This window comes from Stegostoma tigrinum, chromosome 5 (genome assembly GCF_030684315.1).
Source record: "Stegostoma tigrinum isolate sSteTig4 chromosome 5, sSteTig4.hap1, whole genome shotgun sequence".
Classification (NCBI taxonomy): domain Eukaryota; kingdom Metazoa; phylum Chordata; class Chondrichthyes; order Orectolobiformes; family Stegostomatidae; genus Stegostoma; species Stegostoma tigrinum.
Window position 1 is genome coordinate 25,556,910 of NC_081358.1, and position 72,089 is coordinate 25,628,998.

General features: G+C 41.8%; 1 protein-coding gene across 2 annotated transcripts; it reads right to left on the reverse strand.

The window, feature by feature from the left end:
• Nucleotides 1-1,221: 1,221 nt before the first annotated feature.
• On the reverse strand, nucleotides 1,222-51,360 carry LOC125451892 (cysteine-rich secretory protein LCCL domain-containing 1-like). Of its 2 annotated transcripts, none has more exons than XM_059645856.1 (15): nucleotides 51,176-51,360; nucleotides 50,163-50,571; nucleotides 37,525-37,643; nucleotides 37,273-37,409; nucleotides 33,130-33,241; nucleotides 30,947-31,047; nucleotides 25,863-26,030; nucleotides 23,503-23,563; nucleotides 22,916-22,982; nucleotides 18,897-19,027; nucleotides 17,117-17,160; nucleotides 16,960-17,032; nucleotides 12,044-12,119; nucleotides 4,412-4,545; nucleotides 1,222-2,792 (listed from the first exon to the last, which is right to left on the reverse strand). In XM_059645856.1, the coding sequence occupies exons 2-15, from the start codon at nucleotides 50,505-50,507 to the stop codon at nucleotides 2,741-2,743; spliced, it is 1,620 nt and encodes a 539-aa protein (XP_059501839.1). In that variant the 5' UTR covers nucleotides 50,508-50,571; nucleotides 51,176-51,360; the 3' UTR covers nucleotides 1,222-2,740. The 2 variants fall into 2 exon arrangements, with proteins under 2 accessions (XP_059501839.1, XP_059501840.1); XM_059645857.1 differs by lacking the exon at nucleotides 51,176-51,360 and adding an exon at nucleotides 50,818-50,907.
• Between the last annotated feature and the right edge of the window lie 20,729 nt (nucleotides 51,361-72,089).

A 72,089-nucleotide genomic window follows, 5' to 3' on the forward strand; every position in this document is an offset into this window, starting at 1 on the left:
CACACTCCTCTGTTGTAACCGAATTGCCTAAAGTAAGCCCAGGCACTCATTTGTCTGAGGAACGTCATGTTTGTGCATATAAGCTAGTTGCTGTAAATATCTGTTGGATTCTGCAATATCATGATATTTGCATCTTAAGTTCTTAGTATGGGAGACAGCGTAGGTGTTGACACATCAGGTAAAACAGCCTGTTGGAGGCTAGCTTACATGAGGAGGCTGGTATGATGGCATTAGGTTGCAAACCTGATTCCATCAACAAATGTTTTCATCAGCCTTGGGGAGCAGGCCATAAAATCCAGCTCTCAGACAGTCCTTTCCAAAATTTACCAAAATAATTCATAATTGGAAATACTAAAACTGACAGAGAAGATGCTGCTGCCATTTCAGAGATTTCCAAACGTAACTTGGCTGAAGTAATCTAAAAGAGGCTTCAATTTACTGTTCTCTTAATTCAAATCTTTTTTCTCCCAAAAGTTTTGGTACAGACAAACAAAATAACTTTGAGGGAGTAAAACAATCAGCTGTATTTTCTGATGCCACAACTGCAGAAGCCTTATGCATGTGGGGGTACAGCATCATTGCCTCCAATGTTATTAACAGTGGTGTCCCAAGCACAGCTGCTAAATGGCAGATGCACTACAGAGGAAGTGAGAGCCAAGTTCTTTCTTCTGTTTAGTGGCAGGAATTACAATGAATGAGATTTGTTCTCATGTCCCCAGTCATAGCATTATAGAACCATATTGCATGGAACAACTCCACCTAGCCATGCTGACCAAGTTCCCGAAACTGAACTAGTCCCATTTCCGTGCGTTTGGCCCGTAGCCCTCTAAACCTTCCCTACCTATGCACTTTGTCCAAATGTCTTTTAGTTGTTATAATTGCAACCACTTCTACCACCTCCTCTGGCAGCTCACACCATATACACACCACCGTCGGTGTGAAAAAGTTGTCCCTCAGGTCCCTTTTCAAACTTTCCTCTCTCACCTTAAAGCAATGCCTTCTAGTTTTGGACCCCCAGTACTCTGGGGGAAAAAACCCTCAGCTAATCACCTTATCTATATTCCTCATGATTTTATAAACCTCCGTAAGTTCACCCCTCAGCCTCCGACACTCCAGACTCCTTTTATAACTCAAACCTTCCAATCTTAGTAACATCCTTGTAAAGTAATGAAAGACAAGCTGAACAATAACAATGCAACACCTACTTTTTAAGGTCTTTAGTTCATTTAAGTGAATTAAGTTGAAATTGAAAAAGGTCTGTGTAAGCACATACTACAAACACATTCAGTATCTGAGGTAGTAAAGATACGTTATGGCAGACAGCATTGTTTGAAAGACAAAATCCATAAAACGGTTAAAAGTTAAGAACACAAAAAGCAATTTAACAATGATAACAAAAGAATATAAATAAGTTTCTACAGCATTGTGGTCTGTAAGCAAGTGTTTTTAATAGTAACAGATATCACCTTTGTACCATGTCTCATATAGCAAAACATGGAATTTAAGTGTGCTAGCTTATTTTCCAAAGTAGTGCTTTATAAACCAAATTATATGGTCCACCCATATATAAATTACGTTAACATGGCCAGGAATGTTATCTAATGACTTTAAACAGGCTGGTATGAAGGATTTTGCCATTTTGGCCAAGAAATAAGACTCATGCTGATAAGTGATATGAATTAAGTGTCACAAGGTGAACACCCACCCAAAAGCGATGCCTGAGCCTCTGGAAATTTAGCTCGGGCCCTATCTGCTACAGATGCCTATTGATTATCTAATTCAGCTCACAGGTAACAGCACCAAACCAGCCTGCAGGTGGGTGGAGAGAGAAAGGGAGCCAAACCAGAGGGAAAAAGGTGGTAGCACACCCCAATACTTTTGCCAAAGCAAGAGGATACTCATTTTCCAACTGGTTCCACAAACATGAAAAGGTATACCTACGGTTTTTTTTTGGGGGTGGGGGGAGGGGGAAGCCTCCAACAGTCTCCTTAAGGGTCATCAAATGGGCTGCTGAAAACCCAGCTCAACTCAGCAGAATATGCGAGGATCAAGTCATTCATTGCAAAATTGATATGGGCTTTCATAACCAGTGTTAGGGCCTCCATGTGCATTTCCAAAGTGCCTGACACCTGTTTCAGGTGGAGATCCTGGCCAATGGGAATATCCAGCTTCCAGGTTGGCAGCTGCTGCATTCCTGGGAAAGATTGGGTACAAGAGTTTGGGCTGCAAGATCGGGTCTCCCAACGTTCTTTCTTCATTGAAGAAATGGGAGCGGTGAGTTCCAATTTCTCCCTTACAGTCTCCACAAACTTTACATTTCTACTGATAACACATTATTATAATTGACTTACATCCTGGCCTGCAGGAGTAACTGCCAGGTTTGTAAAGCATTCGATTAATCCTATCTAATCTTGGTTTTCAGTTGAATTTTGTGTGTATATTTTTGGTATGACCGTTGAGTTAGCAGCATTCTGTAACAAAACAGTAATTACAGAAACGTGAATTTATTAAGTATAACAAAAAATGGGGAATTTTATTATCACCTTATTGAGTGCCTCTAACCTGCGTTTCTGATAGTCAGCAATATTTTTTTTCAATGTATGGCACAGAATTGTTTGACTTACAACGGACTAAACTGTTTCTGCCAATATCACAACTCAGCAAAAAGCATAACAAATAGTTGAAACACTTTGCTTCTTCCAAGTACTGAACTGACTTTCTTTATTATTTTCTCATGGAATCAGATGACTGCAAATATTCTGAATGCTTTAGCTCCAGGTGGATTCTTAAGGCTAAAAGAGAAGAGGAAATATTTGTTAAACATTATTGCATGTTCACTTTCTATTGTTGCCCTAAATAATAACAATTTTTGAAAAAGTTTGTCTCCTCTCAAAAAGTTCATACTTAAAATGAGCAAAATATTTTCTTTTTTTCAATTAATCCACAAAGGAATTTTAGTTAAAGCAAGTTCCTAAAACATTATACAAAACAGTAAACAGAATAGTCACATAAATGATGGTATACTGTGACTGAACCACCGGTATTAATCTTAAACAAGGTGAATTTAGGAGTTCACCAGTATCGCTTGATATGATTTGATTTGTTACTGTCACATTTATCGAGGGATGCTGAGAAGTTTTTCCTGCATGTCGTACAGGTAGATCATACCATACAAAGCACATTATGGTAATAAAACACAGCGAAGAATACAATCTTACAGGTGCAGACAAGATGCTCAGAGAGTGAGATCAACATTAAATTTAAGATTTGAGAGGTCTTTTCACAAGTCTATTATCAGTGGGGAAGAAGCTGCTCTTGAATTTATTTGTACATGTATGCAAGCTTTTATATCAGTGAAAGAGTGCAGGAGGGGTCGTTGATTATGTTGGGTGCTTTCCCAAGGCAGTGGGAAGTATAGAGGAGTCAATGAATGGAAGGCTGGTTTGCATGACGGACTGGGCCGTGTTCACAATGCTACTCCTTAGTGACCCAGAAGCGTGACAGTGGCTTAGTTCCATGTACTATGAGGGCTGAGGCAGAGCTTTGAATAGAGAACTCTGCAGATTATTGTTTGGACTTGAATAGATACCCCTTCAGTAAAGGGATCCTCAAACAAAAACTGAAAGGATTTTTACCTGAGGAGAGTATGGATATTTTTGGATAGGTTTCTGTGTTCTCCTATGCCCCACAAAAATAAACACTATGTCTAGTGTACTGAGTGGAACCTCCCATCAACATCCCAAACGGCATGGGTGATGATCACAGTCTGCACTGTGGTAATATTTATCCTTATTGGTGTCATTTGCATGAAGAATAGCAATATATTGTTATTTGATTTAAGACTATGCTGTCCTGGATAATTTATTTTCAAACTGGTTTTCATTCCTGCTCATAGAATTTATCACTGCATCAGAGTGAACACACTCTTATAGAATTCAAATAAATTTATTTTTAAAATTCTTGTTCCGTACATTTATGTGCAACAGGTCTTAACATCATCAACAGAATTTAGTTTTGATCAATGAAACAACAATATTCAGGATAATTCCAAAGACAACATCTACAGATTCAATTATTAATGAATCCGCAAATTCATCCCATAGTATTTATTATTTGTCTCTAAAGTTTGGACATTTTGTAAACCAGCTATGAAAAAGAATATTTGTTGTGATGTTGCATTAGTAAGCAGCTTTTAGAGGGATATGTTTTATCAGCTTACAGGAGCCAGGCAGTTCTACATACCATAGCCTCCACTAGAATCATTAAATTACTTTGCACAACATTGGGATGGGACAGACTGTTTCAGCCTGTTTATGGTTTTCTCTTTAGCCAATACTTTGACTAAGTTCTGCTGTTCAAAAATTAACTTTGGCATCTGATTAAGTCTGCTGCTTTAGATTATTGCTCCAACCTTTCAGAGAATATTCCATTCTGGTATGAGCCAGCATAATACTTTTTTTTGTCCACTGGCATCACGTCAACATAACCTCCTTCATGATTATGAATAACCCCAGCATGTACGGCTGCTCTGCAAATACTGGATCTCTGGGGGGAAATAAAATTTTAAAAACCAATTAATTTATGAAACAAACTTGGCTGCTTCTCTTCAGCCCTCAATCACAACTATGAATAAACATAAATCATGTTGGTTCTAAAATTTTATAAGACAATCAAAACAAGCCAATATACATAGAAGTGGAACTAATGCATTAAGTCCATGTCTTAATTTTATTAAGCGAAGTCAGCATCTAGAGTTTCTACAGTGAGTTTACAAACCAGCAGTGAGAATGTTAAGACAATAATCCTTAGAAAGGTAAAGGCACTGACCACATTAATAGCAGTAAGTCAGATAATTTCATTGTCACACAGAACAGTAATCATTGCACTACCTCACTGTCAGTTAATGGTAGAAATGGAAGATTAATATTCAGCACCTATCATCTGATTCTCATGCCTACGATCTACACAAGCTAAAAATGACAGAAAGAATAAATACTGATCTACAATGGCTGCTGTGAACACATGCCCATGTTGAGCCAAGATTATGAAGCCATCAGTAAAGAAGAATCATTCTGTGCCAGAATTAACATCATTACGAAAGGGCAGTGAAACTCACACCTATATCTCTCAGCTGATTCACACCTTTCTGAAAGTTACACATTAAGACAAAAGGTTGTCAGCAAAGTATTCAGCATGCAAAAAAATGCTGACTCAAGTGTAAAAATGGAACTTTAACAACAGCTGATTCTAGGCAGCAGCATAGAGACAAAGAGACATTGATCTGTAAGCAAGAGCTAGAAGATACACACTCTGCCCTGTGTCTTCTCAGCCTCAAAAGTCAATGCTCAATGAAACAGCAACCTAGATAAATCATCATTCACTGAAAAATCAAGGTGCAAACCTCATCCATCCAGTGGATACAAGATAACAGTTAAACTGCTGGGAATCAGATTTCACTCTTTCAGTTCACTCTCACAAAAGGCCTTGAATGGAAACTACCTACTCCTGCCTATCTGTACAAATACCATCTTCCATCTCCCTTCTTCCTAAGAATTAATCCCTGTGTTGTTTTGTGTGTGTGTGCACGTGTTAGTTAGTTGTCATATTTACTTTTGTTTCTTGACATTAAAAAGCAATAACAATGGAGTATAGAAATAGCAGGAGGGTATGTTTAATGTATTGAGCCCATCCCAACATTCTAGTTTATGGCCAATCTTCTTCCCAACGCCGCTATCTCACACACTTTTCTCATCCTTTAATGTCATTAGTCTGCAGAAATATTTATTTCTCTCTTAACAGGCTCAATTACCGATCTTCCATAGCCCTCTGCGACTGAAAATGCCAAAGATTCAACACCTTCCATGAGGGAAGAAATTCCTCCTCATCTCAGTTTAAATGCCTTACCCCTCCTCCTGAGATTATGGTGAGGGACAGAAGGTGATTTTGAAATTGCAGATCACTAAACCTGAACCGGGTGGTGCATGTTAGTGCACAGCTGCCAGGTTGGGTACGGGAAACTGGCAAGTGCTGAGATTTTCTGAGGGAGGGAGAAATTACTCTGCTATTCTACAGAGGCTATGACTCTGTTATAGTCTAATTTTGACAACTGTGCTCAACGGGCACTTCCTACCGCTTGGGAGAGTTCAGTGGCGCTGACTGGACACCAAGTTCACTGTCAATCCAATCAGACCACTTACACTTGACAAGACAGTCACATCAGTGACACAGGCCAGCACAGGATTGGGAAACAGGAATTATCAAAGAAGTCAAGCATTCAAACTCAAGCTCCTGATCCATGCTTTTTAAATTAAACTTGTGGCTTTCATTAAATCAAGTGCAAAAAGATAGACCAGGAAACTGTCTGCTGATGTGCTGCCTTAATGCTCAATGCATTTCTGACAAAATCACATAATGGAGTTTGGACGGAAACAGCCTTGCATTCCAGCCAGTTGCTTTCCTTTGATATACTGTCATTCCTTGTCTTCATGCTTTTCAATGCATTTTCTATGCCAATGAAAGCAATTCAAACTAGCATACTTAGCCCTTTGTTAGCACTGAGCTGTGAAATAATTTATATTATTTAGTGCCTCATGGATCATACAATCCAGATTGTCAGTGTTCAATTCATCATTCCCATTTGAATTCGACACTGCAAAATTCAAAAGACTAAAAAGATTCAAGAAAAGTCGCACTGGGATTTTTGTTTGTTAAATGGGGCTAGAGGAAGCAGAAGACCCTCATTCAGCAAACAACTATAGAGCTTACTGAAGTAATGGCATTTTTCACTTATTTGTTTGAGGGATGTGGGCATCATGAGCTGAGTCAGCAATTATTGCCCAAACAAAATTGGCCTCAGGACAGTTAAGGTTCACCCATATCAGAGACTCCTCTCCCCCAGTATAGAAGCAGGCCATTCAGTCCATCAAGTCCACACCAACTCTCCAAAGCACATCCCACCCAGACCCACTCCTGCTATCCTATTCCTGTAACCCTGCATTTCTCATGGCTAATCCACCTAGCCTACACATCTTTGGACTGTGGGAGGAAACCAGAGCAAACCCACATATATGGTTACCCAAGGCTGGAATTGAACCCAGGTCCCTGGCACTGTGAGGCAGCAATCCTAACCACTGTGCCATCATCTCTATGGGGCTGGAGTCACATGTTGACCTGACAAGTAAGACTGGTGGATTTCCTCCCCTAAAGGGCATTAGTGAACCAAGTGACTTTTTTTAAACAATAATGTTTTTTTTATTACAAATTTTTTTATTGAATTCAATTTTCACCACCTGCTCCAGGGGGATTCAAACCAGTATCCACAGTATATTAGCCTAAGGATTACAAGTCCAATGATGTTATCACCACCCTACCATCTCCCCAGATACGCAATAGAATATAATTCTGTATACAACAAAAAGATTACATTTGCAAATTTTACTATTGCAAAGCTTACTGTGACTTTTAGGTTGAGAGTTCACACACTTCTAAAAACTCCTATTTCTACCATGAGACAAAATCGAACAACCTGAACAAATAAAGACTCAGGTATACATTGCGCACATGCAATTACTCTGAAACAACTGTTACAATTTCAAGCAAATGCATAGATGCAAATTTTTCACATGTAGCTATTTAAAAAGTCAGCCATAATTTTTGTCAATTTATCTGGGAAAGTCTTTTCATAAGCCTGCATACAGTCTTATGGGTGATACCCACAACTGAAAATTATGGTTTCGATTTTGAACCTTAAGATAAGTAGTAATAATTAGTTATGTGATCAGATATCCATTACACTGCTGAAACATCTGAGCCTCTGTTTGATTAACAACTCTCGATCTCTGTAAGATGCAGTCAATTTCAGAATTTTTTTTACACATGAGATTTCAAGCGCTTGCAATTTCAGCTGTTGGCATTTTAGAGGGATAGATGTTTATTGACCTCAAAAAAAGTTTGTCTTTTTCAAAGTGGAAACCTATTAATGCATGACTGTTTTACAGCTTTTTTAACATGCCTTTTTGTCTATTTTCACCATAGCATTCACTGTTTCTATACAATGTACAGTGGGTGAATGGGCATGGAGGTGGCATAACTTGGTATATGGAGCAGGAGGGGCCATGGATGTGAAGTGGGGAGAGGGGGGGGGGTCACGGTAGGCAACACCATAGCCTAGCTTGGTAGGAATGAAAGACGAGAAGGCACGGGTGGAGTTGAATGGCTTGGCATTGTGGGTATGAAGAGGACTTTTTCAAATTACCTTTCAAAAGGTTACCTCATACAGTCTATGGTTCATGACACCCCTGAGGTACCATGAATCATGTCCCTTCAAAGAAATTGGCCTGACTCCATGAAAATTGCCACTTCAACACACCACATCTCAGGCTTGCTGCTGTGCTCTAGTAGTACACAGCACAAGCTGGAAGAAGCACTTTATTTTCTGCTTGGGAACTCGACAGCTTTCTGGACTCAGTATCAAGCTCAAGAATTTTTCTTCCTTCTCCTATATCCTTACCCAAGCCCCCATACACCAGGCAGTGCCATCAGATGGGCTGTTACCAAACAGTAATAGTCCCCATTGGCAACTATCTATTTTCCCACGTTGTCCTTTACTCAGTCCTTCGTCTGGACAATGGTGGTTCACTCTTTCTTTTGTACTCTCTCTCTAGGGTTTATCTCCACGTATTGTTTACTGCCTCCCCCCTTCTCCTACCCTATCTTCTGCATTAATGCTAACCTTTTCTCAGTCACCATCAGTTCTGAGGAAGTATCATTGGACCCGAAACATTAACTCCGCTTTCTCTCCACAGATGCTGCCAGACCTGCCGAGTTTTTGTGGCAATTTCTATTTTCATTTCTGATTTCCAGCAATAGTTCCTTTGGTGTTTTGTTCCTTGAAAATAGCATTGTCCATGCCTTTCTCTGCCAAGGAGCCAAGTAGGTTAGGAATTCAGACTCATGAGCTGAACCAGCCCACACCCAGAAAACTTAGTTCTAAAATCTGAGAACCTGGGGTTGGGTCAGGATTCCCAGGATTAGGATCCACTCACTATATTTAAAGGGCCCTCCAAGTCATCCCAGTCAGGTGAAATTTCCTTGCCCTATACATTTGAAATTGCAAAAAGTGAAGATGTTGTGTCTGATGAACTGGCCTAAAATGTATGAATACTTACAGTAATAAATATCAGCAAATGAAAGAACAGCATTGAATTTGAACACTATAAAAGTCTTAAGAAAGATCTGTGAAAATCAGATACAAAAAACAGAAATTACTGCAAAAGCTCAGTAGGTCTGGCAGCATCTGTGGAGAGAAATCAGCGTTAACGTTTCAGGCCCAGTGACTGGAAATTCTGAGGAAGAGTCATTGGGCCTGAAATGTTAACTTTGATTCTGTCCATAGATGCTGCTAGGCCTGCTGCATTTTTCCAGCAATTTCTGTTTTTGTGATTATAAAAGTTGTATTCATAACGTACTGTTAGTTCTGAAGTGGGGTCGCCGAACATGAAGTGTTAAGAGATAACAAAGTGTGGAGCTGGATGAACACAGCAGGCCAAGCACCGTCTCAGGAGCACAACTCTGCTTTCTCTCCACAGATGCTGCCAGACCTGCAGAGTTTTTCAACAATTACTGTTTTTGTGACCATAAAACTCTTATTTGTTTTACAGTGTGATAGTAGATGTGTATCGTTGATAGCACTTCATATTTAAAAGATAAGTCTTCCCGTCAGGTAAGTGCTTCCTCATGCAAAAACTTCATGTGCTACAACTTGAACACTGACAAGGTGAAGTTTAATGTGCGTAAAGTCCTGCAAATTGGGTAAAAAATTTATACTAGGCATGTTAAAACAAAAGTTCAAGACGAATTTTTCTATCCATTTTGTTTTCTTTAAGTGTTAAATTTCAATTTCTTATCCATGCTGTTGTAGTGGAGAACTCCCACTTATTACATTATCCTTGCCACCCATTACTTTGACTTTCATTCCTTCATTCATTCTAGAAAGAGTAGCTTCCTTGTTCCCTACACAGACTGCAAAACTTTCCACATAGTTTTGGCAACAAGAGTAATTATGAATAAATAAACATTGGCATGATTTTGAGTCCAAACCCTCTGGAAACTCTTGTAAAATACTAGCTGGTAACTGTGGTGACACCTTTCTAAGAATATATCACGAAAACTCTCAAAAAAAAGCTGATGTTTCCAAAAAAAAAGCTCAAGTGCATGAGTAAATTCTGCTTGGGAACAAAATACTATTTTTTTTCCGACAGGATAGCGTTTCAAAAGTTTGACTAAGTCTCAGCTGCAAGCAACGTAAAATCTTGCGTGTGGCAGAGAGTTGACATTAGCACTTAACTCATGGGCTAGAATTTTATGACATCCCACAACCGCAAGGATTACGATGATAGGAGAGGGATGACGGAGCTATAAACTTGAGTACCATGCCAAAAGCCTGATGCCTACATACTCCACTACAATTTAGCATTCTGGACATATCTATTACACCCCAAGGACTGTGGCAGTTCAAGATGTTGACTCATTATCACATTCTCAAGAGTAATCAGAGATGGGCAATAAATTCTGGCCCAACCAATGATGCCCACATCCCATAACATAAAACAAAAGGCAATATTAAGTGATGGGGGAAGCATTGATCATCCTTGTTCACCCATGGGCTAACTGATGCCTTTCAGTGACTAATTAATTGATTTCCAAAGATCCAAACCTTTTGGTCAGCTAAATGCATTGACACTGAGATAACAAGGTGTACAGCTGGATGAACACAGCAGGCCAAGCAGCATCAGAGGAGCAGGAAGGCTGACGTTTTTGGCCTAGAACCTTCCTCAGAAATGGGGGATTCTGAAATAAATAGGGAGAGAGGGGGAGGCGATAGAAGATGGATAGAGGAGAAGATAGGTGGAGAGGAGACAGACAGGTCACAGAGATGGGGATGGAGCCAGTAAAGGTGAGTGTAAGTGGGGAGTTAGGGAGGGGATAGGTCAGTTCAGGGAGGACAGACAGGTCAAGGGGGCGGAATGAGGCTACTATGTAGGAGATGAGGGTGGGAATTGAGGTGGGAGGAAGGACAGGTTAGGGAGGTGGGGCAAGCTGGGCTGGTGTTGGGATTCGGTAGGGGGAGGGGAGATATAAGCTTGTGAAGTCCACATTGATACCATTGGGCTGCAGGGATCCCAAGTGAAATATGAGGTGCTGTTGACACTGCCTGTGAATATTTCTAAAACCCAAGGAAAGAAGGTCATACTAGTGCGTGGCAAGGACAAGTAGTAAGTGGGAGTTCTCCACTACAATAGCATGGATAAGAAACTGAAATTTAACATTAAAGCATTGAAGAGTCAGCAGAAAACTAGAGAAACTAGAGAAGAGACAGAAGAAGGGAGGACACATACCTTCAAACAACAGTGCCAGAGGTACTCAAGTACATTTTAACAAGGACAAAATTCTTCAGTAAGTGAGTGAGATAGTGATGGGTGAATAGATGAGGGTAATAGTTGGGTGAGATGGGAAGTAGGTGAAAGTTGTGAGGCGGAGAGTCAGGACAGAGTGGTACACAAATTTGTTAGATTATGTCAATTTATGAGGATGGGTCAGATAGTTGGAGGGCTAGTCAGGTCGGGTCATGTGGTAGTTGGGCGAGAGGTTGTTGTGGGATGGTTAGTGACAGTGAAGTGTTGGAGGGTAGTCAGGGCAATCAGTTGTGATGCTCAGTTGGTTGGTAATGGAATTAGAACAGATGTTAAGCTGTGCAATATTTCTAGGATAACGTTGCCTCACTCATCAGACCCAAGTCTCCACCAAAAGCACAGAAATGCAGATGTTTGTGGATAGTCCCAGTAATCACAAATCAGCCATTGGAAGATTAAATGTCCTGGGCTATTTGTACTTTCTATGAGTTTCTAATGCCCATTGCCCAACTTGTGTCCCATTTCCAATGATCCAGATACCAGATGCTATGGGGCCAATATACAGAAAGTGCATAAACCATCATACAACAATTGAAAGAAGTTACCTAGGAAACTGTATTCCAACTACTTACATCAGAATAGATGCGGGTTCCAATAACCCGAGCCAGATGGGGATTTTCCTGCATACAATTTCGTGGACAATATATCCTGAAATTAGAAGCAAAATGCATAGGTTCAATATTCCAGATTAAATGAAGTCATCACCAGAAGTGATGGCCCTGGTGTTATATAATTTTCACAGTTTAAAAAGTTGTCATTTTCAAACAAAAATGCTTAACCAAATGTTTAAGGACCACAAAAGAATGTTACCTTTATTTAAATATCTTTCTTAACAACTTACTGTTTAGCCTATTCCTACACACAATCTTCAAACTTTACGTTAACATTCAAACAAATAAGTTAGGAGCTGAAATAGGCCACTCAAGCCTGTCCCATGTTTGAAAAAGATCATGGTGGATTTGATTGCATCCTCAACTCCATGTTCCACATTACTTCTGACTCCAGCATCTGCAGTTCTTTCTATCTCTAATAAACTCTACCTAGCCCCTTGTTTACAAACAATCTATCCATCTCTGCCTCAAAAATATTCAAAGACTTTTCTTCCACCAGTTTTTCAGGGAGAGCGCTAAAGACTCACAGCCCTTAGAAAGACGTTTCTCCGTATCTCGGTCTTAAATGAACAACACTTCATTTTCAAACAGTAACCCTTAATTCCACCTCCTAAAGTAGCTTGTTTTGCGTACATGAAACACCACAAATTTTTTTTTGCATTGGAAAATTATTTATAAATACAAATTCCTGTTTTAAAAATGGATTCACTGTCCACTTTTCCTTTTCCTATTCCAGAGAGAGATTTTAACCTCACCCAATTGTCAGGAAACTGATGGGATCCAATCAATTCCTGTTTTACAAACCCATCCAATGAAGTCAATAGAAACAAAAATTTGCCAAGGTGAAAGCTGAGTAGCTAATCAGTTTCCTGAAGGGTGCATTTGATCAAAATTGTCCCTGTAGATTTCCTATCAGTGCTTCAGTTAAGGGTCCAAGTGGTGTGGGTAGACCCACAGTGCTACAAGATGACAAATCTATGAACAATGGTAATGAAGGAATGGTGCCAAGTCAGTATCGTGTGTGACATGGAGAAGAATTTTCAGGATGTGGCACTCCGATGCTACTGCATTTTGGCTGGTAAAGGCTGCTGTAAATTATTGTGAAGGAGTCTTCGAGATGTTGCAATGCATCTTGTAGATAACACACATTGCTGCAGTGGTAGAGGGAATGAAAACAAAAATAGTAGATGAGATGCTGATAATTTTTTTGTTAAATAGATAGTGTCAAGCTTCTTCACAGTTGTTACAGATTCACCCATCTGGAAAGTACAGTATTCCATCACACACTATGTTTTATAAATGTTACACAAGCTTCGGAGAGTCAGGAGGTGAGTTACTCAGAATTCAAAGCCTCTGTCTTCCCTTACAGCTACAGTATTGATACGGAAACACAAAACAGGGCTCCTGCAGCCTGCTCCACCATTCAATATGATCATGGCTGATCATCGAGATCAGTATCCTAATTCCACCTCCCCTCATGTCCCTTGATCGGTTTAGTTACAAGAGCTATACCTACTTCCTTCTAGGAAACTCCATGTTTTAGCATCAACCACTTTCTGTGGTAGTGAATTCCACAGGCTCACCACTGTCTGGGTGAAGACATTTCTCCTTATCTCAATCCTAAACGATTTAACCCTTATTCTTAAACTGTGACACCTGGTTCTGGAATCTGACACCATTGGGAATATCCTTCAACATCTAACCTGTCTAGTCTTGTTAGAATTTTATAGATTTACATGAGATCCCACCTTATTCTTCTAAACTCCCGTGAACACAATCCCAACCAATTCAATCTCTTCTGATACGTCAGTTCTGTCATCCCAGGAATGCTAACAGTAAACCTTCGCTGGACTCCCTCTGTAGCATGAACATCATTCATCAGATAAGGAGGCTAAACCCAGACAGAGATTTCCAGATGTGGCCTCATCAATGCCCTCTATAGCTGCAGCAAGACTTTCCTGTTCCTATACTCAAATCCTCTCACTATGAAGACCAATGTACAGCTTGCCCTCTTTGCCTGCCACACCTGCACACTTACTTTCAGTGACTGGCACACAAGGACCCCCAGGTCTCATTCAGCATTCCCCTCTTTAAATTTACAGCCATTCAAATAATAATCTGTCTTCATATTTCTGCTACCAAAGTGGGTAACTTCAAATTGATCCACATTAGACTGCATCTGCCATGCATTTTCCCACCTATTCAGCCTATCCAAATCAAACTGCAACATCTCTGCATTCTCCTCACAGCTTACCCTTCCACCTAGACTTGTGTCTTCAGCAAATTTTGCGGTATTACATTTAGTTCCCTTACCTAAATCATTAACATATAGTGTGAATAGGTACGGTCTGATACCAATCTTTGCAGTATCTCAATAGTCACTTTTCTTTCTGAAAAAGACCCATTTATGAAGGGACTAGGCCCGAAACATCAGTTTTTGTGCTCCTAAGATGCTGCTTGGCCTGCTGTGTTCATCCAGCTCCACACTTTGATATCTCGGATTCTCCAGCATCTGCAGCTCCCATTATCTCTAATACATTTATTCCCACTGCCAGTCCAATCATGTTTCTGGCCAATGATAGTCCCCAGGATGTTGACAGTGGGAGCTCAGGATGTTAGTGCCACCGTATGTAAGGGGAAGAATTGACTCTCAGCCAGGAAGTGAATCAGTCTATGCTTTGCAGCTGACCACAAGTCAGGAACGTACGCTTGGAGTTTGATGATAGCGAGAGGCTTGATAGGCATGAACCATTTTCACTGGACTAAAGGAGGCTGAGAGACAACCGTCTAGAGGTTTATAAATCATGAGGGTCATAGACTAGGTGAATGGCAGGTAGCTTTACCCTTGGGTAGGGAATATCAAGACGTGGGGGCATATATTTAATGTGAGACAAGAAAGCTTTTAGGAGGACATGAGGGATTTTTTGGAACAATTTTTTTTTTACACAGACAGTAGTCTGTGTGTGGAAAGAACTTTCAGAGCAAGTGGTGGATGTAGGTGCAGTTACAACGTTTAAAAAACTTTTGGATAAGTTCACAAATAAGAAATGTTTGGAGAGATATGAGCCAAGTGCAGGCAGGTGAGACTAGTTTAGTTTAAGATTATGATCAGCATGGACTGCTTGGACCAAAGGTTCCACTTCCACGCTGTATGACTCTATGATGTTGGACTGACAATTTTTGGGGCTGATTTGAAGGCATCAGTTCAGCAATCCCAGAGGGTAGGGAAGGGTCACCGCTCTGGGAGGGCAGAATATTCCTGACCCCCTGGCCCACACTTGCTTTTCTCTTCCATGTAATACTTCTGTTTGGCTGCATTGGATTCCTGTGGCTTAGGAATTTGAGTTGAGTTTGCTTAACAAACACAGGCAGTGTCAAGCCATAATATGGCTTTTAAGAAAATAAATGTGCTTTCAACGACATCAAAGTTTTCAAACTCATCATTTATTCCCTCAAGGATGAGAAAGCATTTGGGATTCTGGAATGATATAAGCTAAAAATAGCAAAGCGCACCCAAACCTGACACTTCATCTGACTCATCATCAAGTCACCAAACTGTGCTTTAATCTCTTAATCTCTTCCCACTGATGCTGCCAGACCTGCTGAGTTTCTCCAGTAATTTCTCTTTTTCTTTAAGGTCTCCAGCATCTGCAGTTCTTTGTTTTATTTCAGTCAATGTACTCGGCTGCTGGGCAAGAAAGAGAATTTTGATGGGGTCCTTTTTGCTTGAAAATGTCCTCAGCTTTGCCCAAGTTTCCCCAACTACATTCCTCCCCAAAAACATCTTGGAGTAAAACGAGGTATTTTCATTAAATTGAGAATGGAACCAACTCTTTTCTAATTTTAATCATTACCTACCTGATATGGTTCAGGAGTGGATATTTTAATCACCATAGAATCCCTACCCTGTGGAAACAGGCTCTTCGGCCCAACAAGTCCACACTGAATGTCAGAGTATCCCATCTAGACCCACTCCCTGATGTACACATCCCTGAACACAATGGGTAATTGAGCATGGCCAATCTATCTAACTTGCATATCTTTGGACTGTGGGAGGAAACTGGAGCACCCGGAGAAAACCCACACGGACATGGGGTGAATATGCAAACTCCACACAGAGTGTCACTCGAGGGTGGAATCGAACCTGCGTCCCTGGTGCAATGAGGGAGCAGTGCGAGCCACTGAGCCACTGTTCCACCCTAAACGTTTTCATAGTCTGCATTTTAACTTATAACTTTTCTTGTTTAATTCCAATTCTTTTGAAATTGCAATCTCTATGAAACTGCCGTGTTTTCATTCACGAGAATGAATGTGGGCATCGCTGGCTAGGCCACCATTTATTGCCGATCCTTAATTGCCCAGAGGGCAGTTAAGAGTAAATTACATTGCTGTGGGTCTGGAGTCACACAGGTCAGGATGACAGATTTCCTTCCCTAACAAGGCCTTAATGAACCAAAAGGTTTTTTTTTCCAATCGATTGGCAATGAATTCCTGGTCATCTTAATTCCAGACTTTTTAGTTTCAAATTGCATTGAAATTTCACCATCTGCCATGGCAAGAGTTGAATGCAGGTTCCTGGGACATTGCCTGGACCTCTGGATTAATACCTTACCAATAATACCACTAGGTCATTGCCTCAACCTGACTGAGAGTGAGCAAAGTAAAGCTGGATACTCAGTCCAACTGCTTCATTCTCATGCACTTACCAGAAACCAGGCAGTGGCCCTGGCAGCACAACTGTATGAACAGCACGTAGGGTGCAAAACCTCAGGTCCAGAAGTCAGCAGGACAGTCAAAAGTGGGAGTAAGAATCGGGACAAGATACAGAACAAAAACTTCAAATGATAGTCAAGACGAATCATGCACCATTGATGTACCTTGGACAATGTGAGGCTGGTTTCTTGAATGTGCACATTTGATGTCCTCTTGTCTCGCAGTTAGCAGATTGGACTACAGAGAAGATAACAGTTTAGTGAACAATAGCTGAAATAAACTAAAATTAAGATATTTAAAATATACCTCAAAAGAACTAACCTGTTACTTTGGAAATGGTAAATGAATTGGCAGCTCTGTATTTACTGAAATAAAAGGAGAAATGCGTAAGTTTGTTACAATGCTGAGACTCAACTCATTATCAAGTACATTGTTGGGCAGTCATTGAAACAATTCAGTTATAAAATAACTAATTCTGTAATCCCAAAAGTCACTGAGCTTCAGGATGGTATTCGTTCCAAACATGGTCAACTACATATTTACAGAATAGCTGCCTTTAAATGTTTTCTGATTCAGTTCTTCAACAGCAGCTATGGATCAGCTGTTAGAGCCAGGAGTGTATGGGTTCAAATTCTACTTTTAGAGCATAAGCATGAATATCAAACCTGTCACTCTAGTGCAGTGCTGTGAGGACACTATACTGAGGAGGGCTAGTCCCTTTGGAATAACATGTGCAAGGGAGGCATTTCAGGTACATATATATAAAAGAAACTATGGCGCTATTTTGAATAGAAGAGGAGCTATCTCCAGTGTACTGGCACAAGGGGCACTGGTTTGATTCCACCCTCAGGTGACTGTCTGTGTGGAGCGTACACATTCTTCCTGTTTCTGCATGAGTTTCCTCCGAGTGCTCTAGATTCCTCCCATTAGTCCAGAGATGTGCAAGTTAGGTGGATTGGCCATGCTAAATTTCCCATAGTGTCCAGCAATGTGCAGGCTAGATGGATTAGCCATGTGGGGTTATGGGGTTAGGTAGTGGGTGAGTATGGGTTAGATGCTCTTCAGAGGGCTACTGTGAACTCAATGGGCCAAATGAACTTCTTCCATACCATAGGGATTCTATGGTCCTGCAAAAGGAAAGTCACCAAAGTTTGGTTGAACCATACAGCTTCCCTCTCTGAGTGTGTGAGTGTGTGTGAGTGTGTGTGAGTGTGTGTGAGTGTGTGTGAGTGTGTGTGTGTGAGTGTGTGTGAGTGTGTGTGAGTGTGTGTGAGTGTGTGTGAGTGAGTGTGTGTGAGTGTGTGTGAGTGTGTGTGAGTGTGTGTGAGTGAGTGTGAGTGTGAGTGTGAGTGTGAGTGTGAGTGTGTGTGAGTGAGTGTGAGTGTGAGTGAGAGAGATACAACTGGCAATGATTTAACCTGAGGGGCACCATAATTCAGGCAAGGGGAGAGATTGAGAAGCAAAGTCCTTCATGGTAATTTCAGCTGGTGGAGGAGTTGAACCCACAGTGGTGGCATTAACTCTGCATCGCAAACCAACCATCCAGCCCAATGAGTTAACTGCGGTAAAGTTGTGATTTGGAGGGTGGCGGAGGTGGTGAGTTTAAAAGATGCTGTGAAGGAACCCTGAGACCTTTATGTGATACAGCAATATTCCCTATTGTGAGAAAGGGCAATATTCCCTAGGGTAGGTGGTATATAATGCAAACATGGTGAGTCAGTGACAAAAGGAGTGATTGTTTTTTGAAAGGTGGTGCCTTTGTGCCAACCAAGTTAAATGAAGCAGGCAACGATACTGCTGCATCCTTGTCAGAACCGATATTTTCATCTGCCCACTCAAGGCTGGGGTCTACCCCTTCAATGTACCGTCAAGGGTATCCATTGGTAAGGCCTACATGCATGCTTGTGGAGGCTAAAATGTTTCATCCGTGTCAGTGTAATGCAAACTGCAGGTCCTGAGTGAAACCCAGAAGTGGGAATTCCTGACTCCTCATTTGTTGTTTTGTAGGTGACGTGCTGGGGTAAAATGATCTATAGCCTTACATCTTTACCTCCTTTTAATGTTTTATGAATGATGTCCAATTGCAGTCACCAATACTCACCCATATGATTGAACCCCATTCCTATTAGCTTTTATGAAGAATGGTTTCCTTCCTTGTCTGGTAACGTCGACCCAGCCCCCTTCATTGTCGAGTACTCCATAATGCATCGCTGCTCTACAAATACTTGATTGCTGAAAAAGTGTACATAAAATTAAAGTAAATACTATAAACAAACTACGTATTTGCTGATGTATTCTAAATGCAATTTTTAAATCATTTTCACAGTAGTTAACCTCTGTATTAATGACAGTGAAATCAAAGGTATACATTTGGTCATAGATGACAAACTAAGACATGAAGCATAATTCTGTGGAGATAAAGAAATAGAATTTGCACTTTACACGGGTATAAAGAGGGTGTATTTGATATTGCTCATTGACATAGTTCTGTGAATGTGAGAGAGCAGTTTGTGCTCATGCTTCAGTAATTAGAATCTGCAAGCAGTCAGCAATATTGTAAATGCTTCCAGTAGTGGAGGGATAAGTGGGTGGAAAATTAGGTACTGGTGATGGCATTTAAAGATAATCTTAAAAAGGAGAGTACAGATTGACTGCTTTGAACGATTGTTCCAGCTATTTGAGGGCTAGTTCAAGTTTTACAGTGACGTTCCTTTCATCTTTGAATTTTGGAGTTGGGACATTATGTTGAGGTTGTTCAGTATGTTGGTGAGGTCTATTCTGGAGTACCACATCCAGTTATAGGAAGGACATTATTAAGCTAGAGAGGGTTCAGAAGGAATTTACCAGGATGTTTCTGGAAATGGAGGATTTGAATTATGAGGAGGGACTGGGGCATTTTTCATTAGAGCAGAGGAAGTTGAGTGGTGGCCTTATACAGGTTTATAAAATCATGAGGGGTATAGATAAGGTGAATGGCCTTTTCCTGAGGGTAGGGAATTTCAAGACCTGGGACATATTTGTAAGGTGAGAGGAGAAAGATTCAAAAGAGATATGAGAACAACTTTGTCTTTTACACAGAGGTTGGTTCATATATGGAATGAACTTCCGAAGGAAGTGGTGGATGTAGATACAATTACAACATTTAAAAGACACTTGGATAGGTACAAAAATAAGAAATGTTTGGAGGGATATGGGCCAAGCACAGGCAGGTGGAACTAGTTTTGTTTGGCAATGGAATGGCTCAGTCAGAAGGTCTGTTTCCAAGCTGCATGGCTCTGTGACCTGAATTCGTTTAAATTCCACTCTGGAGCTCCTCAAAGAAAACATAGCCTGGAGAAGGAAATCAATTTCTCTAGTGAACACGATAAAAGATTTACAAGACAATCAGGAATGGCCAGAAATGGGAGAACTAGATAAACACAAACAATAATGCACCCTGAACCATGACCTCACAAGAAATGCAGTTATCAGGCAAGGAGTGTTAAAACAAGGCTTTTGTTCACATGTCTCTTAACCTTTGTTTAGCCCCTGGGACCATCCACAAATGCAGCACTCACAAGCCTTTACACACCTTCCCCATTTTTGATCACAGCAATCACAGCAGCACACTTCACAGTTAACACCTTCTGTTATTCTAGGCACTGATAATATATCCAAGCTGGGTAAAGTAGGCTGGAAAAATAACAACCCAAACTGCAAGATTACCTAGCGGAATCCTCAGGGTCCTCCTCTACACTGGCCAGATCTGGAAAATGTATGCTCAACGAGGGGACACTCTGAACAATTCCCAACTTTAGTATTTCAGCTGATCTTCGGCATTTCTTGGCAACAAGGCCACCAACTCACAGCCCGGATGCATTCTAACGACACCAGTGTACATTATTTTTGGGAAAAAGATTTCTGTGCTGGCTTATCAGATGGATGACATCCATCTATTCAGTCCTTCTATAAATTATTTGGCTCATTGAGTCACAACCTCCTCCACTTCTACCTCTCAGCTACAAGCATGTCTGCAAGCAAGCTATGAAGTTGTCAGATACTGAGACTGACCAGCGGGAGACACTGTCACTGACGGCCATGCATTCTAGAAGTTTCCTGTTTGGAAGGAGTTGGAAGAGACAAACAGAAATGGAAAATTCCGGAAAATGGAAAAAACCTCATACTTGGCTTACTTTGACCATGGTCATGCTGACTTAAGGACACCCTCTAGTAATTGATAATATTGAGAATCCAAGATCTTTTGTTCCGCTGCCTCACCTAGACTTGCTGCAAGTTACCTACCTATCCTTCTGAATATTTTCTGATTGACCAATTCAGAGATGTTATTATAAATTTCTAGAGTAGATGGCACTTAAACCTGCTTCTCCTAGCCCAGCGGGAAGCAATCTGTCATTGTACCGCAAGAGACCCCTCCCTGTTCTTCTGGCCATATGTGTTACATCATACGTATGCGCATTTGAGTTGATTTGCCAATTATTTGTACCAACTACAAGATCATAAGTGTCTTTCTATAGTTTGGTGGCATTCAGTAATTCATAATTGTATCTTCGATTCCAATGACAAAATCAGTGACGTAAATTCTGATTAGCAAGTGGTCCCAACATTAATTTGGTGAACATCAGTTGCCACTTTCTATCACCTGAAAAGCAATAGTTTACCCTCATTCTCTTTTTCTGTCTGGAAGCCAACTATAAATCTATTCTGCATAACACAGTGTGGAGCTAGAGGAACACAGCAGGCCAGGCTGCACCAGAGGAACAGGAAAGTTGACATTTCAGATTTCTGAAGTAGGGTCCTGACCCAAATCGTCCGCTTTCCTGCTCCTCTGATGCTGCCTGGCCTGCTGTGTTCATCCAGCTCTACACTGCATTATCTCAGACTCCAGCATCAGCAGTTCTTACTATCTCTGGAAATCTGTTCTGTCATTTGTCACCTGATTTCACTCAGTCTGGCACTCTTGATCAGTCTGTTATGAGGCACCTTATTGAATATACAGATACATTTTGATTACTGCATGACTGTTGTTTACTCTCTCCATCACCTTCTCAAAAATTCAATAAAGTTGGTTAAGCAAAATTTTACCTTTTGAATGTCATGCTGATTATTATACTGCATTTATATATTCCGCAAAGTGCTTGGTCATCCTACAGCCCTTTTTCCTCACTGTACTCTCCCCATCTTATTCTCCACATGAGACTGGGGTTCTATTGCTGAGAATCATTGTTACTAACAACTGTCAATGTCCTTCTGCTCTTTCTTGGTTGGTCATATTTAACAGGTTAAATCACAGGAAGGGAAAAGAAAAGGCCCTACTTTGAGTCCCTTTTTGTTGTTGTTTAATAGGAAGAGCATGTATTGATGAACATGATTTAAGTTGGAAAATGTTTCAGAGATAGTAGGAACTGCAGATGCTGGAGAATCTGAGATAACCAGGTGTAGAACTGGATGAACACATCAGGCCGAGCAGCATCAGAGGAGCAGGAAGGCTGATGTTTCAGGCCTAGACCCTTCTTCAGAAATTTCAGATTTCTGAAGAAGGGTCCAGGCCCAAAATGTCAGCCTTCCTGCTCCTGTGATGCTGCTTGGTCTGCTGTGTTCATCCAGCTCTACACCTTGTTGTCATAAGTTGGAAAATAATGGGTTCAGCTGGTCAACATATAAAGACTTAACCGCACTTGTTTCAGAATCATTAAAGACTTTCCAAATCAAAATGACATTCAGTGTGGCTTGGGCTTTGCAGAAAACAACACAAGATGTGGATGTTTATCTTACCAATAAAACAGGTGGCCATGAAGTGAATTTCTCCCTCAATATCTTTAGACATTAAAAAACCACAAGCAAAATTTAACCATAGAGAATTTAAGATTAAATAAATTGTTAATCAAAACCAATTGAACTGATATTAATTTTAAATACAAACAAAAATCACTGGAAGCACTCAACAGGTTTGTAAATTTGGCAAATGAGATGACATGCTGTGACATTTTATCATATGTTCTGCATGAATGCAGATATACTGCTATGAAGATCATGTGTTGCAGGAGGTTTGAGTAACTTTCAAAATGTTTTAAGTAAATAACTGACAAGATTGAGGACATTTCACCATCTTCTATTACTCACCATTTCATAATGCAATGTTCCAATGACTTTCCCCGTACTGTACAAACAACCAGCTGGGCATTCATATCTGAAATAAAGATATGGCAGAGGACAAAAGGTTAGATTTAGAATTAGAATTTGGTTTTATTGTCACTTGTAGTCAAGTGCAAAAGTGTGGGAGTACAGTCAAAAGTGTACAATGTCACTTGGGTTCAAATCTAAAGCACTAGATTAAGTACAAAAATAGAGAAATGAAGTAAAAAAGCTATAAATTCTATATCACATTACATCAACAAAGGCAAATCCTTCTAATAAACATTTCCACAAGATTTGGGTTTATATATTAGAAATTGTACAAAAAATAATTTTCTAAATACAAATCTTGTACATGTTAATCAATATTGATTCAAACTGATCCAAGGTAAAATGTCAAGTAGTCTTCTTTGAATTACTATTTTACAATTTCATTTTTTGTAAGGCCATTGACAGCAGTGTAACTAGCTTAGAAAGTATTTTGAAGATAACTGATGTATAAATTGAAAACAGACTATCACTTATCAAGTTGACATTATTTACTACAAAGGAAATGGGGATTTTCAGTTTCTCACCTATTGCACGTTGTTCCCTTGCATTGGTCACGGAGTTTGGTTTCACAAGACACCAACTGAGCTGGGAAGAGAGATTATTACAAGAATGCTTTTTTTTCTGGATTTGTTTCATGATTTTGTTACAATTTTCCAGAATAAACTTGAAGTTGATGCACTTCTTCGTAGCTGAGAGGAAGTGACATAAAATCTACATTCCGTCACTAAATTAGTCCCTTTACCCCTACAGTTAATCACAAAGTGCAACAAGAAGAGATTTCTTTTGGCAATTTTAGCACAAATGGCAAAAACAAAATTTGCAAATGAACACCTCTCATGCAATACTATATTAAAACATATTAACGTAACCACCGAGCACACCTTCAATCCCACCAACCCACATTTCAGGATTCAGTATCTCCACAGTACTCTAGTTCTCTCCATTACATTAAAACATCTACTTCCCTTCCTGTGGCATATCTTTTTCAGCTCTTCCCTTCCTACCATGTGAGCCCCAAAATCTCTTTCCTGCCAAAACAGTGATTTAATTGTAACTTGTTTTCAATTTAATACATGCTATTTACTGCTCACAATGCAGCCTCCTCGTTATTTGACAGGCTAAGTACTGATTGAGTGACCACTTTGGTGAACATCTCCATTAAGGCAAAAAACTATGACCTCAAACTTCCTGTCATTTGCTGTTTTAACTGTCTGTCCAAAGTCCACTCGATCCGCAACCTCCTCTGATGCTCCACTAACATGCAATTGGAAGCTTAACGCATCACAATTTTTAATTAGGGTCTTTACAACTGTCTGACGGCAACATAAAGTGCAGCAATTTCAGATCACAACCACTGCTATAATATAGTCAACATGGCTTTGTGTGTGGGTAACCATGTTTCACGAACTTGATCGAGTTTTTTAAAGAAGTAACAAAGAGGATTGATGAGGGCAGAGTGGTGCACATGATCCACGTGGACTTCATTAAGGCTCTTGACAAGATTGCTCATGGTAGACTGGTTAGCAAGGCTAGATCACACAGAATACAGGGAGAACCAGCTGTGTGGATACAGAAATGGCTCCAAGGTAGAAGACAGTGGGCAGTGGTGGAGGGTTGTTTTTCAAACTGGAGACCTGTGACCAGCTGTGTGCCACAAGGATCGGTGCTGAATCCACAGCATTTCATCACTTTTTATACGATATGTATGTGAACATAGGAGGTGTGGTTAGTAAGTTTGCAGATGACCCTAAAATTGGAGGTTAGGCCTGTGACCAATGGTGTGCCACAAGGATCGGTGCTGGCTCCACTGTTTTTCATTTGGATGTGAACATGGAAGGTATGGTTAGTAAATTTGCAGATACCAGAATTGGAGGTGTGGTAGACATTGAAGAAGGTTACCTCATAGTACAACAGGATCTTAATCAGATGGGCCAAGGGGCCAAGTAATGGAGTTGAATTTAGATAAATGTGAGGTGGTGCATTTTGGAAAGGCAAATCAGGGCAGGACTTATACACTTGATGGTAAGGTCATGTGGAGCCACAGGTAGTTAGGATAGTGAAGAAGGCATTTGGTATGCTTGCCTCTACTGGTCAGTGCATTGAGTATAGCAGTTAGGAGGTCATGTTGTGGCAGTACAGGACATTGGCTGTGCCATTACTGGAATACTGTGTGCAATTCTGGTCTCCCTGCTACAGGAAGGATGTTATGAAACTTGTAAGAGGTCAGAACAGATTCACAAGGATGTTGCCAAGTTTAAAGGGTTTGAGCTATAGGGAGAGACTGAACAGACTGGGACTATTTTCTATGGAGCATCAGAGGCTGTAGGGTGATCTTACAGAAGTTTATAAAATTATGAGGGGCATCTGTATGGTAAATAGCCAAGATCTTTTACATAGCGTGGGGGAGTCCAAAACCAGATTTAAGGTGAGAGGGGAAAGGTTTAAAAGGGACCTACGGGGCAATTTTTTTTCACAGAGGGTAAGCGTGTTTGGAATGGGCCGCCAGAGGAAGTGGTGGAGGCTGGTACAATTACAACATTTAAAAGGAATCTGGATGGGTATATGAGTAGGAAGGGTATTAGAGGGATATGGGCCAAATACTGGCAAATGGAACTAGATTAATTTAGGATATCTAGTCGGCATGGACGAGTTGGACTGAAGGGTCTGTTTTCATGCTGTATATTTCTATGACTGTCTTACTCTATCTGGAAAAGTTTTCAGTTCTGGCAGGCTGCCATCAACCTTAAAGGTTAATGTTTCTCTCTCCACAGAAGCTGCATGACTGAGTAAGTATTTTCAGCTTTTTTTTTCTGTTTTGATTTCAGAATCACGGCATCTGCTATACTTTGTCATTGTATTACTGTGAGAATCAAGTTGCACTTACACATTTGTTCTGTACTTATAACCTCATTCAACTCAAGGTATTCTGTTCTTGAAGGATCTGTTTGTGTTGGAGCTTTCAAATGAGTCTCCTGAATTCCTGTTCTATGTCTCTCAACCTCGTTGGTTTCCTCCTCTGGTTCCGAAGGGGAATAATGGTGATCTGTGCCATCTGTTTCCAGTTGAAGCAAAATCAGCAGAGAACAGATAAACACTGAAGGTTGTCTTAAATTATATTACATCCTTTCCCAACATAACAGAAAGTTTAATATCAGTCATAGACAAGAGCATATTTTCTCTGAACCAGGATTTAATCAAAGAGCACTTAATGTACTATTAAGATTTTAGGTTAAATAAACAGAAACTGGATAAGAAATGAACATGTATGCATGTAAGAAAATAGAACTTTCAAATCAAATATTTCTAGGTAGCGAGTGCATTAAAATTGATGTTGGCAAAATTTATCAGTTTAAACAATGATGCACACCTTAACACATGATCACAGAATCATAAATCCTTACTTTGTGGAAGCAGGCCATTCAGCCCATCGACTCCACACAGATCCTCCAAAAAGCATCTACCCGTCCCTACCATCCTATCCCATCCCTATAACCTTGCATTTCCCATTGCTAATCCACCTAACATGCACATCCCCAGACACTGTGGGCAATTTAGCCCATTTCTCGCAAGCAGAGAAGAAACTGGAGCCGGTACTGCATTTTTCTCGATTTTGCATTTGCAGGAATAGAGGACAGTTCTACAAAAACTGAATTCTACAGAATTGAAGTTCCACAAAACATGAAGAGGGGGAGTAAATTGTAATAGTGATCTCACCAGCACTCCTACTGCAAACATTACCATCGGAAACTGATCATACACCTTACTGCTGTTTGCAGGAATTTGCTGCATAGAACATACTTGCCTAGATAACTGTCACCATATTTCAAAGCAACTAATTATATGTGAATTGCAAATGATTTTTTTCTGAATGAGACAATTCACTGCCACAGAAATGTTCTTTTCTCCTTTAGTGAAGAATATGCATATACAATGGAATAGTGGCACATCAGAGTTTGAACATTCCATACCACAGGATATGGGAATGGCTGCTTAGACAGATCTCCAAATTGGGGCTTATTTCACCCATGACCCATGGACTCTACCAACCTGGCAGGAGATTCTTCTTTTCCCTTTTAAAACAGGAAATGGTGGAGGTCAATTGGGAGCATTAGCAAATGCTTAAAATTGGTTACAGGATCATTTTTGTCTGAAAACTGGCATGGTTAGAATACAAGATAGAAAAAGAAAAGGAAAGTGCTGAGGTCTGTTTGGAAACTATGCTGCCAAATTAATTTCCCAGCCATTCAAAGCAGAATGAAACCCAAACAAGATTAATGTCCAGACAAATTAGGAGTCTAATGATGATCACAAAATCATTGTTGTGTTTTTTTTGAAAAACAATCTAGTTCACTAATGTCCTTCAGGGATGGAAACTGTTGTCATTTCTTTGTTTGGCACACAGACCCACAGCAATATAACAAAGTGTGAAGCTGGATGAACACAGCAGGCCCAGCAGCATCTCAGGAGCACAAAAGCTGACGTTTCGGGCCTCGACCCTTCATTAGAGAGGGGGATGGGGTGAGGGTTCTGGAATAAATAGGGAGAGGGGGGGAGGCGGACCGAAGATGGAGAGAAAAGATGATAGGTGGAGAGGAGAGTATAGGTGGGGAGGTAGGGAGGGGATAGTCAGTCCAGGGAAGACGGACAGGTCAAGGAAGTGGGATGAGGTTAGTAGGTAGGAGATGGAGGTGCGGCTTGGGGTGGGAGGAAGGGATGGGTGAGAGGAAGAACAGGTTAGGGAGGCAGAGACAGGTTGGACTGGTTTTGGGATGCAGTGGGTGGAGGGGAAGAGCTGGGCTGGTTGTGTGGTGCAGTGGGGGGAGCGGACGAACTGGGCTGGTTTTGGGATGCGGTTGGGGAAGGGGAGATTTTGAAGCTGGTGAAGTCCACATTGATACCAATGTGCTGCAGGGTTCCCAAGCGGAATATGAGTTGCTGTTCCTGCAACCTTCAGGTGGCATCATTGTGGCACTGCAGGAGGCCCATGATGGACATGTCATCTAAAGAATGGGAGGGGGAGTGGAAATGGTTTGCGACTGGGAGGTGCAGTTTTTTATTGCGAACCGAGCGGAGGTGTTCTGCAAAGCGGTCCTCAAGCCTCCGCTTGGTTTCCCCAATGTAGAGGTAGCCACACCAGGTACACTGGATGCAGTATACCACATTGGCAGATGTGCAGGTGAACCTCTGCTTAATGTGGAAAGTCATCTTGGGGCCTGGGATGGGGGTGAGGGAGGAGGTGTGGGGGCAAGTGTAGCATTTCCTGCGGTTGCAGGGGAAGGTGCCGGGTGTGGTGGGGTTGGAGGGCAGTGTGGAGCGAACAAGGGAGTCACGGAGAGAGTGGTCTCTCCGGAAAGCAGACAGGGGTGGGGATGGAAAAATGTCTTGGTGGTGGGGTCGGATTGTAGATGGCGGAAGTGTCGGAGAATGATGCGTTGTATCTGGCGGTTAGTGGGGTGGTGTGTGAGAACGAGGGGGATCCTCGTTGGGCGGTTGTGGCAGGGGTGGGGTGTGAGGGATGTGTTGCGAGAAATGCGGGAGACGCGGTCAAGGGCGTTCTCGACCACTGTGGGGGGAAAGTTGCAGTCCTTGAAGAACTTGGACATCTGGGATGTGCGGGAGTGGAATGCCTCATCGTGGGAGCAGATGCGGCGGGGACGGAGGAATTGGGAATAGGGGATGGAATCTTTGCAGGAGGGTGGGTGAGAGGAGGTGTATTCTAGGTAGCTGTGGGAGTCGGTGGGCTTGAAATGGACATCAGTTACAAGCTGGCTGCCTGAGATGGAGACTGAGAGGTCCAGGAAGGTGACGGATGTGCTGGAGATGGCCCAGGTGAACTGAAGCTTGGGGTGGAAGGTGTTGGTGAAGTGGATGAACTGTTTGAGCTCCTCTGGGGAGCAAGAGGCGGCGCCGATACAGTCATCAATGTAACGGAGGAAGAGGTGGGGTTCGGAGCCTATGTAGGTGCGGAAGAGGGACTGTTCCATGTAACCTACAAAGAGGCAGGCACAGCTGGGGCCCATGCGGGTGCCCATGGCCACCCCCTTAGTCTGTAGGAAGTGGGAGGAATCGAATCTATCACTCTAGGGTTTGTGCGTTTACAACTACTTACAGATAAGTTTTTTTTAAAAATATCTTCAGCCACAAATCCTGGAAAGACCCAGAGAAACAAAATAGTTCATCAGATTACTGCCAGTGTGAGTTTTGGAAATAAATTCATTAAAGGTTACTTTAGTGAAAGCCCCATTATCTAATTCAGCGGAGATAAAATTACCCATTGTACAAATATATAATTGCTTCTGGATAACATTCAAACTTAAATCTTCTCTTTGATCTAATTTGCAAAGATAAACCATTCTAGTGATTAGAATGTGGGCTAACATTTTACTGAAAAACACTAAAACTACTTTTTTTTGGAGTTGTATTTTTTGATACGCACCGGCCAGATCTAAAACAGTACAGGTGTTGCAGGTCCTTACAAAATTTGATTAATGTTAATGATACCATGGGCTGAAGTTCATAGAATGGCTATTTTCAATTTATGTTTCAATCAATTCGTGGAATGGATTGCCCTATTTACGTTTAATCTTCAGAAGAAGGGGAGTTTTCTTCAGATTTTAGAAATCAATTTAAAACTAAAACAAGGAGAATTTTGGTTAAGAACAATGTCTACAAACAGTGCAGTCAGATACTGCATGGAACTCAGCCCAGAGGTAATTGCAATGTTAAAAAAATTGAAGTACCAAAATTTTTTGTATGCATAAGGTGTTAGCTGAAATTGGGAGATAAGTAAGAAGACAAAAGCATTCACAAACCCACAGAACAGAGCTTACACGACTGGAAAAGTGGAGTTCATTTTCTGCAGCAGTCAATCTCAAAAAGTGAGAGCAGTGTCTCACGTGTAGTCAGGAAATACTGGAAGACAGCAATTTTCTGATATCTACTGGCAGTCTGTGAGACCTCACTGCTAGTGAATGACCACACGAGCTTTTCCTAATATCCTTAAAACAGGAAGTGCGGAACTGCTACATGTAAAATTACTGGGCATGTCATAAAGACCCAAATATTCCAAATCTCAGTGTAATTCATCCGAGTTGGCAGTAAGGCAGACATGATGTCCAATTCTCTGATTTACCATAAATGTAAAGCATCATAGCAATATTTATAGCAGGGTACAGACAACATTATTGATCCCACCAGATCACCTACCTATCTTTTGCTGAGGAAGAAACATTGCTGGTATTTCTGCAGCATCATTGTGTGGTGATGCTGCTGGCTGAAGCTGTTAAAAATTATTTCCAGGTTTGCAAAGCGCAATGATTCCAAATCTACCCTATGCCTCCACAACAAAATTACAATGTCCACAATGCCTCACGTTCTGAATGTTCAATCATACCTTAATAATAGATGCAATATGAACCAATTCTATTCCATGATACTCAATTAAAAGGTCTACATAGAATATAAACATCAATCCAGCAAAATTTAAAGCTTTACATTAAAAGAACATCTCATCCTTTCTATGTGTGCCTGCTTCTAATCAAAGCACTCTATGACTCATTCCACTTCCCCTTGTTGTCCTTAACTAACCCTTTTTTCTTTTCAAATATTTATCCAAATTTCCTTTGAAGGATACAAATATCTCTATGTCAACAATTAATTGTAAAACATTCCATACTCAGACAGACAATCAATTATCTCAAAATATTTACGCTACTCCTGGTGCACTTATTAAAGCCAAAAGCCCTCACCCTTTTCCTATACGTCTGTGATTTTTAATTCACATTCCACTTCCACATCAAACAAATGGAAGCATCAATAAAAGAGCTGAATACATATCCATGAAGGACCAGAGATTACGAAGAATCTGTTGCTTAGGATATTCATATGGTCTGCTTTAGTATATATGTAAAGTTAATTCATACGTTATAAAGAATATTTATCAGTTTATGTAGCAAAGAAGGCAAATACCTTTGTAACACAGGTTATCCCTACAGCCTCCTCCATAGCTAGGAGGGCAAGCAGAACAGGGAGGGCCATGTTTGTATGGGGCGTGACCCCACCAGTTCCCTCTGAAAACAAGACATATGTAAAAAAAAGTTACATCTTCTGACAGAATATTGTGCAACACACTGAATGTACCATTATTGATTACTGGGAGCACAATTATAAATATTTTTTCTCACATTTCTTTCATTCATCGATCTATTTTTCAATCCGATCATGAACTGAAGAGAGGGGATTGAAATTTATCAAGCGCTGAACACCCATCTGATTAAAAAGTCAACAATGAGGCCATCCATGATCCTGAAAGCTGCCCCTCTTCAATTTAAGAACAAAAACAGAAGTTTCTGGAAAAGCTCAGCAGGTCTGGCAGCATCTGTGAAGGAGAAAACAGAGTTTTCTGGTGACCCTTCCTCAGAATTCCTCTTCAATTTAATACTGGGTAGAGCTGGGTGGGGTAAAAGGGATGGGGAGCAGGTTTGACAGGCTAGGAGTGAGCAAGACCTTCGATAGGCCCAGGGAACCTCTTACCCTAACCCCCATTGCCTCTGAAGTTAAAAGTTCAAAGTGTAAACCTACTGAGCTTCTGCCATAGAATAGGCCTCTCTCTGCTTTGGGACAGTACCAGAGGCACGGGGAGGGGGGACCAGGGGTATGTATGCACACATTTAGTGGTCACTAAGTAGTCACTGATCAGCCTCAATGGGTCCAAGGGTTAGGTGGACCACCATCATCTGGGTGGCATGCTGGCTCAGTGGTTAGCAATGCTGCCTCACAATGCCAGGGACCCAGATTCAATTCTAGCCTTTGCATGAGTGTCTGCGTGGAGCTTGTACATTCTCCTTGTGTTTGCGTGGGTCTCCTTTGGATGTTCTTGTTTCCTCCCACAATACAAAGATGTGTCAATTAGGTGGATTAGCCATGCTAAAAGTTGCCCATAGCGTCAAGGGATGTACAGGCTAGGTGGCTTAGCCATAGGAAATGCAGGATTATAGGGGGAGGTGCTAGGTCCAGGTGGGATGCTTTTTGAGGACTGGCACAGACTCAGTGGGCCAAATGGCCTCTTTCCACAATGTGCAGACTCTTCCTCCCCCAGTTCAGAGATGTGCAGATAGATGTTGCAAGCTCATTCACTGAATGTGATGAGCCACCCTGCTGAGGTCAGCTTTCCTGCTCCTCTGATACTGCTTGGCCTGCTGTGTTCCTCCAGCTCCACACTGTGTTATGCAAATATTCACAGTGGGAAAGTGAAGGGTAAAATCCGACCTGCGCACTATGTGAGTTTGATCTGCTGTGAGAACTCTTTTTACAAACTGCAAATGGACTAGTAAAAAAAAAGTCATTATTGAAAGGTTCCAAATTCAAATTCCAGATGTTTTTCATATGTGTCAACTTAAAATGTATTGTTGTCTGTATATATAATGTATGTTGTATGCAGTGACAATGAAAAATAATAGACATCAAGGAGCAAACTCAAATGTAACAGAAGAGTTTAGATATTTCTTAAATCCAGAGAATTAAATGTTGAATTTTTTCTGAAATTTTTTTATGCATTCCAGCCTAGATATGACTCATTGATGTGAACTATTTAAACATAGATTATTTTAATCCTTTTTAATAAATTTGTCTGGTTCTGCAGTAAATCTTTTCATTGGCTATGGTTTTCAATGCATTCTCTCTTATCTACTAAGCCTCATTTATTTAATGCATACTTATTCGGAAGGTGCTGGATTAGTAATTGTGACATCAATTATAAAAAGGTGCAGCAAATAATGTGCAATTAATTGTCCGGAACCTCAACAGCCAGTAAATAAATATACAATTATGGCTTAGCCGCTTGAAGACAGAACAGATATCTTTAAAAGACAAGTCGGAGGCTCCACTGGTTCGTCAGCTGGTTTTTGATGCAGAATACTGCTAACAGATTGAGTCCAATTCCTGCACCAGCTGTAGTTACCACGGAGATCCTACTTTTCGCAACATCTCCTGAGGTGTGGTGTCGCCACAGGGTAAACTCACAACCAGTCATCTTTCTCGACAAGAGGGCAGCCTTCTGGGATACGGTGACCTAACTTATTTTCAAACCAATTCTCACAAGCATATAAACGACAGAGATATTTACTTCCATCAGGTTTTTTAGTTTTACTCACTTGGGAGAATAGTTGCAAACCAGGTAAATCGCTTTTGGCCACACTTGACCCCAGATGTTCATGTTTGTGCATAAGTTAATGGCACAGCCAACTTTGTTACTTGTTGCCCATACTACCTAAAAGAAAGACAATTAAAAAAAAAGGAAGTTGTAATCCATTCAACATTCACATCACTTTAACAGAAGGTTTTGACAGGAACTGATCAGAATCATATCAAGGCAGATATAATAAATTGATCAGATAATTCCATAATGTTGACAACGATCAAGTATAAACAATAGTCAAAATGCTTCCTGGGCCAAACATGGCACCCTATACCAGTGAATATTGTTACTTGACATTTTCTGGGCATCATCTTCACATTGTATGCCAATTATTACAATTAATTCTGACAGTAGCTTGGTCCAGGATGACTTCTGACTGACCTGTCAAATGGCTTCGGGTGCAGAAAAGGAGACAGGAGGACTGAATATATCCTGTCTTCAAATAAGAAACATTTTCATCCAGAGGTGCTGGGTGTCTAGATTGCACTTCCTTGGAGGATAATTGGAACGGGAAACATCGCAACCCTTAAAATATATTTAATAACATTCAAAATTGTGGGCCTAGTGCAGGAAAAAGTGGGACTAGTGTGGGGAGCAGCACATTTTTGGCAATATAAACTTGATGGGCCAAAAGGCCTTCTGTGTATTGTATAATTCTTTACCCTACTTCTTTTGTCGTGCTTGTATTTTAGACTGTAATCATTCTACCCTCTTGGAAGAACCCTGAGAAATCTTTGAACATTGTAAAGAAAACAGTTTTGTCCCGGGAAGATGTGTGTTTCTCAGGCACACATGAGGCAGTGTAGGCTTCTTAAGAAGATGTGGTTACTTCCATTATATCATTGTAAGTGGCTCACATGAAATCACACACAAAGTGTGAACAAGAAAAGCGAACAGTATGTAATTAATCACAACATAAGCAAAATATTATTTTATCCAAAACAATAAATGCAACTTTCTTTTATTGTGCATTCAAAGTAATGGCCTTTGAATTGGGTTCTAAAGTGCTGTCTGTGCTCCAAGTATGGGAGGCCTGAACTCAAGAAGCAATGTGTTCAACTATCTCGACTGCAGTTCACAGCAATAGGCAGAGGGCTATCTTGGGTCCGTGTCCTCCGTGTGCCCAAGCATGCAGATTGGTTAATGGAGGCTTGAATGCAAATGTGATGCTCAGTTGCACAAAGTGATCTCCATTTGGATTATTTAAAGGGCTAAAACTGAGGTGAGGTGCTTTTGTTGAGACACTTGTTGGTGCAGAATCAGTGGAAATATCATGTCACTAGAAGATTTTTCCCAGCATTTGGGATATTCAAGCTGGATCTTGTGAAAGCAGTTCAGGAATCCTCAGTAGACAGACTGCTGAACTGCTCGGAGGGCTCAATGTCTGTTTGGAGCACTAGATTCTGCAGTCATATTGAAGGAGGTTTGGAGTTGCATGATACCAAGGTGGTGGTCTTGACTGGCAATGAACATGACTCTAATGACCTCAAAAGAGTTTCGGTGGCTTTTCACCCAAGATGCAATGAAAGCTGAGACATCTGTTACAAGATGCTGCAAAATTGGTATTTCTGCAAGGCCACCATTTCCATGTTGAATGGGGGGCTCCAAGTCCCTCGCAAAGTCCTGTGTCAATGACAGCTACAGTCCTCCATGCTTCTTGAAGAAGACAACAGATTGAGAATCCAGCCCATGCGTCGAGCATCTCAGGGTGCCCGGGCACCAGCGTATTCTGCAACCTGTCCCACTGAAGTCTTCATTGGAGTCTTCAGCCAGCGGACTCCATCTGCAACTTGGCTCATAATGATGTGGCACGTGTTGCTCTCGCCCTTCCTGAGGGGGTTGTGCTGACTGAGCATGTGGGGAGCTGACAGTGTAAACGTTGGAGGACAGGCCTGGTGTTGGGGTTGGAAAACAAGCTACATGAAGGACAAGCACACCACCCCCTGAAAGTCCTGCACAACATCAGATGCAACAGCCTCAGTATGAGACCACCCCATGATTTAGTGTGTCCTTTCCACTGGGTGACAGCCTGGCTTTAGTCAGCTTGCTTTGATTGTGGGTTTTGAGCAGTGTGAGGTGTCAGCGCTGCGGTGGGTAAATGTCACATGGAGATGCATTCACTGACCTGCCCCTACAGATGAGGGCATTAAACACATTTCAATGCTGTTGCCAGATCCTCAGGGAATTGACTGCCCTAGTCAACCTGTCCCAGTCACTTCTCAGGTTTTGCTTTGAGGGCTTCATGGCAAAATTTGGCTGAATTCTATCAGAAATCAGCTAAGTGTTAATTTTGCTGAGTGTTACGGAGGATTTCTCTCCACAGTGTTTCCATCCAATAAGTGGAGCTGCGGGTTAAAAGTCTTAAAATTCATCCCCGTGAATAATGACTGCACTGTTTCCTGATACAGTCTGCAGTCGTGAAGCCCAGCAATTTTTCTTACGCTATTTTCCCAAACTCACTTCATGACCTAAAACTAAAACAAAATGGAAAAGAAGAAGAAAGGAAAATAGAAAGGAAAAACAGGCAGAGTGGATGAGCCCTGGGCTCAGAGCTGGGATGCTGCCTACTCAGCTGCTGCTAGAGAGAGGTTGAAGATAATGTGAGATCAAGTGCCGTGAATCACATTGGATAAAGTCTAGCAGCTGTGGTATAGACAGAGGAAGTTGGAAAGGGCCACCTAGTCAGCACAGTTGGCTGAACATGAACACAATTGCAGTGATGTGTTGGGCTTCCCCCATCATGGAGTGTGGGGGTTTCTTGTGGAGCTTCCTTCTCCGCTGGCCTGTGTCATTGTCTGCCTCCATTCACGACGAGATGAGGCACGGCTGAAGAGTTTAGATCTGATTCATTGATTGGGGAATAGCTTAGCTCCATTGATCACTTGTTACTTCCACTGTTTGGCACACAAGCAGTCCTGTGTTTCACCAGCTTAACAGCTCACTTTTATGTACCACTGTTGGTTCTCCTGGTATATTTTCCTGTGCTCTTCATTGAATTAGGTTTGATTCCTGGTTTAATGGTCATGGTTAAGTTGGAGATATGCCAGACCATGAGGCTACCAATTTTGATGGAATACAATTCTGCTGTAGTTGATGGCCCATAGTGCCTCACAGATGCTGAGTCCTGAATTGCTAGATCCACTTGTGATCTATCCTATTCCACACTGCTAGTGCCACGCCACATGGTGGAGGGCATACTCTGCTCCCTGAAACTATTGCAGCATATTTGCCTCCATTCAGCGCCACTGAGCTGCTGGCATGGACCTCCAATTACGAATTGGGAACTTTAATTGGGATGTGTAAGATTGGCTGCTTGCCTCTCTGGTGTAGTTAGTTAATCCGAGTATCTGACATAACAAAGTGTAGAGCTGGATGAACACAGCAGGCCAAGGAGCATCAGAGAGGATCTCCTCTAATGCTGCTTGGCCTGCTGTGTTCATCCAGCTGTACACCTTGTTACCTCAGATTCTCCGGCATCTACAGTTCCTACTATCTTTAATCTGAGTATCTGTCCACTATAGAATGTTCCACATGGCAGAAATTTGTCAGCGCACTATCCTAATGCAACTCTCCGCCATTTCCCCAGAAGTCACTTCCAAAAGTACCACTGCAGAATGAAGAAAACTGGTCGGACCTTACTGTGGATAATTTGGCTGTATCACATTTCCTGTATTTTAACCACAACCATGCACCTAATGTACTGGAGTCAGTGTAAAGCAATTTTGGAGGTTCAGCATTCATGGACAGCCTTCAAAAAATAATTTGTTCTTTTCTTTTAGTTACATTCTCAGGATTGTATTTGGGTCTTACTACAATTAAGCATTCCCATTTCCTACACTGCCTATTGTCGCAAGATAATCTTGTAAGTGTAAGTTTTTTCAGGCAAAATTGTTTCTAGCCAAACTAATTTGACATTTGTCTGTATTCTACTGTGCAAAGATTAGACTTCAATTCAACGGATCAGATTTCGAACTAAAACTCAAGGTGGTTGAGGCAACATGTTAAAGAACCAAGCTTTCCTTTTTTACAATCAAAGCTGCTTCCCATCAATGGGATCCACCAACAATGCCCACATTAAATATTTGATTTAAATTCAAACCTACCTGAGTATAATGGGTGCACACTGGACCTACACATCTATAGGGACACCATGGGTTACATTCTTGAGGGTATGGATACATATAATCTCGAACTTCGTCATACCACGCTTGAACGTGGAAGGTAGGAGGCCGATATCTGTGGATTTAAATTTTTTTTAAAAAAAGAACAGTAATCTTTAAAGACAAAAACTGAAGTGCATATACACTCTGCAACAATCTAAGTTTTGCTACTCAGGGATTGTATGCATTACCTGCCCCAGTGTGCACCCAGATTCTGCCCTATTGAAGGTAGCAGGTAAGCTGGACCATGTTCCCATCGGCAATCTGCAGCCCAAGCTTCTGAAGATCTTTCCAATTCATCATCCCATGTCTGCAAAGAAAGTAATTCAAATAAAAGGTAGTTCAGAAACAAAGCTGGAACACACTGATTATTTCCTAACAGACCAACCTGAACTAAAAATATCACTTCGGCAATGAATCATAAATGTTTCGATGAACAAAATTCACAGTGAGAGGCTGGCTCAGTCGTGTGGAGTAAGGGAGGGAATGTGGATTGAGAAAACAATTGGGGGGATTCATTAGTTAGGGAACATCCAGGCATTTCCCAGGTTAGAGACATGATCCCTGCTGCTGGGGTCCAGAACGTCACTGAGTGGTTACAGAACCAATAATGTCCTTTAGGGAAGAAAGTGCCATCGTTACCGGATCTGGCTTACACGTGACTCCAGACCCACAGCAATGTGGTTGACTCTCAACTGCCTTCTAGGCAATGAGGGATAGGCAATGCTGGGCCTAGCAAGCAACGCCCTCATCACAAAAATAAATTTTAAAAAAACCTTCCAAAGATGAAGGATGACAGCTGGAGGCGTTGGTTAATAATGCTGCCAATGATATAGATAGAAAGAGGAATGAGGCAGTACTCACAGGATCAGATTAGAAATCAGGACTAAAAACTAGTAATCTCTGGCTTACATCTAATGCCATCTAATGAATACATGGTTGGCCATTTTAAATTCCTAGGACAAAGGGAGTTGTTCTCAGGGAGCTGGGACCAGTTCAGACCAGATGGATTGCACCTCAATCAAGCAAAGACCAACATCCTCTGGGGGCAGCTTGCTGTCAAAGGGATTTCAATATAATTTGGCAGAGAAAAATGATTGTAAATCATAGATCGTAGATAACAGAATCCCTACAGTGTGGGAATAGGCTCTTTGGCCCAACAAGTCCACACCAACCCTCAGAGCATCCCAACCAGACCCATCCCCCTATAACCCACCTAAGCTGCACATTGCTGAACACTACGGGCAATTTAGCATGGTCAATCCAACTAGCCTGCACATCTTTGGACTGTGGGAGGAAACCAGAGCACCCAGAGGGGGAACCCACTTAGACATGGAGAGAACGTGCAAACTCCACACAGGCAGTTGCCCAAGGGTGGAATCAAACCGAGGCCGTTGGCGCTGTGAGGCAGCAGTGCTAACCACTGAGCCACCGTGCCGCCCCAAACAGCAGCCTGCCCGGAAACCCTACATTCTCCATGGCTAATCCACCTAGACAGTGCGGAGGCAATTTAGCATGGTCAATCCACCTAACCTGCACATCTTTGGACTGTGGGACGAAACTGAAGCACCCGGAGGAAACCCTCGCAGGCATGGGGAGAATGTGCAAACTCCACACAGACAGTTACCCAAGGCTGGAATTGAACCCGGGTCCCCAGCGTTATGAGGCAACAGTGCTAACCACTGAGCCCTCTTGCCCAAATGAAATCAGGATGTAGAATTAGAAAGGAGAATCACGGCACAGAAAGGATTCAGAGACGCACGTTGCACCAGAGTAAGATATCACCTGGAGTCAGGCTAAGGAAGTAAAACAGCGCAATCTCATTCAGGTTGATAGTAAAGATGATCAAACGCATAAAATGAAAATGAGAGGAGGGAGCTCTAGTTGCAGACAGCTACCTGTCAATATGATGTTGCACAATAATGGAAACCTGGCTCAAAAACAAGCTGAAACCTGCATTCAAAATATTCCTGAGTATATGGTATTCAGAAGAGACAGGGAAGGAAAGAAAGGAAGAGGTGACATGATTGGTTCAGTAGAATGTTCCAGTGCTGGAGACAGATACCCTAAAGATGTCAAGGACGATGAAGGGTCTAGGCCCGAAACGTCAGCTTTTGTGCTCCTGAGATGCTGCTGGGCCTGCTGTGTTCATCCAGCCTCACATTTTATTATCAAGGATGAAATATATTTGATTAGAGTTTAAAAATAACAGGGATATCATTACACAACAGGATATGTTCTACTGATCGCACCTAGTAGAAAAAATAGTGGGACATTTTCCAGAAGATTACAGAAATTGAAGAACTACAGTGTAGTGCAAGTGGAGGATTTCAACCATCCATATACACACTGAGATAGTACTAGTGTAAGGAAAACCGAATTCTGAATATCTTGATCATCACCATTTTACCTCATCATAAATCACGACGGGTCCAGATATAGACAGAAATAGTTCTCATTGACACAACGGTCAAGAAATAAAGGACACAGATTTTACAACATTGGCAAAAGAAGCAAGGATTACCCAGAGGGTTTTTTAAATGCAGTGAGTGGTCATAATCTTAATGAGTTTAAGTTTTTTTAAAGGGAATTAGATAAGCACCTGAGGGGGAAGAAATGCCAGATGAACAGGGGAAGGGAAGAGGAGTGGAGCAGCTGAATTGTTCTTGAAGAGAGCTGGCACAGAGCTGATGGTCTGCAGAAGACCCTCAATGCAAATATTCAGAACAGAGCGTGAATAGGTTGCCAGGAAGACAAATTCTCAATATCTGGACTGAAGGAAGTTGAAGCAGCATTGTAAGAAGTCTAATGGCCTCACCTGTTGGGCATGTTCAGTGAATGCATCCTTGTGTGACATCTCTTAGCCAACACAAAAGGAGCACCTGATGTTGCTCAGTGTACTGCAGTCTCTTCACTCATCTAGCACCACTACCTGGTATATAGGATACTGCTGCTTTCAGTCCTCAAGCTAACATTTTATCCAATTGCAAACTGGCCCTCAAATTCATTAAGTCTTAATTTTGCATTTCAGTCTTTAATGGAATAACTTGTCAAACGCTTTCTTAACACTCAGAAATAATATTACTATCCCCAAGGCGAGGTCTTTTTAACTAACTGTTCTGCTACCCAACCCCAGTTTCTCCTTCTTCATCTCAGGAAAAATGAGCACTATATAATTGTGAAGTGCTTGGGAGCTTTTTTGTTTTGCAAAGGGCACCAATTTGTGCTGTCATTATAGGTAGATTGAAAAAGATTAATTTTTTACACTTGGAGACATTTGAATTTCTTATCCATTTCTTCACTTCATATTTCTGCCTACGCTTTATTAGAAAAACAAGCATTTTCTTATGAAAAGATAACAAAGTGTGGAGCTGGATGAACACAGCAGGCCCAGCAGCAGCTTAGGAGCAAAAAAGCTGACGTTTCAGGCCTAGACCCTTCATCAGAATTGGGTCGAGGCATGAAACATCAGTTTTTCTGCTCCTAAGATGCTGCTTGGCCTGCTGTGTTCATCCAGCTCCACACTTTGTTATCTCGGATTTATAAACTCATCTTTGCAATATCAAATGTCCATTGAGATGTTACATACCAAAAGTTTTTGATTTCCAGCAACATCGAGGTAGTCAATACCCTTACCTCCAACCCTTTTACAAACATAATTATGATTGAGGTGCATAGATTATCCTTCCAATTTTTAATCCCGCGTTCTGAATTCCGACTTTTTTTGCTTTTCCCTTCCCCTATGCTCCTTCTGTGGTCAGCACATTCCCTTCAAAAGAGAAGATATTTTTACTTGGGTTGTAATCTACAAAAAAAGGGGACAAGTTTGTTCTAACTAATGGCTGCTTACTGCTCCTGAAAATTCTAATGCTCCCTTGAGGAAGTAAGCAAAAATGAACATGACTTTTCCTTCCTTTCTCCATGGCTGTTTTATCTGTAAAGTTGCTGCTGTAATAATAGCTTGTATCCATGTAACTAATGCTGGTCATTTATTTTAACAGCTGTGACAACAACAGTCCTAACCTTATTATTTAATTACCTATGGCTGTTGAGTTCAAGGAATAGTTAGATCAGTCCTACTGATGGTTTAGTCTGCATGGTTTTAATAAATTAGAACCAGTAATTATATCATAAACATAAAAGATGTGTGGTGAAGTTTAAAAAGGGTCACGTAATCTTTCTAAAATTACATCCATGCACTCGGAAAGAACCTGGTATCTGTTTTTAGACTCAATGAAACAGCTCTAATGCAAATTACAGAATGAAGAAACCTTCTTTTGTGATTCAGGTCTGTTTCCTATCCAAACTCTCTTCATTCATGATCGCACATCATTTGCATTTCAATCATTCATCAGTTTTCTGCCTCAAGGGACGCAGTTATTTATTTTTCATCCATGGAGACACTCCGGTTCTACTTATTATTCCCAGACCAAACTACCAGTGAGGTCAATCTACTGTTTGAACCATGCTTTCAGATCCTGGAAAAATTATCTGTGCTTCCTCTGCTAACAAAATTTTCATAGACTTAGACCAGTATATGACACATGAACAAATGTTTTTCTAAGCAACCTTTGGGCATTAAATTGGATTCAATGCAGCCTATTATTTGGGTGCCATGTGGGTGCCTCTTGGCTTCCGACACTCAAGTGCATATTTTTGCAGCATATTGTTAAAGTCAATTGACTCCCACTAGAGTATATAGAGCAGGGAGATCACCATATCAATGCATTTACAATGTTGATTTAATGCCAGCTACACCATGCTCGAGCTCAATGCTTGAACCGAAGCCTTCTTTAAAACCTGTACCACTGACCATGCATTCACTGGCAAGCAGTCTCCTACCAATACTATTTAAAAAGGGGTCATCTGCCTCTGGCAGATTAATTACCAGTTGATTCCTTTAAAGAGATACACAAACATTCAAATTAGAAGTTTCTGATGTGGGCCTAATTCTACAAGTGTTTGGTATTTTTGCTAGTTGTTTCATATGTCAGTTATCCATCCTAACTCCAGAATCTGGTACAAACCAGGCACAAGTACAGCATCGAGTTTATGCACAAATACCGGGCCTTGCCAGCTAATAACACTTCTGAGGAAGAGTTATCGGACTTGAAATGTTAACTGCTTTCTCTCCACAGATGCAGAGTTTCTCCAGCAATTTCAGTTTTGTTTTCAAACCTGCAGCATCTGCAGTTCTTTGTTTTATTTACCAGGGCTTGGGTCCGTCATTTCCAGCAGGGAACGGATCGTCAACTTTGTTTGTCGGCTTGGAGGCCCAACTACATTGCAATGCTGAAGGTTAATGTCTCAACTTCCACTGTAACACAGGCACAAGCCACCTGAAACTTGGTAGTATAGTTTGTAGTCACGTGAGGTGACAGTCCTGCCACCACGACGTCAGTGTTTAAAGAGGAGAGCAGGGACCATGACAGTTCAGCAATTTGCCTTCTAAAGATTACAAGGCTTATTAAGGGAACTGGCATTATCCCCACAGAGTGCAAATCTGCCGTCCTACGTCAGGATGACAGCATTTATGCTCCCAGCCTGTGACCTTGGCCTTTGAGATTCATTGGCTCATCATTCTCTTGTGGGCTACCCAGTCAAAGTCATCATCTGAGTCATAGAATCATAAGCTACAATACAGAGGAAGCTGTTCAGCCCATCAAGTTTGTACCACCAATGCCTGGCCTGTGGCAAAGCCCTATGTAGCTTCAGCCTCTGGTAAGCTAAACTTCATACATTCCTTATTCGCAGGCCACTCGTGTCCAGAATCTCACTGTACATAAATCTTCTAACCAACCAATTGCTGACAGCTGTGAGGCCTCTTTAAACCAAACAGTAATCAATGTGGGCTGAATCATGGTGTTAAAACACCCTGATGGGAAGTAGGTGCTTTGTACTTAAAATCCTTCCCCCTTCCAGCACGCATTGGTCTCTTCCCCTCTCATAGGCAACTCCCTCTCCCCACAGCTATTTACCCCCAATCCACACCGGCATTCCACCCGCACCCTGACCCCCACAGACATTTCCTCCCATCTTGCCCCACCACACAGCCATTCCACCCTCTCATAAACCCCACTGCTCATACTTCTGGGGTCTTAGGAAATTCCAAGCATCAAAACTTGGCTATGTTGAGAAAATGTTTGGGAAGCATTGGTCTAAACAATTACCTAAACATTGTGCAGTGTCAGTGTCTGATCTGGTACAGTGTGAAATCGCTTCTCTAACGTTTATTTGCAGCGTTTAGGCATCATTCAAAACGGCCCCATTTATTTTCCATCCCTAACTGCCCCTGAAGAAAATGGCAGCGAGTCACCTTGACAACTAACGACTTTGCTAAGCCATTTCATGGAGCAGTTAAGACTCAGCCTCGTAAAGACCAGAACAGGTAAGGAAAGCAAATCTTCTTCCTTAAAGAACCTTCGTGGACTGGATGGACTGTTGCAGCAATTCACTACTTAGATGTTCACCATCATTAATCACTAATCACATCTGGAATGAAAAGAAAACCGAGTTCAAATTGCCCTAATAAACTCATTTTTCTGGGTCAGTGATTGAGTACCCTGGGTTAATAATCCTTCAACAGGGCCAAACCAATGCCATTTCCACATCTTCCAGTTGTTCTTCTGCCAGTTGAGCAGCTGCACTTCTTGGGTAGAAGAGTGTAAGGGTGATGTTGTGATGTGGGGTAGCAGGTTTACTGTACAGAAATCAGTTATTTCATGCTCTCTTACACTCTAATGCGCCCTGTCCTGCAAGAGACAAAATTGTCAGTGAATATTACGTAATCTGTTGGTATTATAGCACTGGACTTGCATTGTGTACAGAAATTGGCAGGTGCGAGATTAAGCATTACAGCCATGCTGTACATGTGTGAGGCTGCTGTGCAGCATATGAACATGGGAATGAGCCCCAACTGATGAAAATTAATGGGAGGTGAATCTCGTGGATGACATGAATTGAGGATTTTCAGAAGTTGGTCATAAGATTTGGCATTTGAAGACGCAATCACTAATCTTGGCCACTCATATGAGGTGACTGAAATTCTTATGGCAACTATCCAGATCCCTGAGGGAAGAATTCTGGCATTGACCTTCATAGCTATATGCTCAAAAGACACCAGGATCAGCTGTCAGAATCACCCCCTGCTCCACTATGGATACCATACATCTCATCCCTACTTATCACTCCTCCATCAAGGTCTCCAGTGGCACTGTCTAAAAATGATGGAAAATACACACTACCATTCAATGTTTACCAGATCAGATCATTTCAGCATGCTGCTATAACCTGCATCAATAACAATGTGACTCCCCTTACTAAGTACATGCTATCTTTAGGCAGAGCAAGTTAGCTTTAGAAAGTGCTAGGAAAGTATGATTTCGGGCCCCAACTGATGCATACAATGAATGAATAGCATGGTTAATGTTGATGGCACATAACAATTGAACATGAAGTCAGCATGTTGCCTACATTTTAATCAACTAGGTTAGTTAAATAATATTTTGGAGTATATCAAATTTAGGCCCATCCTGTTTAATCATTTTTATTAATTCACTAATGGGATATGGGCGACAATAGCTGGCCAGCATTTATCGCCCGTCCTGAGCTGCCCTCGAACTGATTGGCTCACTAGGCCATTCAGAGGATAGCTGAGAGTCAACCTCATTACTGTAGGTCTGGAGTCACATGTAAGCCAAACCAGGTGACAGTGGCAGACGTCATTGCCTGAAGGGCATTGGTGAGCCAAACAGGTTTTTCCTGACGATCAGCAATGATTTCACAGTCATTAGTAAATTCTTAATTTGAGATTTGCTCATGTACCACTTTATGTCATATAAATTTGAACAAGTAATTTATGCAAAATAAGTTATGTATTTGCAGCTTTTTATGCCTTTATTTCATATTTGAAACATTCATAATTTTCATTTTACGTTCAGAACAAGCAATCCGAAAAGCTAATGAACTCTGTTTGTGTGCTCTCACAAAAAATTAGTGAAAGCAAATGCAATTGGGAAATTATATTGTAACTTCCAAATTTACAAATCATTGACAATCTTAGAGTAGATGCATTTCGCTTCTTATTCTTTCCAATCAGTTAATTGAATGCTTTTCATTGAAAGGAACTTTACATTCATCAGTCCATGGTACAAGAGGACTGCTACTGACGTCAAATGTTATTGTGAACTGTTCAGAGTTTAAGGAGTATTGCTTGATCTGGGACCGGAGCTTAAAGCGGAAATATCAAACAAATATTTTCCCAGAAGCAGTTTGGATTTTAGCTAAAAATGAGAAAAGTGTGAAAGAAAGCATTGGTTTTATTCTACTTTAAAACATTTGCTTATGCCAATATTGTTTATTCCAAGTGACTGCATCGAGAAAATTGGCATTATTCCAAAAAATTTACAATCTTCATCAAGTGAACTAAAGAGTAGAGCACTGATAATCATTCTACGCAGAGAGAGTAGCTATGAAGCAATGCCAAAATCTCACTAAAACATTACTGCACAAGTACTAGTAATTACAAACTAGACCTTAAATTCTGAAGTTTTTTCTACAAAACAAAAATAACGGTATAAACGAGCTAACTTGAAGACAGAAGCTTTTGGGAAATTCTGAGTCACTAGAAATATCTCAGCACAAAGTTTATATGGAGTAACTAAAACTTTATGCTCTTGTCCTTAGCAGTCCTGTCCGCACATCAGAAATTTGGGTGAATATTACATATGTTTTTCCAATGAACAATTTAAGTAGTTGGAAAACTATGCACAGTTTAGGTCGGAACTTCCAACATAAACTACTGAAAAGTAAGCCTCAGCCATAAAGTGAGAAAATTACTCAAGGAATCCAATGGACAGTCTTCTTACTTTCTAAACATTGAAATCCAAACAAGTTAAAACAACCATCTGGTGGAACGCACACAACACTAGTGTGTTCTGGAATCAGTCTCCTGAATTGTGTTTTGCATTGGTGTAAAGCTGGAAATGTATGGTATAATAGAAGCTATGCCTAAACAGGTCACACCCTGCATTGCTGAGAATATCTGCTATTATTGTATACCTTTTGACACTCAGCTTTAATTGTATCTTGAGTAATTTGATGCCTGTTTTGACATAATTCTTAAAACACATTATCTGTTCACATTAATTCTTATGGTGACACTTTAAAAATTTACATATTTTTACTTTTCAGAGCTTAATAACTTTAATAAAATATAAAAAGTATTGTGTTATATCTGTGATTTATCATGTTATATTAGAGAGTAGGAAACAGGTAGAATTGTATAACAGCTTGATAGTTGTCATTTTCAAGATCTGGTTTTCAACTTTGTTTGACAATCTTTCAATGAAATGTTTATAGAAAACCAGACCATGAATAACCAATAAGCAGTTTAAGGCCCACAATAAGAATGGCTGTTCCTATGTTTGTTGTGGCTTCAGTAATTTAACCAAATGTGTGAAACTTTTAGCATTTGTTTTCTGCATATAAATGTACTTCATATTTATATAAGTTAAAGAAAGCTATTAATGAAAAACAACTACCAGAAAGCCTAGTTACCCAAACAGGAAGTGTTTCATTTCAGTTGTTTCGGGATATCTGTTGTCTTGTGGTAGATTCAAGTTACCCATACATAGACAAAATGAGAATTCATACAAATTACTGAAACTTAGGTCATGTATGTTGGATTGCGGGCTAATATTAAGAAGGCTCAATATTTAATTGGAAACTGGAAGAAGAAACAGTTTAAAAATCCATAGCTGAAAAAGACATCCAAGTTGGCTAGGTATTAATATAGAAAGTTGGCCCAGCCTTGTCTAGCAGCAGTACAATGTGTATATTTACTTTATGAACACACAAGCATAATAGTCAATACTAGTATTAGGCCTAAAATATAAACTGAAAAGATATTTTTATTGGTGGCAACTGCATGACATTACAAACTGAAAATTATTTATATGCATACATAGCTATTTATTTTCTTGCTCTCACCTGCACACCCACCAACAAAATGTCAACATGAGAAAGGAATACTAACTTAAGACCTTCGTTCTCTGCTGCTGCTCTCTTTGCACAGCAGAATTGTTAACTTGCTCAATAATTCTTCAAGTGTGATACTTCAATACATGTGTTAGCCTACTATTTAAAATTGATTAATGTCTCCATTAATTCACATGGTTCCTCTTGCATGCCTGTTGCACATGGATTTATGTGTACACACGTGCGCGCTCACACACACTCACACACACTCACACACCTCTACTAAGCCACGCTAAAGGTAGGTCAATGTGTAACTGATTTGCTCCAACAGCTTTGATGACAGAAATTCTGGTTGTTTCTAAATTATAAATGGTGTTCAATTATTTTATCGGCACACAATCTATTTTGCAAAATGAACGTATTTGGCTTCAGGAACAATGAGCAGAATTTTGCACTGCGCTAGCAGTCTCCCGCACCCTCAAAGTAAATTCAGAGGCAGGATCACTCCACTGCACTGGGTTGTCATGCGACCAATTGACACTCGCCAGAATATTAATGAGGAAGAAAACTGCCCTCCCCCTCCAAGAACTACCAACCTATCAAATGCCCAGCTGCTCTCTGCCTGAACAGTTTGACCAGGCCACCACTGGGGCTGCACCTAGTTCCCAACAGAGATCTTCATCGGACCTAGAAGGAGAGGTAAGTGCGGGAATAGGAAGAGGTGTGGTTTTGACAGTCCAGGCTAGTATGACTTGGAGAGAGGGGGCAGATGATAGAACATTCAGATGGACAGTTAAGTGGAGGCCCAGCCAAGGGAGAAGACCTTGGGAGGCATGGAGGCTGGTAAAGGGGATATCCTCCTCTTCTCGTACACCATCAATCGAAAGAGCTAGCGCTGTTGGGCTTCCCACTGAGATCCGCCGTCATGAGAAAAATTATGGCAAGGCAGCAGATGGCATTTATCTGCCTGTTTAGTAGACACTTTTAGCGCTTAATTCATCCAACGGCAAGAAGGATGCTTGACTGCTACCCCATTCTGATGGGGTGTTTTGGGGGTGGTAGAACCGGCACTGGGGTGTGGGAACCACAAATGTTTCCTGTGGCATTACGCCCGATTTTACACCCTTGCCTGCAGTCCAAACCAACCACAGCGGCCAAAAACGCAGCTGAATGTTTCTGAAATGAAATACTCCAGTTCTAAGTTATCTTTTTTTAAAATCTGTTCCAAAACGGAGAGCAAGGTACATTAGAAAATGAAGGTCAACCAAAAAGTGTGAGAAAATATGTTTCAGGAAGCAAAATGGAGAGTCCATTTGCTAATTTGAAAGGTACAAGTCAAGGTGGGGAGCGGGGCAAAGAGACCTTGGAGTGCAAATGTATCAGTTGCAAAACATACAGCACAAGAAGCAACACAGTAGCTCAGTAGTTAGCACTGCTGCTTCACAGCAGCCAGGAACCTGGATTCGATCCCACCCTCAGATAACTGGGTGGAGTTTGCACATTCTCCCTAGGTCTGTGTGAGTTTCCTCCAGGTGCTCCTGTTTCCTACCACAGTCTGTGGATTTGCCATAGTCCCCAGGAATTGCAGGCTAATTGGGTTAGCCATGGTAGATAGAGGGATGGGGTAAGTTTGGGTGGGGTGCTCTTCAGAGGGGTGGTGTGGACTTGATGGGCTGAATGGCCTGTTTCCACACTAAGGATTTAATGAGTTAGCAGAGCCATTAAAGGTAAAGCAAACAAAGCATTAAGCTTTATTTGAAAAAATATGAAATTGAAAGATGATGTGTGTTTTCCTAAACTTATATCAAACTTAGGTTCAATCGCAACTCTGACTGCCATATTATTCAAAAATATGTAGAGAGAGACAGGAGAAGGTGCAGCAAAGATTTCCAAATATGATACCAAAAATAAGTAGATGCACAGAACAGGTGTGAAAGGATGAGTCTCTCTTCTCTTAAATAAAAAGGACAAGGAGTGACCCATGAGAGGTCCTGAAGATTCGGAAAGGTTTTGATAAAGTAGACACAGGCAGAATACTTCCACATGTGGGGAGAAGCATAACTTGAGGTCACGGATGTAACGTTATGAACATGTAATCAAAAAGGGAATTCAGAAGCAGCATCTTTACCCAAAGACCGGTAATTACATTGAAGTCACTAGCTCAGGAGATGGTTGAAGTGGATTATCGATGTGCATTTAAGGGCAAGCTAGACAAGCATCTGAGGGACAAGTTACATGAATAGTAAATCCAAATGAGGAAAGATGGGAGGAGACTCATATGGAGTATAAATATCTTTTGGATCAACCAGTATGTTTCTGTATTGGATACCTTTTGTAATTCTGTGTAAGATTTTATTCATACAGAACAATTTGGTGCTGAGATTAGAGGGCAAATTTTATTTCACTTAGCAGAACATGGTTATATCACAGAACTGTAAATTTAAGCATTTCCTCTCACGACTTTTGTCTTGCTCAAAAACACAGAAGGACTCTGGTCTAATGACTTACTGATGTTGTCACTGATTGTTCCTTCCAAATGCACAGTTGCAAAAACAAGATAGCAATTAAATACCATGCAAGTCAGTGGCACTTCTTTCTAAGAAATATGATAGATTTTTTCCTATTTTACTTCCAAAGAAAAAAAATCACAAACAAATTGACCATTAACGTCAATATGGAAACAAACATTGAATTATCAACTTTAACAGAAGGTGAGATCTTGTTTGTACTCTGGTAACCTTTAATGGAATTGAATAATAACAAAGTTGTTCCCAACTTCTAAAAGGCAAAATTATTTTACTTTTTGTTTCTGAATTAAGGTGTTATGATGCTTTAAAACAAAGATACTTACCATATATTCCATATTAGAGGCACTTGGTGAGACTTGACCCCTCAGTTTATTATGAAGATCTAAGATTACTTGTCTGTCCATATCTGTGATAGCTCTCTTGGCCCTTCTGGATGTTCTCTGTTCATTTTGATCCAAGTATTTCCTCATGATTGAATCCAAGTCGTCTGTAAAGTTGTTGTTCGCTTGAGTGACTGATTGAGTTGCAAAGGACTCTTCAGGGTTATCCCCCAATGGAGCCAACGTTACATCCAATTCAGAAGTAACATTGGGGCTCATCATTGCAACTGTCTGTGCAATAATTAGGGAAGCACTTAGTATTAACCATCCCAACTCGGAACACTTCATGGCAAAATAATACTCCGGGATTAACTCCAAGGCACTTCACTCCAAATCCCGGGCTTGCTCGAAGCTGCAAAGACAATGAGTGTAGGTTAAACGCTAAATAAAATCCGAAAGAACTGCGGATGCTGTAAATCAGGAACAAAAGCAGAAGTTGCTGGAAAAGCTCAGCAGGCCTGGCAGCATCTGTGAAGGAAAAAAAAAGTTCAGGTGTCTTCCTCAGTTCTAATTTTCTTTCACGGGTGCTGACAGACCTGCTGAGCTTTTCCAGCAACTTCTGCTGTAGGTTAAGGAACTTGACGCCTTAGTTTATTACATGACAAGTGTAAATGGTCCAGCCTTGGGGAGATAAACTGTTTCCCTGTTGTTGTATTGGAGAAAACCAGGGCTCTGGTATATCTCGACATCCAGAGGGCCGAAGCACAAAACACTTGATTATGTTAAAGCTGACAAATTCCAGGATGGGTCTATGAGAGATTTGTGATGTGGGGATCCATTCAGTGGAAACTGTTGGTGTTGCAGCCTGAGGAGCCTGCAGTGCCAGCATATAGACAGGATAGTGTCCCCCTGGTCAGGGCGAAAACAGAAATCCCAGGGGCTGAAGGAACCAGAGCTGTACACAGTGGTGCCGCCCTGCATTTAGTGACCGGGGAATGGCTCTAGCGTTCACTTACCTTCAATGCTCACACTACAGCTACTGCTGCTGCTCGAACAGAGAGTGACAGGTTTGGGGCAAGGGCAGAGTGTTTGCAGCAGCACGGAAAGGCTGGGCGATCGGCTTTCTGCTTGCTCCCGGGGATGATCGACTCGGCCACAGCCACAGGCGCCCAGAGCACGGACTGAGCTCCGCCACAGTCCCTCCCGCCGCTGCCTTTATAGAGCGCCTGGCGCCGTGTGCCCGCCTCCCACACAAACACACACACACACACACACACACAGCCCAGCGCCGCGGTTCCAGCGGTGCGACTGGCCAGGGAACACAAATGGGCAGGAGCTAGGGGCACAGGAGTAACTGAGCCGGGTGGTAAACCAGGCCCTGGGGGTTTGATAAACGCGGAACTGGGGCAAACAGGAAAACTGGAGCAAATCAGGAACTAGGGGGTAAACCAGAAACTGGGGGGAAACCAGGAACTGGAAATAAACCCGAAACTGGGGGGAAACCAGAAGCTGGGAATAAACCAGAAGCTGGGGGGAAACCAGGAGCTGGGAATAAACCAGAAACTGGGGGGAAACCAGGAGCTGGGGGTAAACCAGGAATGGGGGGCAATCCAGAATCCGGGGGTAATCCAGAAACTGGAGATAAATCTGAAACTGGAGATAAATCAGGAATGGGGGGTAATCCAGAAACCAGGGTCAACCAGGAACCTGAGTAAACAAGAAATGTGTACAAACCAGGAATGGGGACAAACTTGGAACTAGGGACAAACCAAAAACCAGGGTAAATCAGGAATTGGGGGTAAACCAGGAAGCAGTGTGAATCAGGAACTGGGAGTAAACCAGAATCCAGAACTAGAACAAACAATGAACTGGGGATAAACCACCCCAGGTAATTCACATGGGGCAATTATAAATAAGAAAATTAATATATCATACAGGGCAATCCAGGAAAGGGAGACATCAAAGAAAACAAATAACATCAGCCAGAGAAAGTGGGACTGCAATTCAGAGAAGAACAGCCATTGAGGATTAGGAGATAACAAGGTGTGGAGCTGGATGAACACAGCAGGTCAAGCAGCATCAGAGGAGCAGGAAAGCAGACGTTTCGGCTCTGGACCCTTCTTAGGAAAATCTGAATTAGGGATTAGGAGCACTGACTCAGTGATTAAGTCACAGGGTTAATCTGGAAGGAAAGCGTTACTGAGTAGATTGGGCAGACTAAAAAGAAGTAGCAAATCAGAGAAGGGAAGAATAAAGAAAAGCAACATAAAACAAAAGAGAGTTCATTCAGATACCAGAAAGAAAAAATCCAGAGGCTAGGAACATCGCAGCAAAAATGATGCGACTCAGGACAAGCAAATAAGAAGGACATGGGAAAGAATGGTAAAGCATGATTTTTTTTAGATTCCTTACAGTGTGGAAACAGGCCCTTTGGCCCAACAAGTCCACACTGCCCCTTGAAGCATCCCACCCAGACCCACACATATAACCCCACCTATAACCCACACACCCCTGAACACCATGGGCAATTTAGCATGGCCAATCCACTTAGCCTGCACATCTTTAGACTGTGGGAGGAAACCCACGCAGAAACGGGGGAGAATGTGCAAACTCCACACAGACAGTCGCCTGAGGCTGGAATCGAACCCGGGTCCCTGGTGCTGTCCAGCTGCAGTGCTAACCATTGAGCCACCGTGTTGCCCCATTTTGCTTTTCTTTATTCTTCCCTTCTCTGATTAGCTACTTCTTTTCAGTCTGCCCCATCTGCTCAGTAATGTTTTCCCTCCAGATTAAAGGCAATCCAGGAGGTGAAATAATATGAAAAACAGAGTAAATTAGAAAGTGGGGCAATAACTATAGTAACGGTGTTAGAAGCAATTTTGAGGGGCATACAGGAAATGGACATGTATTCTGTAGAAAAAGAGCTAATTCAGAGGGATCGAGAAGAAGGCACAATATAGAAAAACAAATTTAAATAATAGGAAGAAAAGATAAATGAGATTTTGGCAGGGCAACAAAGTCACGCAATTGGCAGATAACCAAAACAATCATTATCCCAGCAATTGGGAGAGAAGAGTGTTCAATAAGGAGAAAAGGGAAAATACATGGAGAAGTACAGACAAGGAGGCAGTCGGAGATGTTGCACAATAGGGTAACAGCCAAATTAGGAGGCAATCCCAGAGATAAGTGGCAATTCATAGTCCATGATTATGCAGGATAATCAATACAAAAAAAAAGACAATCCAGAGAAAACCTAATAAATATTTTTGAAGTAAGATCATAAAAGACTCAAACAGAGAAAGCCGTGTATCCAAGCTGAGAGGTAAAGTACCCATTGGCCTACTGTCCCATCAGAGAGAGACAACTAGTGTTAATTTACCCGGAGGGCCACCTCATCTCAGGTGAGGGGAGAAGGTTGAGAATGAGAATCCCTCTCGGTAACCTGGTGTAGGAATTGAACGTATCCTGGTGGTGTCACTCTACATCATAGGCCAGCTGTCCAGCCAGCAGCATTAAACCAACCAGCATTAAAGGGTATTTATAAACAGGTTCTGAGAAGGGAATAATCCAAAGCAAGAAGTTAGGGTAATGTTTTGTAAGGAACAAGGGTGTGAGTAATTCAAACAGTGAAACAATAGAGCACAATCAGAGAGAAGGATAAGTGACAAAACAGTAGAGAAACAGGCAGCAGAGGGAAAATCGGAATTTTCAATGTTCAAATTTTGAATCCACACTACATATTTCAAGGACAGCATCACAGTCTCTCAGTTCAGCAGATTCTAATTCCCTTACCATCAGAGATAACAAAGTTTGGAGCTGGATGAACACAGCATGCCAAGCAGCATCTTAGGAGCACGAAAGCTGATGTTTTGGGCCTAGAACCTTCCGCAGAAAAGGGGAGGGGGAGACGGTTCTGAAATAAATTGCGGGGTGCGGATTGAAAATGGATAGAGGAGAAGATAGGTGGAGAGGAGACAGACAAGTTAAAGGGGCGGGGATGGAGCCTGTAGAGGTGAGATTACAAAGTGTGGAGCTGGATGAACACAGCAGGCCAAGCAGTATCTCAGGAGCACAAAAGCTGACGTTTTGGGCCTAGACCCTTCATCAGAAAAAAACATTTTCTGATGAAGGGTCTAGGCCCAAAACGTCAGCTTTTGTGCTCCTAAGATGCTGCTTGGCCTGCTGTGTTCATCCAGCCCCACACTTTGTTATCTCGGATTCTCCAGCATCTGCAGTTCCCATTATGCCTGTAGAGTTCTGTGTAGGTGGGGAGGTAGGGAGGGGATACATCAATCTGGGGAGGACGGACAGGTCAAGGGGGTGGGATGAGGTTAGTAGTTAGGAAATGGAGGTGCAGCTTGAGGTGGGAGGAGGGGATAGGTGAGAGGAAAAACAGGCTAGGGAGGCGGGGACGAGCTGGGCTGGTTTTGGGACGCATTTAGGGGAGGGGAGATTTTGAAGCTTGTGAAATCCACATTGATACCATTGGGCTGCAGGGTTCCCAAGCGGAATATGAGTTACTGCTCCCTTACCATCAGTTTATGTTTTCCATCCTACATATGACCAGCACTTTCAGAGTAGCCTGTAGCAGTTCCACCCAAAATATCAGCAGAATCTGCATGAATTTCTGATGCTTTCTGTTTGCCTTGCAAATTGCCAGCACTGTCTGTCTTTTAACCTCAACAGTATCAGGTTCTGCAAAAGAGTGTTTGTATTTTAATGAATATAGTTGATACTTCTCCCAGCAATATCCATTTGTAAAGGTGATTGCCTAATTATATTGACAAACTCACTCAGTATTTTTACCTGTGTTTGTATTTTTTTTACACAGGAAGCGGGTTTGGTAATCAGTTGAGAGATGTATTTATAGGACAATGTTAGTTTAATTAAACTTGAACAAGTGCTGTACAAACATTTTTGACTTGGAGAAACATCAGGTATCATTCAAGTGTGTGTAATGGAGGGAGATTCTGAGTCATTTGGTAAGCATCTATATTGGTTAAAAAAGTGAGGTGACCTATTATTTTTGGCATGAAAGACTGTAATATTGCGGAATATAGCAAATTCTCTGAAATACGGTAGAAGTCAGATTATCCAAGTGTTAATATTTATTCGAAACACTGTGGTAAAGATGTCAGTTTAAAATATGTGGAAAGCATATGTTACTAACTCACAGCATTTTAGACTTCTGTAATGTGATATTTGTTGACTTAAATATAGGTGAAGTAGGGGTGGGGTCTCGTGTTCAAACACATTCAATGCAAGGGACCTAGCATCAGCAACGGTGACTAACGAAAAGGAATCGCTTGTTTCAGATACCCCTATGATGCCTCTCCCAAGACTCCCATTGTACAAAACCCGTTTTAGCCATCACTTACCTGTCAAGTGGGTTGTTCTGCAATCCTGGGCCTTCAGTGGGTGCATTTCCAGCAGCAATCATCATCACTGGCGGCACTGCTGAGGCAATGAGATGCCAGCCTCTGATTGGCCAGCAGCTGTCAGCGTATGGGACTTCCTAGCCCCAGCATCCAACAGCAACATCTCAACCTCCTGACTGACCCATCATTCCTTTCCAGAGGAGGCAGCTTGGCTGTCTTGTTGACTCCAACCTGAATCACTTCCATAATATTCTGCCCATTGTGAAATATAAAGTAAAGGATTCACACCTTGAAACTAGAGCTCTGTAAGTAAAATCCATAGGACCATGAGATCACTGTATTTAGTACATTTCTTAGCAAATATTTCAGTTACCTAGTTGTGATCAAATATTCACAGAAACATGGTGCAAAAGGAGGTCTTTCAATCTATCAGGTCTGCACTGGCTCATTACATGAACATCATTACCTACTGCCTATTTCCTGCTTTTTCTCCATAATCCTGCAAATAATATTTTCACCAAATAATTGTCCAAAACCCTATTGAATGCCTCCTATGAACCTTTCTCCACCACACATCCAACACTCTAAAAACTCACTGTGAGAGTGTTTGTTCTTGCATATCACCCTTGCTTCTTTTGCACATCACTTTAAATCAATATCCTCTCATTCTGAGATAACAAGGTGTAGAGCTGTATGAACACAGCAGGCCAAGCAGCATCAGAGGAGCAGGAAGGCTGACATTTCGGGTCTGGACCCTTCTTCAGAAATGGATCCAGACTGGAAGCGTCAGCTTTCCTACTCCTATGATGCTGCTTGACCTGCTGTGTTCATCCAGCTCTACACCTTGTTATCTCAGATTCTCCAGCATTGGCAGTACTCACCATCTCTCCTCTCATTCTTATTGCTTTTGTAAATGGGGACAGTTTGTTCCAATCAGATTATTCTAACCCGCTCATGATTTTGAAAACCAGCTTCGGATCATCTCTTAACCTTCTTCTCTCCAAGGAAAGTAGTCTCAACTCCTTAAATATTTTTCTTACAACTGAAGCTCCTCCCCCTGGAACCATTTCTGTAAGTCACTCCTGTGTTCTCCTCAATGTGTTCATATACTTCATATAGTGTGCTACCTAGAGCTGTACATATTATACCGACTGAGTCTCACAAGTGTCTTATAGAAGTTCAACATCAACTCCTTGCTCTTGTACTCTACGCCTGCATTAATAAAGTTGAGGACACTGTATGCTTTACTGATTGACCTCACTAACTGTCCTGCCACCTTCAATTATCTGTGTATGTATACACACAAGTTCCTCTGCTCTGCACCCCTTCAGATTTGTCCCCCTATGTTAATATTGTCTTCCAATGTTCCTCCAAAAAAGCACATCACTCCCCGTTCTCTGCATTGAAACTTACCTGCCCATCCCACCAACTTGTCAATGATCATTCTGCAGTTTCACACAGTCTTCTTCACAGTTTACAGCTCTTCCACTGTTTGTGTCATCACATTTAGCAAAACCGCCCAATTATATGGTATTTATATAAAGATAAAACTTGGTCATCAAATTCTAATGTTAATGAGTAAAGCAACCATTTCATATTTTAGTTATATTACTTGAGCAATAATCCAGTGTTAATAGGGCCAGTGTTTGAAAGTCAGGACCTGTTGACTAATTCCTACCTACCTACATTTCCTACCTACTAACCTCATCCCACCTCCTCAACCTGTCCGTCTTCCCTGGACTGACCTATCCCCTCCCTACCTCCCCACCTACACTCTCCTCTCCACCTATCTTCTTTTCTCTCCAACTTCGGTCCGTCTCCCCCTCTCTCCCTATTTATTCCAGAACCCTCTCCCCATGCCCCTCTCTGATGAAGGCTCTAGGCCCGAAACGTCAGCTTTTGTGGTCCTGAGATGCTGCTTGGCCTGCTGTGTTCATCCAGCCTCACACTTTATTATCTTGGATTCTCCAGCATCTGCGGTTCCCATTATCCCTGTTGACTAATTCCTCCTGTTTATGAATTCCTTTGACTACCACTAGTACAGTTCATTGTATCAAATATTTGATCAACTATATCTGTACCACATCAATTTCCTACACTTATGCTCTAACCTCCTCCTCACACCATGCACCCCCCCCCCAAGAACTACAGTAGATCTTCCTTTTGTCTTCTCCTTCAGCACCACTTGTCATCTCATCTAATACACCATTCTCCACCATTCCTGGCAACCCTGGCATGATGCCACCACCAAACAAATTTTCCACATCTCCCTTCTCAGCATTCCAAAGGTCCGTTCCCTCTCTAAACAGCCTTGCTAACTCAATCAACCCCATGCTTCATCCCCCTCCCAAACCATTCTCGTGTGAAAATGCGGGAAGTGTAATACTTGTCTTTTGAGTATCTGTCTCTCCTGACTGCCCAAGCCCCAATACTCCTTACAATGAAGCAGCAGTTCATGTGTTCTTCTTTCAGTCTAGTCTACTGTTTCCACTGCTCACAATCCAGGTCTCCTCTACATTGGCACAACCATATGTAGATTGTCTGAGTGCTTTGAGGAAGACCTCTGCACAGAATGCAAAGTTGACCTCAAAGCTTCCACCTTGCTCCCAAGTAGACACACCATCTCTTGCCTCAACAGCAAGTGAGGAAAAGTATCTCATTTTCCAATGAAAAACTTGATTATCTTCTGGTCTCAACAATGACGTCCACATTTTCAGCCATAAACTCTGTTCATCTTGCTTTCTATATTTTTGCTCTTGCACACAACTATTCATTGTTCTGCCATTCATACCAATTCTGTGCAAATCTTTCTTTGCTTGCTATAAAACCATTACCACTCTATTTGTGTTTTGTACTATGAAATAATTTATTGCTAATTTCTCCAGTCCTTCACCATATTGCCAACCTCCCCTCCCATTCTTCCTCTCTTGCTGTTCCAGGATCCCAGCCAGAACCTTTAGACTCAACAGGGGCTTTTACATAACCAAAAGCTCAGTCAAAGAGGTAGGCTACAGGGAGAATCTTAGAGAAAGACAGATCACTAAAGAGATGGAGGGATATAAAAAGGAATTTCCCAAACATAGAGTTTGGGCAGCTGAAGGCACAGTGACCAGAAGCTATTGGTCTAGTATCAGTACTGGAGCAATTGGTACTGAGAATATTGCTGATAAATGTCATTCTTTCAAAGCTTTTCAACTTGCAATCATCTGAGCAATTCTCAAGAATGCAAATAAAGTGTTGGACTCAGTGAGAGAAAAATGCTATTCATTTGACAAGTGAATTCTGAATGGCCATGGTCCCTAATTGCCCGTCACTGAGAAGGTGGTGGTGAGCTGCCTTCTTGAGCTGATGCAGTCCACCCGCAGTGCATTGACCCACAATACCATTAGGGAGGGAATTCCAGGATTTTGACCCAGTGACAGTGAAGGAACGGTGATATATTTCCAAGACAGAATGGTGAGTGGCTTGGAAGGGAACTTGCAGAGTGTCGTGTTCCCATATATCTGCTGCCCTTGTTATTTTTAATGGAAATGGTCATGGTTTGGCAAGTGCTGCCTCAGAAATTTTGGTGAATTTCTGCAGTGCAACTTGTAGACAGTACACACACACTGCTGCTACTGAGTGTCACTGATGGAAAGACTGGATGTTTGTGGATGTAGTGCCAGTCAAGCAGACTGCATTGTCCTGGATACTATCAAGATTTTTGAGTGTTGTTGGGGACTGGACTCATCCTAAGGAAGTGGGGAGTATTCCGTCACACTCCTGGCTTGTGTCTTGTAGATGGTGGGCAGGCTTTGAGGAGTCGGGGGTGAGTTACTTGCCACAATATTCCTAGCCTCTGACCTGCTGTTGTAGCCAATGTGTTTATGTGGCAAGTCCAGTTGAATTTCTGGTCAATGGTAACCCTCAGGATGTAAAAATTGAGGGGTGGCGGGGGAATGTCAGATTTAGCTATGGTAGTGCCATGAAGCATCAAGGGACAGTGTTAAATTGTCTTTTAGAGTCATAGAGTCAAAGATATATCCAGCACAGAAACAGGCCGTTCAGTCCAACTCGTCCACGCAGATCAGATATCTTAAATAAACCTAGTCCCATTTGCCAGTATTTGGCCCATATCCCTCTAAACCTTTTCTATTCATATATCCATCCAGATGCCTTTTAAATGCTGTAATTGTGCCGGCCTCCACCACCTCCCCTGGCAGCTCATTCCATACACACACCACCTCATTGTATGTCACAAAAGTGCCACTTTTCTGCCTATGCCTGGATATTGCGCAGGTCTTGCTGCATTTGCACATGGACTTGTTGGGCCAAATGCTCTGTTTCCACACTCTATGATTCTATGGTTTTGGAACCTTGGAAAGCTCAGAATGAGATAAACGCAGAAACCTATGATGGCCTAGATTGATGGGCTGAATGGCCTAATTTCTACTCCTATGTCTCATGGTCTCATGGTCTTATTCAGGTCATCACTCAGCGATGGAAATAGACAGCCTTCATGAGAACGTGGAAGCTAATGTTGGCTTGAAAATGAAAAGCATTTATCAATTATTTGCATATGCATCTTTAATGTTAGTATTCAATGTCTGGCCTGTATTAGGACCGGTCATTTATTGAGAGTCAAGGTGGAAACAGGAGAGTGCAAAGAAACCCGGGACTGTTAGTGATACAGAAACTCTGTTAGTATAACTGTTAATGACTGGTTTGAGACACAGACTGATGTCAGCCAGATGGGTTCAAGTCCTGTGCCAGCTGGGGTTACAACGAAGTTCTCTCCTTCTCAATCTCTCCCCTTGCCTGAAGCATGGTGACCCTTGGAAACCTGTCTCCCTAATGACATGGTCTGCTAGGACAAAGTGACTTCACATTTAAAAGGTACATAGATAAACACTAGACACATTGCAACATCCGAGGCTGTGGGTTTAGTGTAGGAGAATGAGGCTAGTGTATTTTAGAAGGTACAGACTCCATGGTTGAAAGGGTCTCTGCTGTACTGTGTGATTTGATGTCTCATTGTTACTTTTGATTCCATTTCTTGGCAATGACCAACAAGATTGTTGCGTGGAAGACCCTGGTTAGGAAGCTGCCGTCTAAGCTGACAGGAGATGGTACCTGACAATTAGGAAATATTGCTGTTTGGGCAAGAGGAGAGGAGGGATCAGGGCATAGCAATCCAGTGGGAGGGAATATTCAAGCAAGTGCAGGGAGAGGGGAGGGCTAGGAAGTCAGCATATTGAGGCTGGGCACTGAAGGGGCTCAGCCAAATGCAGCAGCAAAAAGAGACTGCACACCGCATGTGGCCTGTCGGAGCAGCACACCTGCTCCTTCTGGCCCACAAACAATGCCCAAGAAACTCACATGCAAACAGCTGCTTACCCATGCCAGTCCCTTTCATTCCCATCTCTTTTCTAAACCTTGGAAAAGGCAATCACAGAATCCCTACAGTGTGGAAAGAAGCCATTCAGCCTGTCAAGTCTGCACCAATCCTTCAAAGAGCATCCCACTCAAACCCAGCTCCCTATCTGATCCCCACATTTTCCACGGCTAATCTGTACACAGCGGGCAGTTTACTACAGCCAATCCGCCTAACCTGCACAGCTTTGGACTATGGGAGGAAACCGGTGCACCCAAAGGAAGCCCATGCAGACACAGGAGGAATGTGCAAACTCCACACAGACAGTTGCCTGAGTCAAACCCAGGCCCCTGGCATTGTGAGGCAGCAGTGCTAACCACTGAGCCACCATCATTTAAACTTAAATCAAGTTCCTAATTGCACTGAGGCATAAACATGTCATTTACTGGCATCACAGCAGACAAAACATAGGGGGTAATTTTGAGTCACATTTTGGGATTTTTTTTCATTTTAGCATCTATAATGTGAGTGGGGGAGGATTCATTAGGTATCTATGTGGAGGTGTAAGTAACCGAACAGAACCACAGAAATGTATTGAAGTGAGCCTGTCTAGAATATCTTTAAGTTAATAGTCTGCACAAACACTACATTGCAAAATTAACCTTTGAAACATGTTGCTTTTTGGTTTTGGAAGCCTCAATAACATATACTGGTTTTGTACTTCTGTTAAGCACCAAATTAAAATGTAGCCACCTTGTGGACCGTGATTGTAATTACAACCAAAAATACCCACGCTTGTCTGGAATGGTAAGTCTTATATTAAACATTTTGTTTGCATCGGAAAAAATGTATAATTTCACTTTTCAAAAAGTCTATGAGAAAAAAAAACAGGACAAATGTATGACTGATGTATTGAATTAGAAATTGGATTTATTATGATTCGTCAAGCTATTTTTCACCCTTCCAGATCATCCATGTAATTTGGCTCTTTAACGTGTTGCAGAGACTAACTGGGGTTTGAACTCCTCCCCAGAGGTCCCTTACAAGAAACTGGCCTGCCTCAAATAAGCCCCAGGCTAACTCTGCTCAGGTTCAGGACGTGGCTACAGCTTAGCCAGCGGCTGCTACAGCAAACCAAATAAGTTGCTTCACGCTCCTGTGGAGATAGGATGAACGGGTGGCTCATTCCAGCTTCACAATACTCCTATCAACCATTGTTACGGCCGGAATCACCCTCCCATTCACCATTGCCCCCATTCTATCCCATCCCCATATTTATCTGAGAGTTATCACTAGTAAGGCAGTTAACCCAAAATTGAATGTTGCCATCAACTTCATCATCACCATCATCATTATCATCGATAGTCCCTCATAGATGAGGATGACTTTCTTCCTGTCTCAGGATGAGCCCATAGGTGGCTGTACAGACCAATATGGCTCCCGCAGGCTCTGTTACACTCAGGGCAGAAGGTGGTTATGGGAAGGGCTGGGTGTGGCAGCGCACTCCTTTCGCCGTTTTCACCCGGCTTCCGTATTTTTTCTTAGGGCGAGTCTCAAGGTGCTCGATGGCTTTCTGCATACTGCTCCCCCATTTTGGATCGTCTCGGGCCAATGATTCCAGGTGTCTGTGGGAATGCCACACTTTGCCAGGGAGGACTTGAGGGTATCCCTGAAGCATTTCCTGTCTCCACCTGGGGTTCACCTGCCATTTGGAAGCTGGGAGTATAGCACCTGTACCTGCCCATAAAGTAAGCAGCCCATGGCTGCGCAATAGGTACCTTAAATATCTATGTGAACTCAGGGCACCAATAGTTCTCAGTCCTCAGGCATAAAGATGATTCTCTTTGCTAATATACCACATTAGAAATAGCTGAAGGGAATCTTTTTTAATCATTAAAGTTTCATCCACTTACATACATCCCACGTAGTTTAATGTCACAGCATGCCAGTCAGGGATAATCCAGTGCATGTCTTTCAGTAACAATTTGTATCTTTGTAGTGTCGTTAACATAATTTACTGTCACAAGATTCTTCACAGAGGTAGTTTAAGACAAAATATAACAATGAATCATTCATGATGATGTAGGTAAAATCTAGGCCAGAGTCTCTGGTAAATCAACTTTATTTACAGCCAGAAAATGTATAGATCCCATCATCTCGTTCTTCAAAATATCAATTTGGGCCAAACCATATCATGTAGAGACATTGCAGATTGCTTAACCCTTGCTCAAATTTCTCCCTCCACATTTGAAACATTATATTCACCCTCCCCCCACTTCTTCCTTACTGTGCTAAGACCATGACAATTACCAACGTAAGGTTAGATTTCGCCAATGTTTTCTTCATCCACCTCCCACACAAATTGCAAATGTTCAGAATGTCATTAGAGATAATCTTATTTTGATGATTCCTCCTCTAACCATTTCTCTGTGTCTCTTCAGATCAGTTTCAATTTGTTTGTCCTGGAAATACAAGCACTCACCCACCCTACACAGTTTGGCTATTTTTGCTCTTTGCTCTTATCCTTTGCTCTTCTGAACTGAAGTTTTATCCGTTATCCATTAACCGTTTATTTCTCCGAAGATGCTGCCTGATTTTCTTAGTATTTTTAGACTTCTTTGCTTGAAATAATGATGTGTTAGAAGTGCTCAACGTGTCCACCAGATGACGACAGAGGCAAAGCAATCCAGCCCCCAGAGAAATAGAGAGACTTTAAAAGAATTAGTACAGAATCTAAAACCACAATCCGATGAAGCAAATGATATTTAACTCTCCAATCATTGGTCATTACAAATAAAATATAGACACAATTATATTTGGCGCTGAAGTATTTATACCCTTTATTGTTGGTGACACAAAGATGAACAGTTTGCAAGTGAACAGTTTGACTGTTCTGTCAGATATGCTCTTTTCTGTTTGAACAGAAGTTCTCTGCATTCTGTAAGAGAAAATGATTGATTTTACAATTTTAAAATATTTTTGCCATATTTTTGAGCTGAAGTTGGATACATTTTTTGTCAGTTTGCAACAAATAATCCTTATGCAGGCAATCCCTAAGTTGCAAATGGATCCCGTTCTTGTGTGCTAGATTTCTATGCAAGTTGGAACACATTGCAGGACAATATGAAATAGCTGTTCATAAGTTCAGGAAACATTTGTATGTTGGATCTTTAAAATTGCACCCTGCCTGGGATTGCATTTGTAAGAATGACCGTTCGCAAGCCAGATGCTGGTCACCCTGGGACCCCCTGTACATTGTATGGCAATTTGAAAAGCCTTTTAGAAATAGATAGAGAGCAAAGCAATTCCTCAGTAACACTGTTCTATAAAACTCACCCCGAATCTGATCCAATGACATGCTTTAGAAAGTTATTATAGATGAGGGAGCACCTTCCTGTTGCCAGTGTCTACTGCTACTTTGGCACTTTATGTCACCAACGTTGATCCTAAGCTACATTATCAGCTCCCAATATTTAATTCTTATTGAAGTTCCCAAATTCCAACGAGTTGAATAGTGCTATGCAAAAGTGCATTAGGATCATAGCAGCAGCACTCAGTTGCCATTTTTTAACTATTTACTCATTCCATTCCCTCTGGGCATGCGGAACTGAACTCCTCCCGAATCTGATCTAATGGGGTGAGGGGTCCAGGTGGAGGGAGAGTGCTAGAGGCGGGTGAAAGGGCCTGTGGGACAGGGACAACACTCTAGTCCCAAGAAATGGGCCCAGAGGCGAAGACGTCAGAAGAAGAGCTCAATGTCATATCGTGCCTGAAATTCGTTAGGGTGGGGGCACACCAGAATAAAGCTGAGGTCTTCGCTGAGTACAGAGCGTTCAGCATCGGAGAGTGGAAGGTTAGGAGGGATGGTGAATACCAGACAGGAGATTGGGGGGCTGGGAGAGGGGATGGAGTCAGAGGGATGGAGGAGAGGTAGGTTCCAGGCACCATGGGTATTTTTGAGTTGTTGCATCTTCTGGGCCTTGATGCCTGAAAGGGAAAGACAAAGTTTCTTGTTGGCACAACGAATGAGCCAGAGGATGGAGTGGAAACTGCGGAGTGGTGCAGCCCTGAGCCAGTGTGATGCGATGCTGTTGGAGAGAAAGGTTGAGAGTGTGCGTGTGGCATGTGTGAGTGTGGATCTCAGGATACGGCGACAGCAACTATCTGTGGAATGTTGGACATCACGGAGATATCTGTGATCCTGGGGGGATTCAAAACACGAGGGGTGAAACTTCAGTTGGAATCTGAGCCGGAGGCTGTCACTGAGGAATGTGACATGGCTGTGGAAACGAGTTTTAGCAAATACCTGGTCAAACACCATGAGTGACAGTGAGATTAAAGCCAGTGGGTAAGAAGAGAGATTGGAACGGAAATCCCATCAGAGAGAGGAGCAGAACTTCTTCAAGTTGGGCATGCCTAGAAGAGATGTGGCAGTGAGTTAAAGACTAAATATAAAACAAAAGAACTGTGGATGCTGTAAATCAGGAACAAAAACAGAAATTGCTGGAAAAGCTCAGCAGACCTGGCAGCATCTGTGAAGAAAACAATCAGAGTTAACATTTCAGGTCCAGTGACCCTTCCTCAGAACTGACCGAGTTCCAAGGAAGAATCTAAAACTTTTAACTGATTTTTTTTTCTTCACAGGTGCTGCTAGCAACTTTTACAGCAACTTCTGTTTTTGTTCCTGATATAAACATTAGTCTTTGTTACAGTATATGGCAGTAACCAGCTCCACACCTAAAGAAAGTTACTGAAGCTCAAAGGCCAACTTTCAGTTAACCAAGGCCTCCATCTTGAAGGATGTGCAGAACTTTCACTGTCACACACTCTAATACACTCAAATACACAATATTCAAGGCTGAATAGATGAGTTATCAGGCTTACTCGTACTTTGAGCTATGAGAGAATTTATTTGCTCAATGTTAAATAACAACATGTTATGGACAACTAGTATCAGCACAGGATGCTCTGCTCTATTCTGCAAATGACACAATATTACAGAAAAAAGACACAGTCTCCAAATAACTTAAAATATCACCAAATGGCGACCATGTATGGTTGATAGTTGCATGACTTAATTCACTGGAATCTGTCACAGGTCTATCCCTGAAATAAACACATGGAGCCCATATCCTGTCACCAAGTCACCTTATGTTTATACATGCACAGTACATGGGCTCTGAACAGCTAGCTCAGAGCCAGTCCCTAGAGAGAGGAGAACCCCTGAGACTCCTGTTTATGTCTGTCAGCCAGGGCTCCCTGATTGGCCCACGTTCACAGTGCCAATCAGAAAACACATACTTGATGAGACCTACCTGGCCGACCTCATGTCAATAACTACAGCCCTAAGAATGAATGTAATGTGCTTTCCCTTGCTTCCCTTCAGCAATTGAAAATTTGTTTCATCTGCATAATTGACTGCCTTACGTGTGCCAAATTTATTCTATTTCCTTTTCCGTAAGTGTTTCAGATTGGGAAGTTTTGTACAGTAAAGTCCTCCATTCGCACCATTGCTGTTGGTAAATTTGCATACCTGCACAAAATATTAAATGCACTGTTTTGCAGCCTCCCCTTCTGACATGCTTTGAACAAGGCCAGGGTAAACAATCCAAAGCTACTACTGAGGATTATTTGTCCATTTTCCTTTGCTGACAAGGCATTTTCACCATCTAAAGCTTGGCTGCCATGTTTCCTACTTTAAAAGAATGACTAGCCTAATGAAGCATTTAAAAGCAATTAAATACCTGAAAATTCCTTTGAGATCATGAAACATGCATATTCAATCAACCTTCCATTGTTTTGCCTTAGCTCATTCCTAACTGCAGAAAGGGACCTTTTATCTTTGTGAATTGCTTTCTGTTTTGAATATGAATCACCATATGGGGTCTAATTGTAATTTAAAAGCATCTAGTCTCAAATTATATGCCATTTGATAATTTTGGCCTTTTCTAATGGTAACAGGATTGACAATGCTCAAAAACATTTCACAGAATTTTGGGGGCAGCGCAGTGGCTCAGTGGTTAGCACTGTTGCCTCACAGTGCCAGGGGCCTGGGTTTGGTTTCATCCTCAGACAACTCTCCGTGTGGAGTTTGCACATTCTCCCCAAGGCTGTATGGGTTTCTTTTAGGTGCTCCGGTTTCCTCTCACATTCCAAAGACCTGCAGGTTAGGTGGATTGGCCATGCTAAATTGCCTATAGTGTTCAGGGATGTGTAGATTAGGCAGGTTTGGGGAATGGGTCTGGGTGGGATTCTCTGAGGGTTGGTGTGGACTGGTATCAGAGATAATGGGAACTGCAGATGCTGGAGAATCCATGATAATAAAGTGTGAAGCTGGATGAACACAGCAGGCCGAGCAGCATCTCAGGTGCACAAAAGCTGATGTTTCGGGCCTCGAACCTTCATCAGAGAGATGAAGGCTCTAGGCCCGAAATGTCAGCTTTTGTGCTCCTGAGATGCTGCTTGGCCTGTTGTGTTCATCCAGCTTCACACTTTATTATCTTGGTGTGGACTTGTTGGGCTGAAGGATCTGTTTACACACTGTAGGGGTGCTATGGAAGAAGACATTTACACCCAGCAGATAAGACACTGAACCTATTCATCTAGCCTGAGGCCAAAGCATAATTCTGAATTTGAGTTTTGCTACACTTGGCATGTTAATGATGATGCGTGCCGTGATTTTGTGAGTAAATTGACTTCATCTGTTTGTTCCAGCAGACCATGTTGAGAGTGACATTATCCAGATACCTATTCAACCTCAGTTTACTGGGTACTAATTGTTTCAATGTTGTGAAGCAATTTCAGGCTGGAATTTCCTGCTTTTAATTTTATTGTGTTTTTGCTGAGGTTTACAGGCATTATGACAGAAATGTGTTTGTGTCTGTGTTGACGAGCTGACCCAGTGCCTGTAGTTTACAGGGGTTATACAATAAGTTAGAGAAGGACAAAGGTGGAAACACATTTTGCTACCAAGAAGGTCAAAGGTTAATGACGGTTCAAGCTGAGAGAGACAAGACAGAAAAGGTTGTACAAAATTTAACTTTCAATGTTGATGAAAAGTTGTATTTTTGAAAAGGGACAATCTAACAGCAGTCTTAAGGCATTTGATGGTGTTACCATCACTGAATCCGCCAACGTCAACTTCCTTGGGTTACCATTGATCAGAAACTCACTTGGACTAACACATAAACACAGGAGCTACAAAAGCACATCAGGAATACTGCAGTGAGTAGCTCACCTCTTGACTCCCCAGAGCATGCCTGCCATGTACAAGGCACAGGTTGGAGTGTGACAGAATGCTCCCCATTTGCCTGGATTGATGTAGCTTCACCAACACTCAAGAAGCTTGACACCACCCAGGAAAAAGCAGTTTGACTGGCATCAAATCCACAAATATCCACTCGCAATTTCACCAACGCTCAGTAGTAGCAATGTGCACTATCTACAAGATGCATTGCAGAAATTCATTAAAGGTCCCCAGACAGCACCCTCCAAACCACAACAACTTCCATCTAGAAGGATAAGGGCATCAGATAAATGGGAAAGCCATCCCCTGCAAGTTCTCCTCTAATAACCTCACCCTCCTGACTTGGAAATATATCATCGTTCCTTCGCCATTACCAGATCAAAATCCTGGAACTCCTTCCCTGAGGGTATTTTGAGTCAGCCTACAGCACACGGACTGCAGCAATTCAAGAAGGCAGCTTACTAACACCTAATCAGAGGCAACTAGGGATGGGCAATAGATGCTGGCCAGCCAGTTACGGTCATGCCCCATTAATGAATTTTTGAAAAATGGCTGAAGGCATTGGATACTGCAAAGGCTATTGGCCCTGACAATACTCCAGCAATAATACCTAAAACTTGAGTTCCAAAGTTGGCTGTGCCCCTAGCCAAGCTGTTCTGGTACAGCTACAACTCCAAAATCTACCTGACAATATGGACAATTGCCAATGTATGTAAGATTGACAAAAAAACTGGACTAATCTAACCCAGCCTATTACCACCCCATCAGTCTACTCTCAGTCATCAGCCAAATATTGGCAGGATTTGTTGACAGTGGTATCATTTATTCAACAGCAACTTTCATCCTTGAACACTGTGACCTGCAAATTCCCAAGCAAACTACACAGTATCCTAACTTGGCACTATATTTCTGTTTTTTTTTCACTGTCAATACCCTGCAGCTCTATTCCTAACAGCACTGAGGGTATAAGCTACACTGAGGACTGCAGTGTTTCAACAAGAATATTCACCAGAACTTCTTGGGTGCACTTAGTGATTGCTAAAAAAATGTCATCCCAGTGATACTCACATGCCATGAATGAACAAAAGAGATAAAAACTATAATTTCCAGGTGGCTCCCTGAGGTAGAAGTTGCTTTAAGTGAGCAGGATGTTGTTCATTCACTTACAGCCATCAAGTCATAGAGCTCTATGACATGGAAACAGACTCTTCAATCCAACTCATCCACGTCGATCACATATCTTAAATTAATCTCGTCCCATTTGCCAGCATTTGGACCATATCCTTCTAAACCCTTCCTATTCATGTACTCATCCAGATGCCTTTTAAATGTTGTAATTGTACCAGCCTCCACCACTTCCTCTGGCACTCATTCCATAGTCGCACCACCCATCTGCGTGTAAAAAAAGCCCCTCGGGTCCCTTATAAATCTTGCCCCTCTCATTTTAACCCTATGCCCTCTAGTTTTGGACTGCCCTACCCTCAGAAAAAGACTTGGCTAACCACCCTATTCATGCCCTTCATGATTTTATAAACCTCCAAAAGGTCCCCCCTCAGCCTCTGACAAGCCAGGGAAAAACCGCCTCAGCCTATTCAGCAGCTCCCAGGAGCTCAAAACCTCCAATCCTGACAATACCGTTGTAAGTTTTTTCTGAACTCTTTCATGTTTCACAACATCTTTCAAATAGCAGTGGGACCAGACTTGAACACTGGACTCCAATAGAGGTGTGACCAATGTCCTGTACAGCGATAGCATGACTTCCCAATTCCTATCCTCAATGAAAGCCAAAAAAACTGAGGATGCTGTAAATCAGGAACAAAAACAGAAGTTGTTGGTAAAGCTCAGCAGGCCTGGCAGCATCTGCGAAGGCAAAAAAACAGAGCTAACGTTTCAGGTCCGGTGACCCTGCCTCCGAACCTGAAACGTTAACTCTGTTTTATTCTTCACAGGTGCTGTCAGACCTGCTGAGCTTTACCAGCAACTTCTGTTTTTGTTCTTATACTCAAGCACTGACCAATGAAGTAAAGCGTACAAGTCTCCTTTTTCACTACCTTGTCTATCTCCAACTCTATTTTCAAGGAACTATGAATCTGCACTCCACGGTCTCTTTGTTCAACAACGCTTCCTAGGACCCTACCAGCATTCAAAGTCTAAGTAGCTAAACTAGAATTTGATACTAACAAACTATCTCCCAAGCCTTCCTAGCAATTGAGAATCTCTCATAAATGTTGTTGAAATTATTTAGGCCAAGACCTGTTCCATCTATAGTATGTCTAAATGAGTTGTAGTACAAGTTGAAATGAAAATAGTGTGTAAATCAGAAACGTATCACATGACCCCATTTACTTATAGTAATGAGACCTACCCAGTGGGTGCATTGACCACTGAAATACAACCCGATCACAAAATCAGGAAATGGTTGACTTCCAATAGTAAGTATGCAGCCCCTTTTCAATTTCTGTTGTTGTACCATTGAGTGCACTTCTGTTTGCCACATTATACGAAGAATGTGCAGGCTTTGGAGAGGGTGCAGAAGAGATTTACCAGGATGTTGCCTGGATTGGAGGGAATTAGCCATAAGGAAATATTGGACAATTTTGGATTGTTTTCATGAGAGCATTGGAGACTGAGCAGTGACATGATAGCGGCATATAAAAAGATGAGAGGCATGGGTAGGGTGCATACTCAGCATCTTTTTTTTTCCTTGATCAGAAATGACAAATACCCAGGGCAGAGGTTTAAGGTGAGATCGGCAAAGTGTAAAGGAGATCTATGAGGGAGGATTTTACAGAGAAGTTAGTCAATGCCTGGGAATGTGTTAGTGGTAGATACGACAGCAACTTCTAAGAGACACTCAAACAGACACATGAAAGGACAGGGGATAGAGGGATACAGACTTTCAACAGACAAATAGGATTAGTTTAGAAAGGCATCATGGTCAGTGCAGACATGGTGGGCTGAATGGCCTGTTCCTGTGCTATGTTCTATGTTCATTCACGTATTTAGAACATAGAACATAGAACATAGAACAGTACAGCACAGAACAGGCCCTTCAGCCCACAATGTTGTGCCGACCATTGATCCTCATGGATGCACCCTCAAATTTCTGTGACCATATGCATGTCCAGCAGTCTCTTAAATGACCCCAATGACCTTGCTTCCACAACTGCTGCTGGCAACGCATTCCATGCTCTCACAACTCTCTGCGTAAAGAACCTGCCTCTGACATCCCCTCTATACTTTCCACCAACCGGCTTAAAACTATGACCCCTCGTGCTAGCCATTTCTGCCCTGGGAAATAATCTCTGGCTATCGACTCTATCTATGCCTCTCATTATCTTGTATACCTCAATTAGGTCCCCTCTCCTCCTCCTTTTCTCCAATGAAAAGAGACCGAGCTCAGTCAACCTCTCTTCATAAGATAAGCCCTCCAGTCCAGGCAGCATCCTGGTAAACCTCCTCTGAACCCTCTCCAAAGCATCCACATCTTTCCTATAATAGGGCGCCCAGAACTGGACGCAGTATTCCAAGTGCGGTCTAACCAAAGTTTTATAGAGCTGCAACAAGATCTCACGACTCTTAAACTCAATCCCCCTGTTAATGAAAGCCAAAACACCATATGCTTTCTTAACAACCCTGTCCACTTGGGTGGCCATTTTAAGGGATCTATGTATCTGCACACCAAGATCCCTCTGTTCCTCCACGCTACCAAGAATCCTATCCTTAATCCTGTACTCAGCTTTCAAATTCGACCTTCCAAAATGCATCACCTCGCATTTATCCAGGTTGAACTCCATCTGCCACCTCTCAGCCCATCTCTGCATCCTGTCAATGTCCCGCTGCAGCCTACAACAGCCCTCTACACTGTCAACGACACCTCCGACCTTTGTGTCGTCTGCAAACTTGCTGACCCATCCTTCAATTCCCTCGTCCAAGTCATTAATAAAAATTAC

Excerpts from the sequence above, each read along its gene's own strand:
- LOC125451892 (XM_059645856.1), bottom strand. The coding sequence starts at position 50,507 with ATGAAGTGTTCCGAGTTGGGATGGTTAATACTAAGTGCTTCCCTAATT. Across the intron at positions 22,983-23,502 it reads AAGGGAACAACGTGCAATAG|ATATGAATGCCCAGCTGGTT; the intron begins GTGAGAAACTGA and ends TCTTTATTTCAG. Across the intron at positions 17,161-18,896 it reads AATGGGGTTCAATCATATGG|TAAATACAGAGCTGCCAATT; the intron begins GTGAGTATTGGT and ends CTTTTATTTCAG.